Source organism: Misgurnus anguillicaudatus, chromosome 19 (assembly GCF_027580225.2).
Source record: "Misgurnus anguillicaudatus chromosome 19, ASM2758022v2, whole genome shotgun sequence".
Lineage (NCBI taxonomy): Eukaryota > Metazoa > Chordata > Actinopteri > Cypriniformes > Cobitidae > Misgurnus > Misgurnus anguillicaudatus.
The window spans coordinates 5,012,497-5,073,444 of record NC_073355.2 but is presented as its reverse complement, the minus strand read 5'-3'; the positions used below and the strand labels follow the sequence as shown (position 1 = coordinate 5,073,444).

Sequence of the window (60,948 nt, the reverse complement as noted above, 5' to 3'; positions counted from 1 at the left end):
ACTGAGCACGCCGCGTGCTACAGGTACTTCCGCTTTCTCAACGAATTTACCGGTATTTTGATACTGATGTGTGAATGATGTCTAACGGAACGCCACTGCGTGTGTGAACAGCACATTTTTGTATTTACTGGTAAATTCATTCTGGTAAATTCATGGTAATTTACCAGAATTACTGTGTGAAAGAGGCTAATAACTTACGTTCACTTGTACTTTACCAGAATTAACCCAGAAAAAAAAAAACATTCCAACAGATATGAAGTGATAAAATTTATTATTCATTTCCAGGAGATATAAAAGTTATGGAGAAACAATAATAAAACTACAAGAACATATTTTTATAGTTTGGTGAGTGGTGTTATCAACAGAACAGGCTGGTGTTTTGCAGCTGCATCAGATGGAGAAACATCAGCAACCTGATTCCCTAAATCTCCTCAGATCAGAGATGGTCCATCAATTCAATATACAATACTGAAATAAGGAGTCATGATTGACAACCCAAGCAGCCAATCACCTTACAGATGCTTTTAAGCAGGGGGTGGAGCCTGAAGATTCTGGATAAGACTTGGTAGAAATTTCCATGACATCATCATCATCTTCACTGTCCTCACTAGACTCCTGACCTCTGTTCTTACCATTGACACTGGCACTTTTAGATGCACTGATACTTTCATCTTCATCGATTAGCTCCACACTACTGTCTGAACCCTCTTCATCTTCCTCCTCAGATTCTTCTGCTTGTTGTTCAGCTGCCCGACCGACACCCGTATTTCTCGGTTGCTTGTCTATAATGAAGAAGTCCTGAGCACCGGTGTCCATCTCATCATTGTGCAAGCTCAAGCTAGAGAAAAACATCAGATTAACTATAACAAATGTGATATAAAACTTTAACCTTAAGGCAATACGGATTAAGGATTACTGTTTTTGGCAAACAAAGAATCTGTCAATATGGTACTGAATTAACTTCCTCAAAGACTTCACGAGTGACTCATTTTACACTTGGATTTTCAAGAAAGGAAATAATAAATACAATACATTCTTATACACAGCAATGTACTTTATGTACTCTATAACTCCAGTAAGACTTCTAACTTAGGATATTATGTCAAGTTTAGTTGAATCAGGTTTATGGCTTTAGCCACCAGTGTCAATAACATAATGATCACAATGTTTCAGCACCTTCCTCTTACCTTTCTATACCTCCTGTTATGCGCATTTTCTGCCACATGTAATCCAAAAACATTGAAGCCTGCAGGAGACGGCCAATCCTCTGCATATGTCTCTCTGCGGGCAAAGCAAGAAACAATGTTAACCCTCTGGGGTCTAAGGGGTTTTTAGGGCCCTCGGGAAGTTTTGACATGCACTGACATTTGTCCTTTTTTTAGTTGCTTAAAAACATATTAATGGTAAAAGTCTCATAACACTGCGTTCAGCACAAACTGGGCTACAATATTATATGATCAACATGTATGTACATGTTTGTATTTTTAAGAGAATTTTTATTTTTGTATTTTTAATGCGTGGTTTTTGAAAAAGCAATTTTTTAAAGTCCACAAAACTCAGTCTAAACATGAAGAGTTTTGTGCAAAACGAGATAACCACCATTTTTTTAATTGTTCAGAAATCTCGTTTTTTGGTTGTGCATTCCAATTAATTTCAATGCAACTGCAGTTGGTTTGTTTTGATTTAAACCTTCATAACTTAAAAATACAGCTAAGTAGCACCATAAAACTAAATAATAACATGATAACATAATAATAAACATGTTTTGACAAAAATGTAAAAAAATGGATTTATCTCGTTTTGCAACGAAACTCTTCACATGTTTTCCCAAGACTTTTCAAAATATGATCTAGTAGTCTGGAGTTTTTTCTTCAAAATTATGTGAAAATCATTCTGCCTACTCATTCACATAAAACAATATTTTGATAAAAATTTCGAAGACACTTTTGCTTGGGAAAGGTCATATGCGTGGAGGCGTGAAAGCTCCTGAATAATCAGTGATTGACAGCTGAGGAAATAAAAGAGTTGAATAATGAGCCACATAATGAGCCTTGTAGGAATGTTTAACAGGAATGCAACTTTATCTGTAGTAAAACCATGATAAGGTTTACTTGGGAACTTATAACAAAAATTTTCAATAGAATGTAAACACACACACACACACACAAAATTATTTATATATATATTTTTTCTATTGAAATATTTTCTATTAATTTCACAAGTATACCTTTAAAAACCATATTAATCATGGTAAAGGTACTGTTTGGCCATCGTAAAAATGAACACAGGGTTAGTGTTTGGTTGGCCAGCGAGAGGTTTACTTTTGTGCAGTAAAAAGCTCAAAAGAGAACTGCCTATCGTTGTCTGGACTCTTATTTGTGTTTTTGTAATCATTATAGTAGAAACACAACAAGGGACAAGCGTGATAAACTCTGTGTAGTTAAAGCTGCTCCATCTGAAAACATCTGATGGCGATTTAATACTAATCAAAGAACCGGCATTACTGACAAGATGCGCGTGACAAACACATGCGATTTATCGTGCAGCCCTACCAAAAAGCGTGTCAAATTTCCTGACTTGTGTGTTTGTGTATGTGCGTGCCCGTCGTGTGTACTGTTTAACGGAAGAGAAAGAAAAAACTCGCATCTGGAGATACTGACACACATACGCAAGTAAATAAGGATTTAGATGTTATGTTTGGTGCACTCGGATGAAACAACAAGGAACGGAGAGACTGGATTGTAGATTGTGTATCCATTGACTGTAGGAGGCACGAGTTATGCATATGGATGTCTCTGCTCGTTCACTTTAATGGTGAGGGGGTGGCAATCTCATCTCATTACAGATAAACAGGTAATAGGAGAAAGACGGTACCTCTCCTCCTTCTCATACAGTTTACACCGAATGACAATATCTGTTTTCGATCTCACTTACATCATTTAAAATCAGACATTCCAAGCATTATGTAAACATTTATCTTTAGTTTGTATGACAAGTATTCGTGAAGTTACAGTTTATTTTTCTGATGCATTTCTGAAAGGACTTCACAATAAAGTACACTATATAATGGATGCCAGGCCAGTAGGTGGCGATGTAACTTTGTAAAGAAACCCTACACGGCTGCAGACATATGCATTCTTCTATACAGAGATAAATACAAACAATCAAGACGTCAAAGGCATTGAGCAGATTTGTTTTGACCCTGGTGACGTAAAAGCACCATTGTTATGTAAACGAACAACCGCTTTCTAGTTTTTGCTTAAAAATGTTGTCGGAAAACGGTTCCTTAGCAAAAAGTCATAAAAAAGGTGTGTTAGCTGTCCTGAAAACTCACCTGTATATGGGATAAGGCCCTCGAGATGGGTGCGTGCCCCTTGATACTGCATAAGTTCCTCTGGACTCACGTGTGTGAGGAGAACCTGCAGGACAGTTTGGGCGTCCAGACAACTCCGTGAATTAGTGTTCCACACCGCACAGTACCGCAACACTGACTCTGAATATAGCACATAAAAAAGACAAAGTCAACACAGACCAGGGATTAAAAATTGAACCCGATGTCAACTACACCAATCCATAATGCGTATGTAGGAGGACTTAAAGCAAACCTTTCTGATCCGGCCTCAGTTTCAGGAGGGTCTTTTCTAGCTGTTGTGTGCCATTGTCCTGCTGGCGAATTTCTATAAAAGACAAGCATTTAAAAATTATAGAAGTTAGCGCACATGCTGTAGATATGTAGATCCTTGGTGCTGACTAGTCTGGGTTTCCCCATGCTGCCTTGTGCGCAAATTTATTCACGCTGCAAGTCTAGCATGGGAACTATGGACCTTTTTGCCCCTGAAATAGGGAACCAATCACAGAATGGGGAGGGGGCAGCAAGACGATGACAATATCTATGCAACACACCAAAGCAGTTTTGTTTATCCAAAACGGCAGCAGACGCGAAGTTACTTTTTAATGCAGCCTGAAACCCCACGATAAGCAGTAGCAGAGCGACGCAATCTCATTCATTTCAATGGAAACTGGGCGACTTCCGGCGACACGAGTGAACGTGACCGTTGGCGACAGAATGTAGGCGCGATTAGCGACGGAGTCGCGCGTCAAAAGTTGAGAAACGTTTAACTTTATGCAAATTAGCAGCGAGTTTCTCGAGCGACTACCAATGGGAGTGAAGTAAGTGGAGCACTGATTTGTTGTTTACAACATGGGGCAACGTCACACTACTACGCAACCAGAAGTGGGAACGCCCACAAGCGACATCAACCACCAGCGGCAGGCGATGAGCAGCGATAACATCGCTGGCTGTCTGAATGCGGCTTTAAGGGGCTTGCACATTGGACGCGCAGCTCAGGGCCGCGTTGCGTCTAGAACAACTCGGAGGTACCGTAAACCGGAAGTGCACATTAAAAAGAGCAAAATTCATTAGATAACGTCTACTTCAAAATGCAAAATATACGTTAGCAGCCAATGTTAATCATTAATGATTTGGGACAAATATGATGTTACTTAATGGACGGCGCGGACAGGCGCCATCTGTCGGTATCGGTGTGGGTACACTCATAGAAAACAATGTATTCGATTTTTTAGAACGGTGCGGAACTAGGCTGCGGGTCCGTTGTGCGACTCCCTTTAGACAGTGTTCTAAGTATTTTTGAAAGCAGGTTTATTTAAAAAAAGAGCAACTTTTGGCGTTAAAAATTGTAATATCCAAGAAGGATGTATGTATATGGCAAGACATGATAACCACAGAGTTTTATAGGACCAACCTGCTAGGCATCGTCATCGACAAAGTCCATTTAACTTATAAATGGTAAGTGGTATTTATGAATATCATATTGTCATTATGCCTGTACTCTAGTTGTCACAGTGCCACAAAGTTGTGTTGCTTTTCAATATCAATATACAGCTACCGGTTTAGTTGCATAGCTTTCAGCTGTCTGCACAAGAACCGATAAAAGTTGTTTATGTTTGAATTGATGTCGCTCTACATACGTCATCTGGTATAATTGAAACGATTGGCTATGAGCTACGTACAGACGGACATTTGATAGACATTCGTAGCGCCCAATAAACGGCTCTGGGCATTCGTAAACCATGCCTCAAATACGAGAAAATTAGCATATGGTTCCCAGACCATGTCTCATCGTCTATAAGACTGGTCTGGTGTTAGCCAGGCTAGGTGCTGAGGTGAAAGTTTTTCCAATCCCATTTCCTATTATCCCAATATTTACATGTACTCTAATGTCGCTGTCAACAGTGCAACAAAGCCTTTTGGAATTCATTCATCATGAAGATGGATTTGGTGTTCCTGACATTAATAATTCAGCCAAGGAACTACACAGGAAGTGTCATATTGAGGTTCTGCAGGTCTCCTCATAAAGAAGCATTGTTCACATAGAGGAAACTGCTTTGGTAATAAATGGCACGCTGTCATAAGCCGCCATCTGAAATTAACCCAAGTCCTTTGTTTCATAACATTCATACCACGCATAACTCATCAGCTATTTCCAATTAGTTTCTTGTCATAACAAACTGGAAAGTAATACTATAATCAGAAGGTGTGTCTCATATTTTCCAGAGGATGTTTTCATTTCCGAGTACAAAATACAATGCTGTTCAACCTGATTGGTATATTTAACAGTGTAACATTTAAAAAAGAAAGTACCTTTGATGACTCTTAGGACAGTGTGGGGCTGATCCAGAGAAATTGCAATACCCAAAGCCTTCACATACTTCTTCTCATGAAGTAGATTTGCCAATGTCTGTTGCCTGTCAAGAGATCACATAAAATCTTTAAACACTGAGCTTTACATAAAAGTTTTTTAGGTGTTTTCTTTACAGCTTTGCACTTTTAAAAATAATACACTTAAGTTTCTATGACAATCTGGACCAGGGTGGGCATTCCTGGTTTTGTAGGGCCACAGTCCTGCAAGGTTCAAGCTCCAACCCTAATCAAACACCCCTAAAAAATCGAATGCTGCTTGTGTTTGATTAGGGTCCAAGCAAGGGGCAACCTTCTGATCTCTCTCATGAAGCAAACACGAAAGTAACTTTGACTAAAAAAGGGAATCAAACCCCATAGACGCACGCGGCACGCCCATGTTAAATGCTCAACTTTACAGCATAACATAATGTGTTTACAGCCTGGTACAAAAAGTGAAATTTTGCCCTTCACGACAACTGTGAGGGTGAATTTTTTTAACTCATCCGTTAAATTACATTAAGCCTTAAAGTCTTTCTAATTAAGGGCGTGGCCATTTGGGTGATCTGTCACTGCTGTCACTATCGTCGAGTTAGGCGGGCGTGGTTTCAGCAACCAGCCACCTCAGTTTCACCCATGTCCCGCCTCTTTAACCATTTTCGGTTATCCGTGAGTGATGTTCGGGGACGCGCAGGCAAGATGGTGAAGGCAGGCTCCGCTCACTATCGGGTTCAAGAATACAAACCTATGGGTGACGTCATGGACAATACGTCAATATTTTTTACAGTATCCGCCAGGAACGCACCTGATCTGGGGTCTCATTTATAAAATGCTGTGTAGAAAACGTCCTAAATTTCATCTTATGATCATTTCTCTAAAGCGTGCACGTCTAATTCATAAAACGAATGTACGAATAGAAAACGTGCCTCACTTTCAGATGTGAGATCTATAGACCCTTTTCCTGCGCGCGCATTTTGGCAACAGAAGTGGTGTCGTTCCCCAATGGTTCTACCGTGTTAGCAACTCAGTAAGTTTATTAAAACGGTTTCCCAGCATCAAATACACTGCAAAAAATGACTTTCTTACTTAGTATTTTTGTCTTGTTTTCAGTAGAAATATCTAAAAATTCTTAAATTAAGATGTATTTTCTTAATGAGCAAATTGACCCAAGAAAACAATACCAGTCTCTAGACAAAAAAATATACAATTCAAGTGAATTCGTGCCCAAAACAAGCAAAATTATCTGCCAATGGGGTGAGAAAATTTTACTTGAATTAAGTGTTTAAGAAAATAGAAATCTTATTTCACAATTTTTTTTCTCACCCCAGTGGCAGTTAATTTTGCTTGTTTTAGGGACAATTTCACTTAAATTGTATATTATTTGTCTGAAAACTAGACTTATTTACTTAGGTCATTTTGCTCATCAAGAAAAAGCATCTTAATTTAAGAATTTTTAGATATTTCTACTGAAAACAAGACAAAAATACTAAGTAAGAAAGTCATTTTTTGCAGTGTATATATAATATACTAATATACCTATACTGTATATGTATCCGGCCACTTTATATTTGGCTATCTGCTAACGTCTTCTATCCACTTTAGTACACGGATCTGGTAGCTGTGTTGAAAAAGTTGAAAAGTCAACTTTTTAAAATAACTTTCTCTTTCTGTGTTGCTTCACTACTGATTCTTGCAATACTTCTGTTGCCAAGATGCGCACGCATACGCTGTCAAGTCATCATTGTGTACAAACAGTAAAAGGGTCTATAAATCGCAAATTGTGAAATGAAATTGTGCGCAGCTGAACAGTTGCAGATCTCCGCCTTTAAACGATGCCTAATTAATGACACTGACATATAAAAGAGCGCCTGTCAAAGTTTAAATCCTTTTCAAGCAGAATGGCTTATATTTCCAAAAACAAATATATGAAGAGTTTGGTTCCAAAACGCAATAAATCCATTTTGACAAATTTCGGTAAAAACGTGTTTTCTATACCAAGAAAGTGACAAGATGAAAACCACTGTTTTCTGTTACAAACTTTCACATAGCATCTTTAGGTTGTAAAAACATAAAAAATTCAAATCCATAACTTGATTTTCAAAGATTTATTATAAAAACTAATTCTTTTTTCCACAAAATGCAATAAATCCATAACAGTTTTTTATTTCAAAATGCTATAAATCTATTAAATCAATGTATAAATGTGCATTCATCTTTACCATTTTATATTTATTTAGTTGACTAGTGGTATACAATGATTAAAAAATAAACATTAATGGCATTAACCAAAACACTTACTTTGTTATATTAAGAACACAATGTTTTAGCATGAGAAGCTTGATGCTGTCGGGAGAACAAGCAACCGAGTGCCTCTCGCGGAAATTATTAGCTGTTGATGGCTTACGTTTCTTTCCCGTCACAGAAAACCATCGCAGGTTTGGCAATGCTATTAAAGTATTATTTTGTTTTGTTTGTTGATCAACAACAAAGTACAAAGTAGATGAGGAAAACTAGGATTCCGTGTACTCAACGCGCCGCCATGTTTGTTTACATTGCGTGACTGGTGGGCTGTAATATCAGAAATGGATTTATTGCGTTCTGTAAAAAAGGAGGAGTGGCGTTTGTCGCATTTTGGGAAAAAAGGGAGAAAAGATGACAGAATATCACGGCGGGTATTGGATTTTGTGTAAAATTAATTATTTACTTTTAACTACTGACCTGATATAATACTGATTTTGGCAGTAACTCATTTTTTTCAAAAATGGCGTTTATCGCGTTTTGGAACCAAACTCTTCATATATTATATTTCCAAGCAAAAGTGCGTACGTCTTTTAAGTTTAATTTCAACAAACCGTGATTATGGTGATCAGTGTTTGCATTCATCAGCTCATTTGCATTTTAAAGGACACCCCCAAAAACGTCAAATTTTTGCTCGCACCTACAAAAAGGGCAATTTTAACATGCTATAATAAATTATTTATATGGTATTTTGAGCTAAGACTTTAAATATGTACTCTGGGAACACCAAAGATTTATTTTACATCTTAAAAAATCTTCTGAGAAATGTCTGCTTTGAGTAATCTAGGTAACATAATAATAAATTAAAATCCAACACCACTCCTTAACAATATAAGGTACAACTCAGGACACCAGACCAAACAATGAGTTTAAAGCAGGGCTGGGCATAGATTAATCTAGATTAATCTCATACAAAATAAAAGTAATTTTTTGCATAATATATGAGTTTGTGCGGTGTGTAAATAAATATTATGTATATTTAAACACACACACACATTTATATATAATATATAAAAATATAAATAAATAAATATATATACACATGTAAATGTTTCTTAAATACATACATGAATGTGTCTGTATTTATATATACATAATAGTTACACACAGCACAAACTCAAATGTTATGCAAAAATTACTTTTATTTTGTATGAGATTAATCTAGATTAATCTATGCCTAGCTCTAGTTTAAAGAGTAACTAAACCCTAAACTAACTTTTTTTAGTTAATGATCTGTAAGAATGGAGCTTTATTAGTGCTGTTCATTGATTTGAGTAACTTTTTTTTGAGTAACACGCTGTTTTTTTTTGCATTTTTCAAATATTGACAGTGGGTGGAGTCAGGGTCTGACCAGGGGATAAGTTACTCATTAATACATGGAGTTTAAACCACATAATTTACCTTAATCCCATCATTGATCTGACTTAATTTCTTCAGTGAACACATTTCCAATTATATTAAATAATATCCCGGCTCTTCCTAGGTTTGTGTAATAGCATTGAAATTATCAGAAAAAGAAATCTATATGACTGTGGTGGGTTTGTCTTTTAAAAAGCAAATCGATATGTTGAGATAAATGATTTGTATTTTAAGCAAAATTAGCAATTGATACATTGCGTTTGAATGGAAACACCTTTAGATCAAAATGTCAGCACACAGGCTCAACGTCGTTACGCAAGACAATTATTGGTTATTGCATGTCTTATAACAACGCATATGATGTATAGTCACAAGACCTCTTACATACCAACGTGTATCCTGTGTGCCTACATATTTTATCTAGATGTTGTTACATGTAAACATTACATATTTATTTCTAAATACACTCAAAATACAAATAATTTCCCTCACTATTTATTCGCATAACAAAGTTAGGAAGAGCCATGACATTATTAATATAAATCTTAATGTGTTGTTCAGCTAAAGAAAATTAGTTAAACACATGAGTAAAATATTGGTGTATGTTTGGTGAACTGTTCCTTTAATTATCATTACACAACAGTGATGATGTTTTCCAGATAAAGGCGTGAACTGCTTTAGGTTTCAAAATTACTGTAAGGCATGCCTCAACCAAACACATGTGAGCAGACATCTGCATATTTTGACCTTTACTTCTACTGACAGTGTTTTATATGTCTTTGTAAAGTTGTTATATATATATATTTAACTGGTAAAACACAGACAATGAAGACTTACTTGAGGACTTGGTCTTCTTGTTTGGCCTGCTCTTCTGCAAGCTCCACATCAGTCACATCCTAACCATAAGAGAAAGAGTAAATCATAATCACAAACACTAAATGACAGAAAGATAATAACACTAATGGTTACCCAACACAACCTTCACTGAGAGAAGAAATCATTTTTGCTTGAGAAAAATGAAATGACCAGGCGACCTCTTTTTTCTGACACGAATGAATAACAAAATATCTGCAGCACCAGAAATTTCCTTTGGTACAATCCTGTATCAAGCCAAGTACTTACATTTCACCGCTCTTCAGCTCCCACATACAAAACAATTATGCAATTACAACCCTGTTTTACTTTCGGTTTTATTGTCTATAATTTTAACATCGATACTGATTTTCAGTTGAAAATGGCATTATCGTTTTTCGACTAAAAGAAAAAAGTTCCACTCCGCTTCTGCCATCATTGCTAAGCTGTTATCATTGCGCACACAGCGAAGTTTGATGTGACAAAATCAAAACTTAAGACATTCTTCTTTAACAAAGCATTCACATAAAATGTCCAGTAAATGTACTTATCCCGCAATAGTTAGTTTGTCCAAAACTAAGCATTCACATAACTCACCTGGGTAACATACTTATGCTGCAATAGTTAGCCTGTCTGGAACCGAGCTGATTTTAACCACTATACTGTATGGCCCCTACGCTAATAGGATTCTGTATCTCTCTCCCTGTCTCATCCTCGACCCCGAGGACAATGAGACAAACACACACCCACACCTTCGGTGTTTTTCTCCTCCTAGGAGTTTTCCCCCTGTACTAGCCAGGAGGGTTTTTCTCCTAGGGGTTTTTTCATCCCCTGGATAGTCCGCCACATTGGCTTAACTTAATACTTTACTTTACTTTATACGTTACATTATTACAGTGCTTCTCAATTATTTTCTGTCACGCCCCCCCCTAGTAAGATGTAAAAATTCCACGCCCCCCCCCCCCAACTCTCCGCCGCGACTGAAAATAGTATAATTTGTTATTAAATTACACATCTGCAAAACATTGAATCCTTATTAACATTGAGAAAACACAAAAAGAAAACACAAAAAAGAAATATCCATCAACTTACAACAAAGAATAACCTTATTAACATTGTTTTTTAGTCTGTAACAGAAAAGACTTAAAATGCATCATTTGCCAGAAATAAAAAAATCTATCCTTATTTAAAGTATAATCTTTTTTGACCATTTGATACTGAAAAATTAAATGTAATCAAGAAATAATAATAAAAACACAAGCGGCTTATCAGCGTGATTGGGGTGTAATGTCTTTAAAAATCACTTCCTGAAAAAGTATTTTCCCTGGGGTCTCGCGCGCGCCCCCTGGTGTCGCTTCGAGCCCCCCCCGGGGGTCCCGTCCCACTATTTGAGAAGCACTGCATTATTACTACGCTCGCTTTTCTATGCTTTTCCCTACATTTATTAATTTAAAGCTGCTTTGAAACAATTAACAATTGTGAAAAGCGCTATATAAATAACATACACAATGACACACAAGTTCTGCGTAAAGCACCAATCTGCCCAATAATGGGCATTGTTTCGCGCATATTTTTAAGTCAAGCCTAAGTCCTGCAACAGGTTATACAATATACAGTTGTTATTGTTGATAATAAAGTCAAGTGCAGTTTTCAGTAGCTCATGCTGGACTGACATGGTGCAGGTGTTGACGTCACTGATGCTCATTTCAAGCCCATTAATAAAAGCAGAATAACAAGTCGGTGCATTATTTTACTACAGTTTTGCCTATAAAAAGTTTTTATAGAACATGACATAATTTAGCTTACAAAGCTGTTAAATTAGATTTTTGCATAAAACTAAATAAACAATATTTATTATTGTTTTATTTTTGTCCAATTTTGGTGTATTACTTATAGAGTGCAGTTATTTTATTGGTTTGCAGTTTTAGCAACTTAAATTCTTAGTAAAACTAATGAAATTAAAAAGTCTAATAATAATACAATTTATAAAAAAAGTACCTTTGGCGAAAAAGGCCACATATAAGAAGACTTTTATTCCGCTATTAATATTTTAAATAGAAAATAGGGGAGATGTTTATTTTTAAATTGTGTATTTTGTTTGTTGTATTGTATTGTTGTTAGTTGTACATTGTTTGTTGAGCCTATTGTCTGAAGTCAATTTTCTACCCCTGTGGGGATAGACAATAAAGTGTTTTAATTGAATTGAATTTTTTAAAAGGTCATTTTTAGTTTTAGGCAAGGTGCATCCAGAATTTTCGGTTTCGGGCCAGAATCTTAATTTCGATGCGTCACTTCTTATTGATCCACAAATAAATGGGTGTAGCTAAAACGACCAAACCCATTAATTAAAAGGTGGTGTCCACATACTTTTGCTTTTGTACATTATGAAATAATTGTGTAATTTAAATGCTAAACATAACAGTGGAATTCAATTCATACTGGCACCATTAGACTAGGATGTTCATTTCAGGTAATTTTCCAGCTAGTTAAATGAATATTGACCATTAACTGATAAGATTTAATATTAAATTGTCATTGAGTAAAAATACAGTTGACTCTTGTCTGTGACCCGGTAAAAATAAAAATATTTTATTTCATTTGAACGTGCAAACAGCAGCAACAGATCAACAACAGAACCAGGATTCATACATCATAATCAAATTTTCATGAAACATTACATCAAAGAGCACGCAATCTCTTTTTCATCTACCACAGAGGCCATTTCTTACGCAGAACACACAGGACATGAAGCGCATTTTATATTATTTTTTTAACTTGGACTGCTGTGGAAAGTTCATTACAAAGCAATACGCATCATATTAATGAAGCACAAGGGTTGCAACAAATATTTTTTGTGATAATTGATTTATGATCGATTATTAGATTAATCGACTATTCATTGATTATTTTGACGACGTTTTAATGATTATTTAGCTAAGTTATACATATTCAAACTAATAAAAAAACACGCCAGCATTTAAATAGTTGTCTTAATGAACTTTAAGCAGGTCATTTTTAAGTTTTCGGATTACTGTCCAACTCAAATTACACACAAATGCTGTCTAAGCATTGTTTAAATATTCTATCCTTATACAAATTATAAACAAAAACTAAGCAACATTACAGACTAATTTTATTTTTAACACAAACAAGTATTAAGAGCTTCTTTTCTAAAACAGACTATAAGACCGAAAAGTGTTACTATAGTAATTTATTATCACTATCCTTACTCGTAAGCTTGATCAGGCTTTATTCTATGATAAACGGTAATAATATTGGTAACACTTTATAATAAGGGTCAATGAACCATAATGAAATGACCTAAATGAATTCTTACTTGATGTATGAATGTATGAATCATAAACTAATAAAGTGTCATCAATAACTACAACATTACTCAACACATGAATTCATTGTTTATTAATACATTTACTAACAACTATAAAACATGTTGTGTTGTACTTAATGATGACTCTTTATTAGTTTATGATTCATACATGCCTTAACTCATCAATAGTTTAGGGTGAAGTACAAAAAAGTTATGATTCATGGACCCTTATTATAAAGCGTAACCATTTTATTATTATTGTTAATATTACTACTATTATTATTAGTAGTATTGCATTCTCGTTTACCTAATAGAGATTACCCACTAAGTTATTTAACATAGCTCCAGCTGGGGAACACTTAAAAATCCCATATTATCAAAACTGAAATTTTGTGGCTTTTTTCACAATAACTAAGGTCTAAGGGCTATGCAAGTCCCATATAAGTTTCAAAACAGTCATTTAAAGGTCACGTTCTTCCTGTGATCCCATTTTTTAAACCCTAGTTAGTGTGTAATGTTGCTTTAATAGCATAAATAAAACCTGTAAAATGATAAAGCTCAAAGTTCACTGCCAGGCGATATATTTTCTTCAATATAATTCCTCTTTAAAAGCCTACAACGAACGACCGGTTTGGACTACAGCCCTCTATTTCCTGCTTTAATTACGTCAGTAAAACAGTTCGTTGACTAAACTCCACCCACAGGAATACGTCAGTCACCAGCTTTGGCTCAAACGGCTCTGCTAAGCTAAGCTGCTATCGAATCACAGCACACTAAACAAACTACACAATCAAAACTTGTTATGTAATTCTGAAGAAGGAACTTCATAGAACAAGGAAGACATCAGCACGTTTTGAGGACAGTGAAAACAGCGCTATACAGATAAGTCAATTGTGTGAAAAATAGCACGTTTTTTTCACGTGAAATATGAACACATGTTATATTGCCCACTATAAACACAATCAAAGCTTCAAAATCACAGACAGAACCGGAGCTTTAAGAGTCAAATGCACACAGCCTGCTTAAAGTAGCTGTGGTCTGAAACAGTTCGTTTGTACTTCCATAAAGTCGTGATGTCAGGAAAACACAGTCGCTGCCTTCAGTCTCCACCCTGAGCACCGTCCACCGCCCCACCCCATTTTTGCCAAACAAACCCCTAAGGAATATCACACCATGTGAGAAAATGCTTTTGCACGATTGCCACGCGCATCCATTGATTAGTAGTAAAGCGGATTAGTAGACAACCGGCTGCCGCTTCTGAAAGCAGGTGATGGCGATTTACTACTAATCAATGAACCGGCTTTACTGACAAGGCATGTGATTTATCATGCTAGGGCTGCAATTATGAGTTACATTATTAACTTTTATGCAACCGGCCTCAGGTTTTAAAATGTTTTCAAAAAGTTTTTGAAATGGCACTGTTATCGTTTCCGTGTAATCTACAAAAACGCAAATCTGTGACGTCATGCACGTGTGTGTTATATGTTCAGATGATGTGTGTCATCGCTAGAGCCCGACCGATTTATCCTTTTGCCGATTTTTTCGGCCGATATGAGCATGTCGCAGATATATCCGTATCGGCGTATAAGCCACAGATATGCAGCCGATATGAACGTTCCTTATAAAAAACATTAAATGCTTTTGAAAGATGTAAGTACTTGTTTGTCCAGCAGAGCGCGCTCTCTTGGTTGCTAATGGTGACCCAGGTCACTCACTGTAGTGACACCAGCCAACCCCCCTTCACTTCAGTCAGTCTCTCAGTTCAGGTGGCAGCAGTCACGCGGTTTCTTCACAACATTTTACACCTGGTATTAAGACGCGCTTTGGTCGAATGGATTGTAAGTGAGTGAGAGAGACACATTCCCGTTTAGATTTGGTGTTTTTAATCCGTCTCTTTTCTCCACTTGCAAGTTGTTTAACACGCAAGCGGGAGAAATAACGCGAGGCGGAGAACGGACGCGTTTAAACTGATGCGCAGTAGCTGCTTGTGTTGTTACTGAACATGCTCATTTCAAAGCAATTGATTTAATAAGCTTGCACAACTTTACACCCTTTCTAAATAAAAGAGAGCAGACGCTTTAGTTTGATAAAAGTTTAAAGTCCCGGCAGAACACTGTGTGTTCGTGTTATAAAAACGTTGTGCAGTACATTAAACATAAGCCTACATCAGTATGTTGTCAGTCAAGCATTGTCGTCTTAACGGTAAGTTTCTAATTAATTTGTGAAGTACATACTGTAAAGCTAATAAACAATGACTTTATAAGTTTCCATTTTTTTAAATAAGCCCAATATAACATTATTCTCGTCAAAACTGACAAGTTATATGTATTTTGTTTATTTGTGTTTTAAAGTTATTTATAATAAGTCAAGTTTACCGTTTTGTGCACTTATATCAGAATCATTTTGAATAATAAAGTTTATTGTTAACTTGTAAAACACAACTGCCTATATTACATATCCTTGTCACGTAATTTTAAGTGTCATTGCAAAAAAGTATGTATATATAGTATATTCTGTTAATGTATATAGTGTATTATATGTACAGTAGCCTACTGTAGTATAATATACTGTAGTATATGTGTACTGTACTATAATATGCACATAAAGAATATCGGCCTATATATCGTTATCGGTCTTTTTTTACTCCCCAATATCTGTATCGGCCCCGAAAAATGCATAACGGTCGGGCTCTAGTCATCGCCAACTACTGGCCTGGCGTGCATAATACAGCATTTGTTGTTGGTTTTGTGGATCTGTGTGAATGGGGATCGTTTAAACAACATTGTTGTCTGTACAAAAAAACGCAGGATGTGAACATCTGTGTAGACTGACCTTCCACAGCGTGACGGTGGAATCAGCGGATCCGGTCACCATTAGGTCATCCCTGCTGCTGCCATGTACAGCCCAAACCTTATCCTGGTGAGCGTCAAAAGTCTTCACACATTCGTTTGTTTTGATAGTCCACAACTTTACCAGTCCATCAGAACCACTAAGAAATGAAAGAAGAAATGGGTATGTAGCATTAGCTTTAAACACAGTCAAGGTCAAAAAACAAGAACCAAATCTGAAATGTTTAGTTTGAGTACCAATGACTGCATGGATCATAATCACAAAATCATCAGCATCACAGATTCATTACACATGATTTCTCTGATCATAAAATTATGTGAACAATCTTTAATGGGTATACAATTCTCAGTAAACGTACCCCGAGACTAGCTGAGTTCCTCGACTGACGAATATGATCTTCAGGACAGAAGCATCATGCCCCTCAAACGTCTGCAATGAAGAAAAATCAGCCATATAAATTTGTTCTGTTTGTACAAAATCTCAGTTCAAATTATATATGTGACAACCACAAGAGTCTTTATACAAATGAGGTGGGCTGGTAGTCGAAGTCAAACTTCACTGTACAAATTTTTATAAGAAATATCAGGGTTTCTCACAGCACTTTGCAGTTCGTGCGGCCCGCCTAAGCTGGGAAACCCTAATGCCTTAACTAGGTCGTCCAAAAAAAAAAAAAAAATTTGCTTCACACAAGGCCGTCAAGTGGATCTCGGGGAATAGCGCGGAGGCGCTTCACACCGCGAGCTGGGCACGTGGGCCACACGGCCAAATGAGAGAAAGACGTGGTCTGTCACTGTCTGGTACAGTGTATACGCTGTTTGATAGGGATGTGAAGATGCATCGCGCTGAGGACCGGAGCGCGTCCTCATAGAAAATACGCATATCTCTGTGAAGGCAAAGAGAGAAATCCAAATCTGCACGTCACACATGAGCAACGGGTTACAAAATGCTTGCACTGTGTAAAATGGTCTCTATTGCAGCTGCATCAGGAACGCTATAATGACCAGTGTTGTAGTCGAGTCACCAACTGTCGAGTCCGAGTCGAGTCTCGAGTCCCAGTGTTCGAGTCCGAGTCCAAGTCCGAGTCATCAAAGAAGAGTCCGAGTCGAGTCCAAGTCGAGTCACCATTACCAGAGTTCGAGTCCGAGTCGAGTCTCAAGTCCCCAGTGTTCGAGTCCTAGTCGAGTCTCAAGTCCTGTATTCGAGTCTGAGAGTGCCTACATGTCTCCACTTTGGGACCTTCAAAAAACTGATAAAATGTATTAAAGAGGTTCTACATTAAACAAAAATGACACCACTGTCACGATTGCAAAGGGAGTTTATTTACTGATTTGACATATACACTTTGCAACACACTTTGTAACTTTACGAAGCAATCAAAAGCATGTGTGTACTTCCATTGTTTTAACTTGTGATTGAGAACTAGCGTAGAAAATTTACAAATTGAATGTGTAATCAGGCTGCATTTTGTTTTTTGAGGAAATAAGAACAAACAACTGAGTTGGCATTGAAGTCTATTAAGAAAACATCCTGAAATGATTTTCTTAAAAAAAAAAAAAAATTTATTTTCCATAGTAGGAGTCATTTTTTGGACCCAACATCAAATAGGAAAATTCAACTGCAGTAGCCACCGTTCAACCTGAAGAGGGCAGCACTCAGACGTTTTTAAACCATATATTGTAGTATTGAAACACTTTATATCCAAATGTCAAAAAACGTACATCAAAATCAATGAACAGCACTATTAAACCATCATTCTTACAGATCAGTAACTAAAAAACTTGGATTAGGGTTTAGTTACTCTTTTTAAGTTATCAACAGACAAAAAATGCTGTAATCTGAACCAGACATACATTAACCCTAGCTTCTTCTGTTTGTTATATATGCATTAGTCAGTAATATTTTTTGAAAAAAGCTAACGTTAGGCAATGGAAAGCATTTTACTTACTTTTCTGGGTGCATCCGTGACAGGTGTCTGTTAAAGTTTGAGGTTGTCCCAGTCTTTTCCTACACACACAACATTTAGCGCTGCTCTTTCCAGCATTAGAAGCAAAATTCGCGTAGGCGAACTTCACGATCCGGGGCACGTCTTTCTGCATTTTACAAATGTGAACATTTAGCCCGCGAATCATGCATCATGCATTGCACGAGCGTAAAAGTTAGTGACGTCAGGGAGTGTGTTGTCAAGCAAAGAGAGCGAGAGGTAGCAGTGTCTGTGAAGGGAGATCGCGACCGGTCTTGGGCACGAAACAGGAAAAGTGTAACACATTATATAATTTTTTATAACATATTTAGTCAAAAACAAAGTGATGAATGCTCAAGTCCGATTGTATATATCCTCGAGTCCGAGTCCAAGTACGAGTCATCAGTCCGCGAGTCCAAGTCGAGTCACAAGTCCAGAGAATGGATTCTCGAGTCGGACTCGAGTCCAAAGAATAGTGACTCGAGTCGGACTCGAGTCCGAGTCCAGGACTCGAGTACTCCATCACTGATAATGACAAAAGTAAACAGAAAGATCGACTCATGAGATTTAGCAAGTGCCGATCGATTGGAGCATCCCTATTTGTCATGGTACTTGGCAATAATATTTGTTTGCCATTGTGACTTTTGACGTATTTTATTTAAAGGGCCAAATCACTATTGATTATTAAATTTAGCAAAAGGGCAATTTCCTAAAGGCGTAAAAGTACAGCAAAAGACAGCTGTCTGAATTCTCAAGCCAAAAATAATTTGGTTTAATTTTACTGCTATTGTATGATTTAAACATCAGTATAGTGTTTAACTCTTGGGCATGCGTGTCAGTTTTAATTGCGGTTTTTAAAGAAAAGCCCACAAACTATAGTACAAATACATCAAATGTGTCAATGAAATACACAAAATCCTCAGTGGTGCACTGCATGAGCAAAAACATAAGTAAACTGTAAGGGATAGTTCACCCAAAAAGCATAAGCTGGTGAGCTGGTTTTAGCTGGTCTCCCAGCTTGGTTTTAGCTGGTTTTGCTGGTAGTCTAGGGCCCTATAATTTCCGCGATCACGGAATCACGGACGGAATCGCGGAATTGGCTAATTAACACGGAATCTAGTATAAACGCGGAATTTTACATATTTTGAATAAAATTATGTTTTTGTGTGGGAGACGAACGTATGTCTGGGGGAAAATGCAGACCGGGGGAAGTAAATCTGGGCGACACGCCCCCTCCTGTCGTTTCAGACCTCCTCCAAAACACTGAAACCATGGCGAAGCGGCTCTCCACGACTCTGCTTTCGTCAGCGAAAAAATTAAGAAATTCGACGCTAAGCACTTAGTTCCGAGCAGGTCTCACGTGACTTTTATGTGACCGGAGAACTGTTATTTTGGAAGTTTAGTCAACACTCTGTTCACGGTGAGCGCAAAGATACATGCACTCTCTCATCCACGTCTGTCTCACTGTACCTCTCTCACGTCCGAAGTGCGAACACAAATCCTCATGTATTTCTTCAGTTTTATGCATTTTAAGCGAGCTGAGGTAAACTAACTATCCCTCACATTTAAAATATAATCATCTGCATCATGGCGCCGCTCTCTGTCTCTCTTTCGCTCGCACGTGCAAAGAGCTGCATGCTCATGCTGTCCAAAGTCAGATCACTATCCTGTGTATGTTTGTAAAGTTATATGCATTTCAAGCGATTGTGTATAAAATATGGATCGCGTTCCGCTGGATTGATGTGTTTAAGGCACTTCTGAAGGCACCACTGCTTCGACACCTTGTTGTAGCCTCCTGCAACAACACTAAAAAAAACAATGCATTGAATTGAGTTGTGCGTGCGCGCGCGCGTGTATGTGCGTGTGTAAATGCATCTTTTATAGTCATTAAGTAATCCTGTTATCCAGTTTTTCCCCCAAATCATTTACATTTTAATCATTAACATTAAAGGCACACTCTTTTAATGACTAAAATAAAAGTAAAGGGTAAAACATATAATTGCCAAAAATTAAAACGGATAAAACAGAATTTGCAAAAATTAAAACAGAGAAAACGGAATTTGGGAAAAAATAAAACGGAATTTGGGAAAAAATAAAACGGATTTTATAGGGCCCTAGTAGTCTAGCTGTGTTTTGGTCACTTTTTAAGCTGGTCTACCTGGACTTAGCTGGTCAGACCAGCTGACCCAACAGCTAGACCTGCTTTGCCAGGCTGGGAATTTTAAGGCTGGAAACTTTTCATGAGAATTAACGGAAATATATCAGGGTTCTTGCAGGTTTCAGCAAGTTAAATTTAAGACCTTTTTAAGACCTTTTAAGACCATTATTAGTCAAATTTAAGACCAACACGACACATAACTACAAGCATTCAAATGATCTCAGAAAATCTCAAATCGTTCTATATTTATTGATTCAGTTATAGAAAAATATAAAATAAACACAGTATTAAAACAGATAATCAAAATACATGAAAATACATTATACTTAACCCTATTAGACCGCGAGTGTTAGCGCCAACAATTCTACCCATAGCCCTTTAGGAAGAGACTTCTGACAATGGAAGTCCAAAAAGCTCGGCCGTCATGTGATTCATAGAGATTTCAGTTAGTTCATGGAAGCTCATAGTGAGCCATTGAAATACATTGAGTTAAAGGGAAAAGAGATGTGATTTTTCTTAATAAATAGTTAAGAAATGCATTGATTTACAATATTTATATAATCACACTAATATGTGTAAGTAGTATTTTTATAAAATTCTATCAACAATGTTTTTTGACAAATAAAATCCACTAATATGAGATCAGTTAGAGATCAGAGTCAAAAACACTCCATCCATACGTTTTATGCATAAATATGCACTATATACCGCCATCACGTTTAATAGCCTCTCTAATTACACAATAACAGATGAATTTGTATTAAGAAAATGAAATTTACCATTAAAAGGCTGTTTGTGGTTTGTTATGTGTTGCTAACGTTATCCACGAAGACCGTTTCTCAATCCGAAGGTTGCAGCCTCTGAAGGGTCGCATTTCTATCCTGCATACGTCAAAGACTGTCTTATTTTCAGAATATAATTTACTTTAAAATATTGATTCTTCTTCTTCTTAGTTAATCGTAATTGTTGAAATATGCTTATGACTTGCGAATGTAATGCTCAGTTAACGTAAATAAACTAGGCTTTATGACGTATGCAGTAGGCTGCCTATGCGACCTCTGGAGGCTGCAGCCTTTTGGATTGAGAAACGGCCTAAAGGGCTCTGATTCGACCGCTATTCATTTAACCGTAACTCCTGTAGCATTTGCGCTATCAAAAAAGTTTGTATTGTTTCTAAAAGAAGACAATTGCGCTTTTTGGAAATATATGGTTTATTACGGTACTTTCTTGCTTTCCGTCTGCCAATCGTCAGATCACAACACCTGAAATATAGCTTATGGCAAGATCTGCGTGGATTACGACAAAGTGCGGAAGGTTCTTTTTACAGACCCACCATCATCCACTTTCTGCCTACGCCACTGATTAAGTTAGTTCTTCAGCGTTTTAAATTACTATTTTGTTTTCTGCGGACAAAGCTTTTCGGGAATAAACGGAGGTAAGAAATTTAAGACTTGGGTAAATTAAATTTAAGACCTAGGATAAAAATCTGGGTGGTTTTAAGACTTTTTAAGGCCTTAAATTTAACATTCTGAATTTTAGACATTTTAAGACTTTTTAAGACCCCGCGGGAACCCTGTATATGGAAATTAATGAGAATATATGGGAATTAACTGCCTACAACAGCGAATTTAAATGTATTTAAAAAAATCTTGCATATTAGAATGATTTCTGAAGGATTTTTGATCAAATAAATCCAGGCTTGATGAGCGCCAAGCATCAGTTTTCTTGAAAATTTGTATTACCTTGCATGCATGTCTGTTTATGACCAAACAAAATGTTTATTTATGTTTGCATATGATATAGCTTATATACATTTCCAAATAGTTCCCATAAATTCCATTTAAGTTTCCGATTAGGAATATTTCAAAAATATTTCTCAGCTTAAGTTCCCATGGAAATTTCCTGGAAGCGTTCCATCCCTTTGACACCCTATGAGTAAATTATAAGAGAATGTACATTTTTGGGTGAACTATCCCTTTAAGGATGAAATAAAGAGGATGGAAAATCATAAAACTAAAGTAAAGAATGCTTTGTTGGTAACTGTAACATTGTTAATTTTGCTTGCACCAAAATAGTAAACCTTCACTAAACAATGTGATTAATGTAAGATGTTTATTTTACCTTGAGGCAACTGAAGTCATGAATACCCCAGAGTTTAATGGAGCCGTCCGCTGAGGCCGTGGCCACAACCTGATCCACAGGAGAGAACTGAACACACCAGATACCCCGACTGTGACCCCTAAAAACACCTAACAGACTCATATCAGCCAAAGACCACAACTTAGCCGTGCGGTCTTGAGAGCCGGACACCAGCAGTTTGTCATTGGGAGAGATGGCCACGCTGTTCACATCCTTTAGGAAAAAGACAGGACAATAAAGACAGATAATGAATCACAAAATAAGCAGTGTTGGAAAATAACCAACTTAAAAATAGTAACGCTACTAACTTTACAACATTTTTTATTAGTGTATCAGAAGCGGAGCAGTTTCTCATGCAAACATGGTTATACTGCTGAGATAATAAATAAATGCTTATAAATTAAATCAATACATAAAATATTTTAAATGGCATCACTTAAAATGTTCACTCTGTCTCATATTTATATTTACACATTTTGCAGATGCTTTTATCTATTCAAGCTTTCCATTTGTGATCCTGTGTACCCAGGTTTATGCCTTATAATCTGATTACAATCATTTACACAGCCTAACATAAAGATATCAAGGTTGTATATTTAAAGAATTTTCTTTACATTATGTCAAATCATTTTATGTAGAAAACACTAAATCACAGTAAATTGAAAACTATTTTAGCTGTCCACAACATAGGGAGGTTGGTTTGTGAAATTTACCTTATTACTTTATTTATATTTTAAAAAGTGGACGTACTTTGTGAAAAAAAGAGCTGTTAATTTAATAATTTAATGTTGGACACAGTGAGAAAAACGACATAACAGCACAATAAATCGCAACAGCACAATCGCACTGTGAAGGCAAAGAGCATAGACATTAAAGAAATAACTAGACCGCGCGTTGGCTGCTTCATCGTGTGTCTATGGCACCGCCATATTAGTGGTGGCAACTTCTCTGTTAATCTCATAGCAACATGAGGTAAAAATGGCTTTGTTGTATGCAGCTTGGGGATGTACAAACCGTCACACATCTCAAAACAAGTCTCGAGGAATTGCCTTTCACAAGTAACACTGAACAGTTGTTTCTGGTTGTGTTAGAACATTATATCATTATTTTGATTGAATACTCAAATTAGAATAGCTCTAATTCCAGATACACACATTTGTAACATAAACATGATGATCAGGACATGTGGCTTTGCATGGTTAAACGATATACAGTGAGGGAAATAAGCATTTGAACACCCTGCTATTTTGCTAAATCATGGAGGGGTCTGAAATTGTCATTGTATGTGCATGTCCACCTTGAGAGACATAATCTAAAAAAAATCCAGAAATCACAATGTATGATGTGTTTTTACTATTTCTTTGTACGATACAGCTGCAAATAAGTATTTGAACACCTGTCTATCAGCTAGAATTCTGACCCTCAAAAACCTGTTAGTCTGCCTTTAAAATGTCCACCTCCACTCCATGTATTATCCTAAATTAGATGTACCTGTTTGAGGTCTTTAGTTGCATAAAGACACCTGACAACCCCATACAATCAGTAAGAATCAAACTACTAACATGGCCAAGACCAAAGAGCTGTCCAAAGACACTAGAGACATAATTGTACACCTCCACAACGCTGGAAAGGGTGCTTGGACTGGGGCTCCATCCAAGATCTCACCTCGTGGGGTCTCAATGATCCTAATAAAGGTGAGAAATCAGCTCAAAACTACACGGGAGGAGCTGGTCAATGACCTGAAAAGAGCTGGAACCACCATTTCCAAGGTAACTGTTGGTAATACACTAAGACGTCATGGTTTGAAATCATGTATGGCACGGAAGGTTCCCCTGCTTAAACCAGCACATGTCCAGGCCCGTCTTAAGTTTGCCAATGACCATTTGGATGATCCAGAGGTGTCATGGGAGAAAGTCATGTGGTCAGATGAGACCAAAATATAACTTTTTGGTCATAATTCCACTAAACGTGTTTGGAGGAAGAAGAATGATGAGTACCATCGCAAGAACACCATCCCTACTGTGAAGCATGGGGGTGGTAGCATCATGCTTTGTAGGTGTTTTTCTGCACATCTCAAATACTTATTTTCCTCAATGTATGTCTTTTATAACTTAGGGTGTATTCATTTTTGTTGCCAGTTATTTTGACAATAGTGGCTGTATGTTAAGTTATTTTCAGAGGACAGTACATCTATACTGCTATACAAGCAGCACACTGAAAACTCTAAAAATATATCCAAATTTAATTTCCATAGTATTGTCTCTTGAAAAAGATATACTAAAATATTTGCTGAAATGTGAGTGGTGTACTTACTTTGTGAGATACTGTACATCACCACTGAAAGTTGCATAAATATAAGCTTTCCATTGATGTATGGTTTGTTGGGATATGACAATATTTGGCCGAGATACTATTTGAAATAAACTATTTGAAAATCTGCAATCTGAGGCTGAACCTTTAAAGTTGTCCAAGTGAAGTCCTTAGCAACATATATAACTAATGATAAATATTTTTTTATGGTAGGAAATTGCCATAATGTCTTCATGGAACATGATCTTTGTCATTTTTGTCATAAAAAAAAGATAATTTTGACCCATAATACAAATATACCCATGAGACTTAAGAGTGGTTTGGTGGTCCAGAGTAACATTTAGTTAAATATTGTTGTTGTTTTTAGTGTACCGACATCACTTCAAATGCTCTTCAATGCTGTCACCGTAACTTTAAATCGGTTTTGCCAAAATAACAGAGATTCTTATTGCTTTTTTTGTCAGATCAATACTGCTCCATTTGCAAAATAAATTATTTTATTAATCATTAAATAATTTAAAAGATATCATCATTTAATATAGTTAGCTACCTTTTATTACTTATCGGTCTAAACACGTTTAAAGAACAGATTCACCATAGTTTACATAATGAATAACCTGTAGTTGCAGGTTTGCCAACAATGCCATAAACATTGTGAACTAGTTAAACAGTCATGTGTCTCTTTGAAAGAACCTTGCATTTTTTCCTTCTTTCACAATCAGGTTTTTGACACAATGGACACACTTTCGAAATGTCAAAGACAAAAAACCCCACAGAGGAATGAAGAGCTGAAATATGAGAGCATACTGAAAGGCACGGCTTGTGATGCAAAAACATTTGTCATCAACATAAAAATGCTTTCACGGAGTACAGTACTCAAGAGGTCACCTGACTGATGTTTCCTGTCTGAATGTGAACGTGCGGCTCACCTTGTCATGAGCTTTTTCTGTGTGTCGTGCTGTCATCACTGCTGGCTCACACCCAACATCAGACAGAGACTCGGGTACATCCCAAACTTTAATAGTGCAGTCCTGACTGCCCGACACCAGGAAAACTTTCTTTAACCTGTGGACAAGTAAACAAGTGCACCGGGAATTAGGAAGTTGAAAAACTATTTCAAGTTCATCAGCTTTCCCCATCCAATATTTTTTGCTTGTCCTAATACAAGTCTGTAAACACAGCGTCATCTCAAGAAATATCTGTGTACACATGAAACCACTGAAACGGACTTTAATCAATGTAGTAAGCATGCCAGCCCATTTTGTGGTGCTGTAATTTTGCCACAAAATTAAAAAGCATGTCCGCAAACCTTCACCGAATCCCAATTCGAATACTATCAGTACTAAATAGTAGTCAAAATTAGATTTAGTATGTCCCATCTCTTTTAAAGTACCTAAATGTCCATACTTTCCCATAACAAAAAACAGTACATACTTTTAGTGCAAAAGGCATAGTAGGCAAATTGGGACGCAGGCCTTGTTGTTGTCCATAAACATTTGCTGCTCACTGTAGTAGGAAAGGAGCAGAACATTTTGCTAAACTAACAGGCTCACTAACTTTTTGCAGCACGACCACAAGCATGTAGTCCGCTATAGTTGGTTTTTATTTTTTGAAAATGATACTGAAATAATTTTAGCATTTTTCTCCCAATAATATGTAATAAAGATCCAAGAACTAATTTTTTAAAAATATTTTTTAAGTAAATCATGAAACCTTATATAAATAACTGTGTCCTGCATTTTCATGTCATTACCGCAACATTGTAGGTTTATCAGTCCTTTGGCTGAGACTGATTTAACCACACCCCTAGATTTTTGATCAAGATATATTCCTCTCTCTTATCTACAGGGTAAGAAGACAAATCCCACCATTTTGAGGTAAATTAAGGTCAAAATGATGAAAATCTGAGTGGAACTTTAAGGAACGTCAAAACTAAACATTGTTTCTTCTGCAATTAAGAATTTTTTTGGGTGTCCCATAAAATGTAGTTTTTGTGGGTGGTCAACTGTTCAGATGTGTGCACGCTAACCATGTGCTGATTAGCATCATTAAGCTACACTCAAAAATATCTAAAATTGTCACTACCGAAACAGTCACGACAGGAACATGGTAAAGCTATGCTGGTATGTTTCGGAAATGACAAATTTAGTGGGAATGTTTGCACAAATTCTGTCGAATGGCCAATATACAGAAATATATGTCCATGTAGTGAAAATTACTCTGTAAATAACTGCACTGTGAACTAACACGAACAAACAATGAAAAGCTTCATTTCTATTCACTAACATTAACAAAGATGAATAAATACTGTAACAAATGTATTGCTCATGGTTTGTTCATGTTAGTTAATACATTAACTAATGTTAACTAATGAACCTTATTGTAAATTGTTACCTAGTACATACTTTTAGTGCAAAAGGCATAGTAGGCAAATTGGGATGCAGGCCTTGTTGTTGTCCATAAACAATTGCTTCTCACTGTAGTAGTAAAGGAGCAGAAGATTTTGCTTTAGTTAAGCTAACAGGCTCACTACCTTTTGCAGCACGAACATAGTTGGTTTTTAGGGTTTTATTTTTTGAAAATAATACTGAAATAATTTAAGCATTTTTCCTCCAAAAATATCTAATATTTAGTTATTTTTTTTTAAATATTTTTAAGTAAATCATGAAACCTTTTATAAATAAGTGTGTGCTGCATTTTCATGTCATTACCGCAACAGTGTAGGTTTTTCAGTCCTTTGGCTGAGGCTGATTTAACCACCTAGATTTATGATCAAGATATATTCCCGTGTCCCTCTCTCTTATAGCTACAGGGTAAGAAGAAAGATCCCACCATTTTGAGGTAAATTATGGTTAAAATTATACAAATCTGAGTGTAACTTTAAGGAACGTCACTACTAAACATCGTTTCTTCTGCAAAAAAAATTTAGTTTTTGGGGGTGGTCAACTGTTTGCTAGCTAACCATGTGCTGATTAGCATCATTAAGCTACACTCAAAAATATCTAAAATTGTCACTACCGAAACAGTCATGACAGAAACATGGTAAAGCCATGGTGGTAAGTTTCGGTAATGATAAATTTAGTGGGAATGTTTGCACAAATTCTGTCGAATGGCCAATATACAGAAATATATGTCAATTTTTATATTTTGGAAAGAATATAAAAATCAAAGTAGTGAAAATTACTCTGCAAATACCTGCAACTTTACAGCTCAAGCAGAGATGGCAACAGAAAAGCTATGAACTGCAACTTTAAGACAAGCTTTTTAGAGAAATGTATATTACAGGAAAAATATTTTCGTATTTCAGCAATGTGCTGAGATAAAGTGCTATATTGTTGATTATGATTAGCATTACATACTTAAGTGATTATAAAATAATCAATACTTAATTCCTACCTAGTTATGTAGGCTGAGTTTCAAAAATAAATTTTGTAAAAAGTTTTATAAATTACTTCTTTACATGTCAATTTCTTTATAAAAATGCTCAAAATACACTATTGAAGGTTAAACTAGTGTGTAAAAATATAATTTGATTACATTATACTATAAATATAAGTGTAAACATTAGTTTTGCTCAATCCTGCTTTCCGTGTAGGACTTCCGCATTTGTGTGTTGTCATCACTTCAGAGAAAAGCTTCAATTAATCGTACATAGCCCTGAAAACAGACACTCTTTGTTCATAAATGACTGATCCGGGAAAGATTTGTGGAATCAGGAAAAAATATTTTCCAGGAAGGAGCTGAAGGGACAGAAGGGCCTTGTGTAATATAATACTACAGTATCAGAGATGATTCATGATAGAGCTGTGAGCAAACTGCACTTTTCTGCAATAAAACACTTCAGTTATCAACAAGAAACAAGGTTGTATTCAGTTCTGTCATCATGGACGCTGATATCTGACCTGGAGCAGGCAACAGAGCCAACAGCATTGGAGTGTCCACTGCCCTGAGCCACACAATACACACGGCCGCTTTCAGGCTCCATCCTCCAAAGCCGGATGTTTTTATCCTGTGGACAAAGTTACACCAACATTTTTTTGACATGAGTGAAACTGTGCTTTCAGGCCATATTTTGAATGTCACGTAGCTTTACTCATAAGCCAAAGATCCAGGGACGGAATCACAAAACATTCTTAAAAAATCAAATTCTTCTTAACTTGCATTTTTTTCTTAAAGGGAGAGCCAAAAATAAAAATTCTGTTGTTTCATACCTGTTTGTAAGCACACAGTTGGCATGACCCATTGAATTCCATCATATCTGTCAATGGTTATAATCAGCTGTGTGCTTACCATCATTTTTCAATGATGAAACATCAGAAACAAATTAAATTCATACAGATTTAGACCAACATGAGGATGTGAAAATTATGACTGAACGGGAGTCAAGCCTTATGCGAGTCAAAATCTGGGCACACTTCACCCTCCACGTCCTTCTTTAACATGCGGGTGCGGGGGAGACGGAGACGTGCACCGAGAGTAAAGCACGCACAGGCCCAGAGCGCTCGACCCGCATGACGGACCGAATGGGAGATTAGGGAATGATGTTTACTCACTGCACCACCCTCATACACTAGCTGACCTCTGTTACAACAGCAGATAACATCATCTAGTCTTTACACATGACTTGTTCGTAGTATTTATCATGTTAATGATCACAAGATCAGACCTGCCAACCTTGGAAACATTTTTTGAGTAGCAACTTACTGCAGCGGCGCGGCGCGAGGTCAGGCACATTTGCTGATCAGTAGTGATTGAGTTCACATGATCACTTATCACAACTTATTACTAAGCACATAGTTCCCACTCACCAACATATCTAGTTTTTCAACATACAAGTAGGCTATGCAGAACTCTTTTAATGAAAAGGAAAATGCATATGTGCATGATCATTTGTGTATATTATCTGCATAGCGTTTAAACCTGCTGAAAAAACTGCATAAAACAGCATAATTCCCATGCTGGTATGGTGCTGGTTTAGCTGGTGGTCACCAAAACACAACATATGCTGGTATACTGTTGTTGTTTTTTTAGCAGTGATGCCAACTGTTTATGTAGTGTCCTAAAGTAGTGGGAACAATATAACTCACTAGAAAATGTCTTGCTGTGCTGTTGAGTGTCAAAATAGGAATACCAAAAAAGATTACCTTAATTTTTATAGTATACCGTCATCGAAGACACCATTTGAAGATAAACGTAGGTGTTTATGGTTACAATAAGCCCTTAATCGGACAGACTGGAGTGATGAGATCATTTGGAAATCTTTTAATAATTAGAATAAAAAAATATCCGGTGTTCTGTCGAAGTCTGATCCCTCTATGTGTCTCTTATAGCGTTTTCATCACGTTACGTTTATAATTTATTTAGAAGAATTAAAGATTTGAATGAGTTCATAATATCAATAATATCACCATTTATTAAACATTTCATAATAATTCATTTTCTATTACTTCTTTTTACATTATATCTTAGCCTATGTCTTCTTCCTGTTTGTTATAAAATTATGATGTTTACATACTTAATAAATACATAAATAGTGCACACACATGATGTAAAGTGTTAATAATATATAAACAGGCCTATACAAATTAATTTAATTTTTAATGTAAACATTATAGTTTTAGATCAAACACGTAGGCTATAAATATAAGGAAGAGATTGAAAACAGGAAAATAATGAAATATTTAATAAATAAGATTATATAGAATACATGATAGTATTGCTCTTATAAGTACTTCAGCGATTCATACTGTAAAAATAATTGATTTACCAATAAAGAACAATACATATACATTACATACATGCACACATATCAGTAGCCAAGCAATTTAAATCTTTAATTTATCTAAAAAAATAAACATAACTTGCTGAAAATGTTAGAAATATAGGGGAAACAGACTTCAACAGAACACCGGATAAAAATCACAGTTTAACGTTAAAACGCTTTACACCGCTATTGCAGAGCCGTCACTTTCTGCCACCAGTTGGGCTTCGCCCACTAAAAACATCATCTCTGTTTGCAAACACGCAAAAGGTATGCTTTCTGCTTCTTTTTCCTTGCTCTGCACAAAAAAATCTGATGTACATCCTCAGGAGCCAGTAAAAATCGAGTAAGAATAAAATTGATGTTATTTAGAAACTTACTTTTGTTTTGTCATGTTTTCTTGCGTGCCGTCACATGCTCTTCTGAGTGAGCGGCGGCTGAGTGCTACAAAAAGTAAACACAGACGCTCCACTCGCGGACATAAATTCCTGCGTGCTCGCGCCAGTTTGTCTTTTACATTAATGTGGGACTGCAACGCGTTTACAATGGTGAATTACTTTTCATATAGCTCAGTTTTTTGCCGCGATTAGCAATGTAAATTAATATACTGGCAAATAAAGTAAAAACTTAAACTGGGCGTAAAACTTAAACTTGAGGCACAACATAGGACACTGGGTTTAACAGATTTAGGGTGCGTCTCATTTCTCTGTCTTACCCCTTCACCTCGGTTTTGCGCGTTCATGTGAGGCGAAGTGGTGTCTCAATTCTCCGTTTGATCGAGGGCTAGGGCCACGGCGTAGGGATACGGCGTAGGGATACATAGCCCTTGAAACGAAGTGTGATAAGGAGCACACTTGAAAGAGAGGGGTAATCGTTAACGTAGGAATATCTCAGGAAAGCCGGCATCAAGACGTTTTATTGATGAATGTCGAACTGTCAAGGAGTCGCACAAATGAAAGTAACGTTATTTTCTGCAGTTTAATTGAGATTATGACACTTATGTTTTATGATACTTTTAATAAAATGTTCAAACGGTTTTAATTGTAATGTTTTTGTTTTGAATCGCTAGTTAAGGCGCTAGCTAGCAGCTTAGTTATGAGCTATTTGTTGAGCTCCGCTCAGGTAATCGATACCACAACCTGAGATGACGACATCTTCTTTGTTTGTCAGCACTTGTCTGTGTACGTAGCAGCCAGTTAGCGGCAAGGGAAGGTGACGCAAACGGTAATCGAGTGGCGTCTCATTTTTTAAACGAACGATCTGCCTTACCCCTTTACTCGGCTTCGAGGGGCAAGGGGAAGACGAAGACAAAGGGGAAGGGGTAAGACAGAGAAATGAGATTGGCCCTTACACTGGGGCACGTGCAACAGTAAAAAGGGGTCTAGACGCCCCTGGTTGGCAGGCTTATTAAATGGATGCAATTCACAATTCCCATACCATTTACCTTTACAAACGGTGTTTAAAACCCTCCTCCCTTGTAAAACAAGTCACAGTATGAAGATGGACCGAGATGAAAAACAATTATTCGTTTTGACGGCTCCCTGCTCTCCGCTTTGAAGAGTTTAAAAGGAGTGCTGTGATTGGTCTACTTATTCTTTTCCCAACATGTTTCTGCCCAATGCGGTTACCCCCATAGACGAGTTGCCTAGTGCGCAAATGCACAGACAGTTGAACTCAAAGCCATCAATGGCTTTCGCGTATTTTGAAGTGACAAATCGTAGCAGCGTAGTTTGGTGTACAAATGCGTATCTGTTACGCAAAATGCGTAAAGGTTGGCAGGTCTGTAAGATGCTAAAAAGACTAATGGACGGATAAGTGTATTGTTACCTCACAAGCAGTGAATGCATCTTTCTCTTGGTGACAAGCATTTTATTCTTTAGCCAAAAATTTGGGATATTCTTAAGTAAAGATTTGAGATCTTCTTCAGAAATATTTGAGAATTACATTCTTACGAACTTCTAATAATTTATCTTAAGAATGATCTTATTTTTATCTTAAGAATGTTTTTGTGAATCTGTCCCCAGCTTTCTAAGAAAAAGTACAAAATTCACCTTTGCACAGCTTGCAAACATGAAACCCTTGCGGATAACGTCTATTGACAAGATGGTATCTGTAAACAGACCATAACACATGACAGTTAGAAGAAAGAAGTTGACAACTGATTGATGACAACCTCAACGATGAAGACGGATGACTTTGTTAAGTGTGACATTTTCTTTTGAATTAAAGTTTCTAAAAACAAAGAGTTCACAACTTAAGAACAAGTAATGCTTTGTTAATGTTGCAAACCTGGTATGTATTGCCTATTAACAATAAAGGTCAACATGACTGGAAAAAAAAACGTATTTTCCAGTTTCTGCTTAGAAACCTGAAGTTGCACTCATCATGGAAAAATGCATGTATGAAAAGATACTGTGGAAAGTATGTATTTGTAGCCATGCATACCCAGTTTATATGCCTACAAGCTACATAGCACATACATAGACCGTATACAATACTATATCCCCTGACCTTGCATTTCAGAAAATATACTGAATAGTGACAAACTGGCTAGAAGCAACATAATAAGCAACTTCGATATCTTCTTTTATTTGACTGAACGGACAAATATTTTTGGAACTATTTACTTACAAATTAACTGAGTGAATGCACAAACTATCTGCCTTTAAGATGCATAATGCAATTAAAGGTGAAGCAGCACATGCTCATGTTTTGTAGCATGCTGCTGCCCTCTAGTGGGTGTAACTGACCTGTGTGTCCGTACAATATCTGGCAGCTATTGGTGGCCAATTCAAAGACTTTCAGCTGAGAACTGTTAGTGGCCACAACAATGTGGGTGTCGTCCTTTCCCAGAAACTTCACATCCAAGATATCATCATTGTAGCCAACGAACTTCATAAGAGAAAAAAAAAGAATACTACAGTTAATGTTTATAGATTTAGATATATGTTCATGTTAAACATAAGTTATTCTAGAAAAACTGACCTGCTGCTGTACTGTGAGAGATGGTAGCTGATAGATAAGGATATTGTGCTCTGCCGTGACTGTGGCGAGTCTGTCGGACTGGGGCATGGGTAGGCAGAGGACCAGGCTGCGTGGGTCCAAATCGCCCTCTTCTGTGTTAAGAGCAGGAGCATCTGCAATGGTCTGAGTGAAGACACAGCGTGCTGTGCTGGACTCCCACACCCTAATAACACCTGATGAGAACCATCAGAGTAATCAAACACCTGAACATCATCTTCCAAAACCAATACTCAATGGTGTTCCACAAGGGTCAGTAATCGGACCACTATCAAAGTACGTGAAAATCACAAATAGGATCATTTTAAACTATGTTCTGGTTTAAACTAGTGTTTACCTTTACTGCCAGCTGTGACAAAGTGTACGTCTTTGCTCTTCACACCCATCTCAGAGTAATTGCTCTTCTCAGAGAGAATAACAACACCTTCTACCGCCTAAACACAGACAAATGAGATCAAAGAATCCAAAAATATAGCATTTCCATTCCACTTGTAGAGGCTGTTCAGACTTTGTATTAAGATGCATTCTGGTCGATTCGATCACGAGTAGACAACACTAAGTACAAGTGTAAATGGGGATAAAACGTTTTGAGTGGTCCACTTTCCATCACATTTAGAGGCAAAATGTGTTTGAACAGCCACAAAAGACTGCCCACTCTTCGTTTTTACACTGGACATGAATTCTAGCCTGAACACAATGTACAGCGCAATCTTTAGGCTTTCATTGATAAAAACTAAAGCGGCTACTCTCTGCCTCTTTTCATTTTCATTCTACATTTTGTGAGCATTTGAAATTTGTGCAAGCTTATTTTATCAATTGCTCCGAAGAAGCTCAAACATATGTAGAATTTAAAAAAACTGCAGAAACGGTTGAAAGTGGACAAAAGAGACAGATTAAAATACCAGGTGTAAAAGTGAATGTAGTGCTGCATAACAATTAATCGCAATGAATTGTTTGCAGAATAAAAATCTTTGTTTAAATCATATGTGTGTGTGTGTGTGTACTGTGTATAATATTATAAAAACACAAACATGCATATATATATATTTAAGAAATATTTACGTATGTGTATATACATTTTAATATTTATATATAATTTATATTATTTATAAATATGAATACTTAAAAGGTCCAAGATATTTGCAATAAAATATCCAAAAACCACTAGTCCAGTTAATTTTTTATATTTTGTCCAGCTGATTACTAACAATACCTCTAATGTTTTCAACTACTTGTAAATTATTAGGGCTGTACCGATAAATCGCAAGACCTGTCTAAAATCGATTCTGAATCGCAAGGCTGCGATTCTGTGTTTCACGCACAGCTTGTGTGTGTACTATGGCGTTTTGGTCAGTAAGAAGTCCTTATCAATCTAAAATCATTATGAGTCGGAGTTGTTTATAACGTGCATTTAAAAAAGCAACACTCGTTAAATAAAATCATTAAAAATATTCTTTATTATCACGAAAATACCTGAAACAATCTGAAGAACGGCAATATAAATATTCTTCTAGACATTTCCTGGAATAGTGTTTGTAATGCTACTTTTTCTGTAACACAATTGGAGTTTCTGCACGAGAGCGCCCTCTGGCTTCTGGATGTGGTGGCATTTCACCGTAATTCATTCAAATTCATTCATTGAGAAAACGCGCATTTGCACGCTTAATCGCTACAGCCCTATAAATTATGAGAAAATTGTCATTCTAAACAGTGACACCGGGCAGTGCAGTCGCCAGTCAATGACGTTAATATCCACGTTACCCTTTGTTACCTCCTTTACTGACGTAAAATCCACATGACAGCAGTGTGTGGTCAAATGCGGAAGAATGCGTCTGTCGGGCTATACTCGCTTGTTTATGGTAAGTTTGTTGATCTGAACGCTTAATTCTGTGCTGTGTTAACACACCATCAAATTGGACTAATACTGTAACATCTATGACTAACAATTACGTTTTGAACATTACATGAAACCTTACATAATGAAATAAAATAATAATAAATGCAACATTTATAAAACATGATTACCTCATCCGTCAACATGATTTCTCGTTCCCGTCTGACTGATGGCCATCCGCGGTTGTGTTAAAGACAACAAATCCCATAATTCCACGCTGTTTCTGATCTATGTCAGTGTTATTGTTTTGATCGTGCGCCCTCTAGAGGCGAATTCTACAAATTGTATCTTTAATATATACAACTTTTTTGTTAAAATTATACAAAAATGTGTGTATTTTTATATACATAATTATTATAAACAGTACACACATATATGATGTAAACAAAAACTTTTATTCTGCAAACAATTAGTTGCAATTAATCATTATGCAGCCCTATGTGAATGCGTCTCTCTCGTCCACTTTTGATCTGATCGACCAAAACGCATCTTAATACCAGGTATAAACAGCCCCATAGAAAAAATCGCTTCCTTTACAAGTATTTAACAAACATGACAGTTTATGATTTATAAAGAAAATATTTATCACGACAAATGTTTATGGTTAACAACTGTCAATCTGACCTCATAAACAGGCACAGTCCTCTTTACTTTCTTCTCCTTCAAGTCCCACACTGTGCAAATTTTGTCTCGTCCAGAACTAAAAATGGAAGCATGAAATCTTAATTAAAATTTGATGTCTACAGAAAAAAAACCTGTCTAAATCTGAATTATGGAAAATAACTATACAAACACATAATATGTCTAGTACTTTCCAGACATGAGTAATGCTTTTCTTATTTACCTGACCATAGTCTGGCCATCAGGAGAGAAGGCCAGAGATGTGACAGCACTGAAGTGGCTCTCGAGAACACACAAACACTTGCTGGTTCGCAGATCCCAGATACGAATCTTACAATCCACTGAAGAGGAGAAGAGCTGCAGCCTGCTGATGTCTGGATGAAACTCAACCAGACTTTACAAAACAAAAGAGGTATTACAATATTAAAACTGCTATCAGATTGTTTATATGCTTTCATACTTAGTTTGTTGAAAAAAAATGTAGGAAACTTTTTATGACCATAAAAATATACAGTATCAGGGCCGGTTCAAGACATGGGCAGGGGTGGGCTAAGCGCACCCAAATGTCTGTCTTGCCCACCCAATCAGAATTTGGTCAAAGACATCGTTCATATTTTATTTTACTACAATTTATACATTAACCAATGTTTTTTAATGAATTCTGTTCTAAATTGATTTTATTCTAAGTGCAATTACATTAATCTCATAATTTTGCATGCATACTGTATATATACTAGGGTTGTGACAACTAATCAGGCAAATGCGCGTTTTCTCAATGAATGAATCTGAATGAAATAAGGTAAAATGCCGCCTCATTCAAAAGCCATTTGTGCCACAGAAGAAGTAGCATTACAAACACTATTCCAGGAAATATCTACAGGCATATTTATATCGCTGTTCTTCAGATTGTTTCAGGTATTTTCATGATAACAAAAAATAATTTGAATGATTGTGTTTGACGAGTGTTGCTTTTTTAAATGCACATTATAAACGAGTCAAACTCGAAGTGATTTTAGATTGATAAGGACTTCCTACTGAACACGGAGCCGTAGTACACGCACAAGCTGTGCATGAAACACTGAATCGGAGCCTTACGATTCAGAATCGATTTTAGACAGGTCTTTATAATGGGAACGCGCATCGATGCACATCCCTAATATATACATATATTATTGTCCACCCAGGATAGCTGCCAGCCCAACCAAGCTAACAAGAACCGGCCCTGTACACTGTATGTTGGTAAATATAAATATGGGCAAACATTAAGTATTCTCTAGATACTTTACATTAGTTCTTTCATTTATGAAATGTTTTATGAAAAGAGTTTTCTGTACATGCGTTTTAAGCGCGAGTGATTTCAATGTTAAAGGCGGAGTCCATGATGTTTGAAAGCCAATGTTGATATTTGAAATCACCTAAACAAACACGCCCCTACCCCAATAGAGTCTGGACCTTCTGTTGATAGACCCGCCCCACACATACGCAACCCGGCAAGGATGTCGGTTAGTAGACACGCTCCTTACTGCTGATTGGCTATAAGTGTGTTTTGGTAGTCTCCTTTTCCAAAGCGTTTTTCAAACATTGTGGACTCCGCCTTTAAGTCAATGTGAAGACGCGTTGACGCGCGTCTGGAGGTCTCGCGGCTCGGAAAAGGCGTTTGGCACGGATGAGGCGTTTGGCGCGGAAGACGGATTCCGCCTCATTTGCGCGTGTAGTTCTTGTGTATTTTTCGTTTGATGCAAATTTGCGTCTGACGCCCGAGTTAAAAATGTGAACTTTGGCGGAATTTCGTGCCGCGTTAACCAATCAGGAGCCTGCTTGCTGCTGTGGTGGCATCCCTGCCCAAAGTCACTCATTCAACATGAAGGAACGCTTGATATTGTCCGTAAACAGTCCACCGGAGCTATAGGACACAAGTTCTTATTTCTATAGAGACAGGAATAAAAAGGACCTCGCTTGGAAGAGTGTCAGTGAGGACATTGAGCAATAGGGTTGCCGCAGTGACAGAATTTTCTCACCGGTTAATCAGCGCGCCACAAACTCGGTGATCCCGGTATCACCGAGTGGGAGGGGCTTATAAATGCGCATGCAGTCGTGCACATTTTACTTTCACTTTTGAATTACGCAACTGTTTAAACGCAGGGCTTACGCTGCGTTTAATAGCGTATGAATTTGCGTGCAATGCGAGTGCAACAGCTGGTTTAATTATAAGTGCTTGAGTCAATGTGCGCAGGTAATTCTCACAGAACCCGCCAGTCCCAAGCGGGGCAACCAGCTTCTTCTCCATTAAGCGCTGCTTGAATGATGGGTTTATTATTTTTCTTGATGAAAAACACAACAACAAAACGATCTCGCTTATATTATGCATTCAAACTGTTCAAGTGGCAAACTATCGGGCGCAGTAGACGCGATATTGACGCCTGAAACGCAGTGGGTGTAAACGCAGCATTACATCCAAACATTTCTCAGTTCAGTACATACTGCACAACTCCAGAAGATCCTTTCAGATTGTGGGTACAGTACTGCTTCACAACATCCCAGAGCTTTATAGTGCCATCACAACCACCTGCAAATACATAAAGCACCAATGAATCTGTGATATATTATACAACAATAAAAACAATTACGAAGTTTGAAACTATAGATGAACTCCGTGACAGACCTGTAGCCAGCAGGGTGGAGGTGCAGTCAAAGGTCATGCTGGCCACAGGCACATTATGAATGGCCCTCCATGATCGAGTGCAAGTCTCCTGCTTCCAATCCCATTGTTTTAGTAGCAAAGCCCTGCTGGCAGTGACAAGCATCTGTAGAGAAAAGCAATGCAACTGTATCAGACATCAACATCAGCTTAACGGACATAAAGATCAGTGTTCGTGATCTCTTACCTCATTATCAGGACTGACAGAGAATGATGTGATGTCCTCCTGATCATCCTGCTCAGATAAAAACAGTGTGAAATGCAGACCTGGTAAGTGTAGTTATATTAAAACTGTTGTACAAGATATCCTACTGACCTGCTCGATGCTATGGATTACTTTCCCTGTATGGATTTGCAAAATGTTGACTCGTGATCCACACGTGCAGAAGATGTACTGTTCATCGTGACTGATCTGGATGCAGATAAAAAAACATGTAAAACATCTCGGCAAAACAACTGCATCGTAATTAATTGATCCCCCAATCGTTTAAAAGTTCATTTACCTGCACTTTTCCTCCCTTGTAAAACGGCTCGATTTTGCTGGAGACAGCATAACTGAAGAAACAAATGAGATGTGTAAACTTGATGTCAAATAACGAGGTGTAGGCATGCGATGTGTCCACATTTTGAAAGCATATTTCCCATTTGAAGCGTATAAATGTAACAAAACAACACTTACTTTGATTTAAACTGCAGCGTGTTTCCAGCCATTACAATCCACAATGTTTTTCAACTTCTCGTAAATGAAATAGTTATTATTAAATACATGTGTATCACTTATTTACCCCTGTGTTATACACGCATGGTACATGTGTTCATGATATGTCGCCTGAATATGACGTCAAAAGTAAAATTCAAGCACATGGTGACCTCTAGTGGACGTTTCACAAACCACACACAAAACATTATGTTTTATTTAGAAAAAGCATATAAAAATGTTATATATATACACTCGTGGTCAACTGTACACTGTTTATTAATACGTTTACATTCTATTACTTTATATTTAGCGCAGAATCGCTTGCATTGCAAAAAATGACTTTCTTAGTATTTCTGTCTTGTTTTTAGTACAAATATCTAAAGATTCTTACATCAAGATGCACTTTCTTGATAAGCAAATTGACATAAGAAAATAAGTCTAGATTTTAGACCAAAAATACAAAAATATACAAATTAAGTGAATTTGTGCTTAAAACAATTTTTTTTCTTTTTCTTGAATTAGGTGTTTAAGAAATAAAGTCAATTTATTTCAAGATTTTTTTCTTAGCCCATTGGCAGATTTATTTGCTTGTTTTAAGCACAAATGCACTTAAATTATATTTTTGGTTTTATATTAGACTCTTCTTAGGTCATTTTGCTCATCAAGAAAATACATCTTTACTTAATAAATTGTATTTGTACTGAAAACAAGACAAAAATACGCTACTAAGTGAGAAAGTCATTTTTTGCAGTACTGGTTACTTTAGGTTTAAAGTTAAAGCGCTAGATGTCGCTAACGCTCTCTTCTCACCTGTGCAACTATACGTAGAAGGAGTAATGCGTTACGTCACTTCTGTCTTTCGTTCATACCAGGGGGGCAGGGTTTCATATTTTCTTGAAGCCGCCCTAGGCACCGCCATTAGCTAGCGGACCCCCACCTGCTCTTAGCATTCCATTGAATCCCATTCATTTTGGCGTCACTTTGACAGTGAATAACTTTACATCTGAGGCGTTTAAAGACTCAATTTGTGCATCAATTATTTCTAAAGAAACACGAAAATGTATAAAAGGCTCCATTACCTTGTATCTTACGTTATGGCCCAGTAAAAGCAGTTTTAGTAAAACTATGCTAACGATTGCGTCATAACCACGCGACTCTCTGCCGCACAGTTGAGAAATTACCGTATGGACAGGAGGAGAAGCGCATGTAGAATATGGCATACTGGCGTTAAACTTTAAAATAAATAAATACTATGCAAAATGACAAAGTAATTAATCAGAATACTAAATATACTTAATACAAAATGTACTCCTGTTCACGCTCGTCATTTCTGCAAGATTCGGTGGGTGATTCAGATTTCTCTTGGCACAGCTATTAGAAGACTTACAATTGTCAGACAGGTTGCTCACGTGACCAAGCTCAGTTTGAGTCTGCGCAGTACGCTCGACCCCCCGGAAGTGTGAGCTTCTAATTGGCTTCACTTGTCTCCGTTGAATCCAACGGGGTCGCTGTGTCCATTTCTTTTACTGTCTATGGTTCATACCCGTAAGCAGATCCCAGGTCAGTTTGTGTATGATTATTACGTCCCAATCTCCGCTCAGTACGCCGCGTTAAAACGTCACAGCTGATCCAGGGTCAGTAAACTGTGTGCTATACATAAGGTACACATTCACATTGCGATAACCCGACACTTACTTCCGTCTTGAGGAAGCGTGATGTTATATGTCAGGACTATGGGTTTGACAGCGGGTTTAAGTGTACAGAGTTTAAGGTGTCAGATGTTTAGATCACTGTGTGTCAGTAAATGTTATAACTCACATTACTTTAACACAAGAGCAGCTTACACATGCGTGGTGCCGGCACGCACCAACAGACCGGTACGTCACTGTTTTATATGAATTATTTGTTGTAAACATAAAGTTGTAACCATTGCACAATTTTATTAATTTAATACAAGAAATATCAATGGCATAGTCATTCAATCTACTCCTTTTATAAAAACTTCAATGCATAGTTAATCTTATCCGGTCTACAGTTTCATAATTTGTGGTCCTCTTCTTCAGTTTAGGACGTGTTGGACAGCACCATGTGTATCCCATATGATGAACATAAGGACACTGTCCACTTTACCTCCACCACCCTCATCTGGACAGAACAAATCCAGCAACAGGAAATCTGGCGTAAGATCCTTTTATATGGCTGCAAAACTGTATCTAAAATGTTGCAATGATGTGGCCTAGCCCTAACTAATGCTACTGTAGTTTGTCAGACTTGTTCTTAAAGGGATAGTTCACACAAAAATGAAGGTTCTGTCATCGTTTGCACCCTCTCATGTTCTTACAGACCAAGTTTCTTTGTTCTGATGGACACGGGGGGAGATATTTTGAGGAATGTTTGTGGCCAGGCTGTTCATGAGCCCCATTCACTTTCACATATATTCTTTATCCTACTATGGAAGTGAAAGGGGCTCACAAACAAATTGGTTGTGAACATTCCTCGGGGTGTCTTTCTTGGTGTTCGTCAGAACAAGGAAATGTATACAGGTGTGTGACAACATGAGAGGGAGTAAATTATGACAGAATTTTCATTTTTGGGTGGCTTTAAGACACAGGGCCCTATTTTAACAATCTAAGCGCATGGTCTAAACTAAGCACATAGCGAAAGGTCTAAATGGGCGTGTCCGAATCTTTGCTAATTTAACGTCGGGAAAAATGGTTTGTGCGCCGAGCGCATGGTCGAAAAGGGTTGGTCCTATTTTTTAAATGATTAATGGGAGTATTTTAGGTGTAACGTGCAATAAACCAATGAGAGTCTCACTCTCATCCCCTTTAAAATCGTTTTCTTTTAGTCATGGAAGTAAAAAAGCAGGCTTTTAATTGCTTTAAATGTATGGCTATCCAATATCATCAAAAATAATTTACAAGTATGTAAGAAAAGGTTTGTACTGTAAAAATACTTTATTTGTAACAAACAGGAGATAAAGAATTTACAAACGGCTCTCTGCAAGGTTCAGCACTTGGACAGCGTCACGAGATTTTTTAAGCATTACTTAAAAATTTTTCTCATCTCACCATATCCACAGGTGTTGCTACCCGTTCTCACCAAGATGCGTACAAATGACACGCAGCGTGACTATCGTGCAATAGACACGCCAAACTCCGATTTTGCGTGCATATGATACGCCAGTCCTTCCCATTCACTTATATGGCGAATCGTTTCGTGACGTTTTATTTATTGTTTTCTCATTTGTTTTCAGTTTTTTAAACCATTTTCGCTTGGGCTTAGGGCCAGATTTCACATTTGTTTAAGCAGGTTATTTAATATACAGGTTTCTCTATGTTTTTATCTATATTTAAGCCATGGTCGCTTGGAGTTGGGGTTAGAGTTGGGGTTTGGGTTAGGATGTCATTTTTATATAATAAAAAGTTGTAATAACCCTAAACCCAAGCGGAAATGGTAAAAAAAAAACAGAAAACAAATGAGAAAACAATAAATAAAACGTCACGAAACGATTCGCCATATAAGTGAATGGGAAGGACCGGCGCACCACATGCACGCAAAATCAGAATTTGGCGTATCTGTTGCACGATAATCACACTGCGTGTCATTTGTACGCTTTCGTACAGAGTCATCATATACAATAAATCCGTGAGGTAGCATTTAAAAAACATTTAAAAATTGATGCATTTGTTTAAAGCAAAGCATTTATTTACTTACCAGGTTACAGGTGAAGCAGCTCTTTGCGCTTTCTAACGTCTTATAATTAGTCCTCATTTATGTCCAAGAGACTCAATAATAATCTTTTACATTCAATCCTTTAATCGTCCATATTTAAAAACGTTTTTGTGCTGCTGCGCATTCATGTGTGTGTTAAGCAAACCTGCGTTGTCATCCTGTTTATAGGCGCATATTACTATTGCGCTCTTTAAATAACAAAAAAAACCATATTGCGCCATTGACTGTAGACTTTAGAGCAGGTTTTTGTTGGTCAATGGCGTAGTCTATTTTAGTTGCCTCAAAATAGCAATGCGCCAACAATGCGCCTGAACACACATCGTTTTCAGACCAGTACGCCCATGGGCGCAAAAGGGGGCGCAAATGCATTTGCTATTTATACAACGCGGCGCTAAACGTGAAAATTATTATTGCGCAGGGTGGAAACTAGCAAAAGACACTTGCGTCGCGCATTGCACTGGGTGTAAGAGCCCACAGTCTTAACTTATGTTTATGCTACTGGCCTCTGATCTTCAGGCATAAAATGGACAAAACGATAACTTTTCAAGGGCAAGATAATATATCTTTTTTCCCAATATATTCCTACCTAATATAAGAGGTGCAATTATTTGTGATTTCCTGATAAACACTGATGAATAAATGACTTTGAGTCATACTTGTGATGTTTTAACATTTCCTTAGCCTGTTACTTGGAAATCTCTTGCTATTACATTTGCATTGGGAGGAGGTCTACTTCTTGCCATGAAATACTTCAAGAGAGAAAAAGAGGAAAGTAAGAAGAATTTATTTCTAATAAAACAACATACTTATTATTTTGCTGAAAATCAAAACTTGTTTACATCATAGTTACTGTGTGGGTAAATGTTTGCTTGAATGTTGTAAATAATGTGTTTCTTGGTGTTTTAGTGATTGAGAGAGAAAGAATCAAATCAATGGGAAAACCAGCACTTGGTGGTCCATTCAATCTGGTAGACCACAACAATAAACCCACAAAGAGCGAAGATTTCCTCGGCCAGTGGGTGCTGATCTATTTCGGTTTTACACACTGTCCAGATATTTGTCCTGATGAGCTGGAGAAAATGATCGAAGTCGTAGATGAGATAGGTAACGTATCATTTAGAGTAAAGGGCTGTTCACATTATAACGATAACTACAGACGCTTTTATCGGACGCACGTGCGTTGTCACGGTTACACGTCTGGACTGAACTTAACTTCTGGTTTCTGTTTGTTTAATGGTCTGGCCAGGTGCTAAACTCTGGAACAAATACCTCGTCGAAAATAACAAATGTTTTGGTTTTTTTAAAGATGAGGGGAGATGATAATCATGGATCACTGCTATGTGGAGGGAGGTTTGGCAGCCGATCTGTAGTTAAGGTTGCATACATTATATAGTTTGCTCAGTGTAGTTTTTGATACACTTTAGCTATGATTTAAACTAAGGTAATCTACTTGTTGTCTATTTTGCTTGTTATTAGAAATAAGCTACTCTAAAAGGACTTTGTTGTTATTGATACTTTGCAGTGTTTACCGGAAGTTATGCTTGTTCCACGAAAGCCGTGTTTATGTTGTTACTGCTAAAACATCTATAACAACATTAACTATAACAATAACAATAATAAAGTCCACATGCACCACGGGACGATAATGATAACTTTATGCTAATTCTAAGCTTGCAACTGACAACTAATCGCAACTAATCAGAATAATTTAAAAAAGTGTATATTAAGTATTCATATTTATATATAATATACATTATATGCAAATATAAAAATATATATACACACACACTGTAAAAAATACTTTGCTGCCTTAAAATGTTTTGTTAAATCAACTCAGATTTACAAGTCATGTCAACAAAGATGAGTGTCACAACTTATATGTTATTGTTGAGAAAAGTCAACTTAATTTTATTAGTTATAACAACTCACCTGTAGTTATAACAACTCATCTCTAGTCAAGATAAATAATAGCAAGTTGAAATGACTTCCGATCTGATTCAACCAAAAATTTAAGGCAGCAAAGTATTTTTTACAGTGCATGTAAATTTCTTAAATATTTATATATAAAATATTTTATATATACATAATTATTATACACAATACATGCACATATATAATGTAAACAAAAACTTTAATTCTGCAAACTATTTGGCAATTAGTTGTTATGCAGCTCTAGCCAATTCGCACGCAAAGCGCAGTACTCGCGCAAATCATTTACCTTCAATGGTACTAACTAATGTATCTTATTTCCTTTAATAAAAACGTTTGTAATTGTTCACGTGTCATTTAAAGGGCCATTTCACCGATAGGAACATTAATCTTTATGGAAAGTGAGTCATATTTGTAGTCAAAATGTAACATAAATGTAGAATTTTGTGCCTATTTGACCGAGAAAAGACAAAATGTGACTTTAGAGCACATTTGTATGAAAAACTACAACTCCCACTATGCACCACAATGCACAGCTCTGCAAGCCACTCCCATTAATCGGAACACGGCTCAGATATGATATTGTGTACATAAATGCCACGTTAGTAAAACAAAGAAAATAGCCACCACCACTGTGTCTGACAGACACCAATCATGACTTACTTTTAAACGTGATGTTACATAGTGGTACACACAATAACACTCTGGCCTGGTGTGTAGCAAAGTCTTATTCAAACAGTAACGTGCGGTTTCAGATCTGCAGTACAAATGTCTTTTCAAGTACTGAAAAAGGGTATGCATTTTAAATGTTTATTTAGTTTTACCAATTTTCTTTTTGTCTCGTGTTTACTGTAATTACATCTGTGTTCTATTGGCCTCACTGCTCTCACAATATAGACATATAAAGCCCCGCTCAGATATGCTATTGTGTATATAAATGCCACGTTAGTATAACAAAGAAAATTGAAACACTCACTTTAGTCAGACGTCCGTTTATCACTGCATCCTCCACACAAACGCGTCCCCTGCATAATATCTCCACAGACGTGCTGCCTCAGCTCGTAAGCCGAAACACGTCTTTGAAATAAGCACGCGACCAGAAACATTCACAAAACAAACGTTCATATCCTTATCTGATCCAGAAATGTTAAACCGAAAGCAAACAGCGCGAGTCCGTCCAAGCTCATATAATCCGCAGCGCGTTTGCTCGGAAGGCGAAACGCGTCTGTGAAATAAACATGTCAAAACGCGCGCAAAGTTGCTTTCTTGCCTGAAAACCTTTACCAAACGAACGTCCATATCCTTATCTGATGCAGAAATGTTATAAAGAGGGCACACAGCGAGAGAACAGGCAAGCTTCTCTACGCAGCATAGGCCGATGGTTGCGGTGTCTTCCCCCGGCTCCTCTACCCAGCCGAAGCCCAGGCTCCGGCCTACTCCTCGGGCTTCTGTTCCTCCATCTGTCTCAGCTCTTTGCTTGTATTGTGGCTCATAAAGGTGCAATGAACAGCGGATTAGAGCATCATGCTTGCGAAATCACCATCTTCTATATCATATTGATTAACTTCCACTGTTATTGTAACATGAAGTCTGACTCGCTCCACAACTTCTGTTTAGCTTAGCTTAGCTTAATGATCGTTTTTTTTTCCGTCTGTGTTCGTATATTTTCGTAAGTCCCACCCACTGATCTGTAATTGGTCTGAAGCGTTAGTGGGTCCCACCCATAGCCCCCACCTTGGAAAAATGAGGAATGAGTGTCTGTAGTCTTTCACACTCAATAGAGATACAGGATTTCCTTCTTTCAATGACGCAAAATGACGATTTTTACATCATTGAAAGAAGGAAGTGCCTCACTGAAATCAGTATTTCTCCCCTCTCAGGGGAAAGTGAGGGAATGATGCACGACCATTCAAAACATGACTGGGCTTCTAACAGTACAAAGCTTAATGCAAATGGGTGAAGTTTCCCTTTAAGGAACACGCCCAGATTTTGGGAATTTAGCTTATTCACTGTATCCCCAGAGTTAGATAAGTCCATACATACCTTTCTCATCTCCGTGTGTGCTGTAACTCTGTCTGCCGCAGCCCCCGCTAGCTTAGCTTAGCACAAAGACTGGAAGTGAATGGCTTCAACTAGCATACTGCTCCCAATAAGTGACAAAATAACACGAACATTTTCTTATTTATGTGTTGTGATTTGTATAGTCACACCGTGTACAAATAACAAGGTCATATGAGAAACAGCTATCTTTTAACAGTATACATACTGGGAACTATATTCTCAGAAGGCGAAGCACTGCTACTTGGGCGGAGTGATAAGCTAGATTCCCAAAATCTGGGCGTGTTCCTTTAAATGTATAAATATGCTTTTCTTGTTGCAATTACAGCGACTATAACCAGCAGATGTTCTCAAAACACATTGTTTTGCATGTCTCTAAACAGTGAATATAGTTTGTGTAATCTAATAAATTTGGGTATGGTTAGTATAGAATAAAAAAGATATAAAGTCAATTTCACTTTAACTGCAAAAGCGCTGGACACCTGACCTGAGGTGATTTTATGTAATGGACCCAAGCTTCTCCACAGTGCCTGTCATTTCAATTAGCGTTTACTTTGGAGTCAAGTAAATTTGATTGGCTGTCATTGGTTTATTGTTCATCAGTTAGAAAACAAAAACGCTCAGCGAGTTATTCCAATGATATTGTTAATTTTATCTTTATCTTTATAGTTGTTGTGTGAACTTCTATTTAATATAAAAATATTTTTATGGTTATTGTTATAATGTGAATGTCCCTTAAGGATGCACAAATAAATCGGCCTTTGATCAGTATCTGCAAATAAAAACATTTATTCCCACTATCTGACATCGCCCGATTGTTTTAAAACAGCTAATAATTTGAAACAAGGAGTAAAAAGCACACTATCCCTAATTTCTAAAGCCTCAGATCTTATTTTATAGGAGGATGATATGATAACCCCTTCGGCTGTATATAAGCTGTATTAAATGTGTACATGAAATTATTATTGTTTTGTTACTGTTTCCTGTCACAGACAGAATTAAGACTCTTCCGAATTTAACACCAATCCTCATAACAATTGATCCTGATAGAGACACACCAGAGGCAATGTCAGCATATGTCAAAGGTGAGCAAGTAAAATCATGATGTATTATTTTTTCTTTAAACATACCACGTGATTTCTTCATAAAGATGTTTTCTAATCTATCATACCTCAAATGCAGAATTTTCTCCCAAGCTGATTGGATTAACAGGCACGACTGCTCAAATTGATCAAGTGTCCAGAGCCTACAGAGTGTACTACAGCCAGGGCCCTAAAGATGAAGACAACGACTACATAGTGAGCATTTAGGGGTGGTTTCCCGGACAGGGTATAGATTAATCCAGGACTTGGCCTTAGTTATATGAATTATATACTTTTAAGTAGTTTTTACAAACATACCTTCTTATAAAACATTACTAGTGTGCATCTTGAGACAAAACAGTGGCACTGATAGATTCACTCAAATGTGCAATTTTAATCTGAGACTAGGTTTAAGCCCTGTCCAGAAAACCACCCCTTTGTTTGACTTATAAAAAAGAAACATTAGATACACACTAGATAGAACCCATTCGGAGTTTGTTAATATAATGCAGAAATGACATGTCATAATTTTGGTTTTCTTTACAAATCTAGGTCGATCACACCATCATAATGTACCTGGTGGGACCTGATGGCCAATTTCTGGATTATTTTGGACAGAACAAGAGATCTTCGGAGATCTCTGCCTCCATTGCATCTCACATGAGGAAGTATAAACAGGGAAAGTGATGTGGCGCTGTTAGGTGTGAAGAGGTTAAAGGGCACTGCTTCACCACCCAGTTAAAATCTCCATACACAGTGCTTTCTGTTTGTTTTAAGTGCAGCTCTGATTCAAAAGTCAAAGATTTCACTATCCAATGAACAAATATTAATTTATATTCCTATTTGTTGTGTCATAAAATGTATCCATTGCATTACATTGTACTTTGCTGATTTATGAATTGATTGGTCAGTTGACAGTCACTAAATGTACTCCTTTTATACCTAGTGAATCTGATCCTACTTCAGATTTTTGTTTACTGTAAGTGATCCTCTTCTTCAGTTTAGGATCTGTTGCACAGCACCATGTGTCTTCTCCACCTCCTCATCCTCATCTGGACAGAACAAGTCTAGCAACAGAAGGACTGCTGTAAAGACAATAACACCAGAAAGTGCAACCTCACATTTCATAAAATCACAGATTTTACTACTGTTCAAAACAGTGTACTGATTGCATGACATTTATTATTAATTTCTGTAAACATCTGTCATATTCAAAGGATTCAACTTAAATAAAGTCCAGTGTTTTTTTAATCAGTTTGGTCATTGACTGTATTATACAGTGTGTTATTTTTTAAAGGACTTTTTTATGGTTTGATAAAAGTCAAATTTTTTTCTGCTGTAATAATTCATTAAAGGTGCCAAATAATGCATTCAAATAATATGTTAAATTGTTCTCTGATATCTAGCCTACATAGAAGGTCTGTGGCAAAATCCTGAAACGTTTTTACGTGTCCATTTAGGATTTCTCCTTTGAATGAAATGGTCTATTATTATTACCTTATTTTAAACGGTCATGAATAATAGGCTATATCTACGCTATCACAAAAAACCGGATTAAGTGCTTACATATAGGGCGAGAGGACCGCATTCGAATCGTTCTAGCAGTTCTATGACGTCATCCACCTGTCAATCTCAGTAGAAGGCAGCCCAGCTGTTTGTAATAACTTGATTCCGATTGGCCGGTGTCACATGCCCTCGTCATGCAATCAACACGCTTGTTTACCTGTCGGTCTGGCAGCTTGCATTAGATTCCTTTGTCCGGTGAGAGACGCGAAGGTATAAAGTTTTACTGATGCAACAGTATAATTACATTTAATCACTTTTAACATTACCATCGGCCCACGCGGCAAGCGGTGGACCGATGGTCAGTACATGCCTTGGCTCAGCTAACGTGCATTCTTTAAAAGGCGGGAGTTCGCCGGCGCCTTCGTCCGCGTCCGTACCACCACGAGCAGCCCTGCAGTCGTTCGATCTCGGAAGCTAAGCAGGGTCTGGCCTGGTTAGCACCTGGATGGGAGACCGTGCGCGGTGGCGGAAACATGCGTTTTTTAATCGGGTGGCCAAGGCTGTACTTTAGGTGGTCCAAAGTCCACGAAAGAAAATGAACTACGTGTAACCATGTATCAAAAAAGCACGAATGAACATATTCACCCCACATAAGATACTTATTCCTAACTGCACGCATTACTAGATGTAAACACGGGTTGAATTTTAAAGCTGTCTATTTCTAACATCTGATTTACTGTCTGTTAATGAGCCAAAATGTCCAATGCAGTAACTTTCGAAAAAGTGGTTCGGGAAATCTGAATTCCGTGATAAACCTTAAACTTTCTTCAAATAGCAGAGCTTAGCGCAAAGGATTTTTGGCAGAAAATAAACATTTAGGATTAATATTTCTCTACAAAGTTAAAGGAGTTACTCAGTCGGGAGCAGCGAATGGTTTTCTCTCTCTCTTCTTCTTCTTTTCTTGTTTAATTGACTTTAATGACAGAGACTTCCGCGGGTTGGGCGTATTAGAAGACCGAATGCAATAAAATGTTTATTCGTTTAAGACATGCAGTGACCAGTTGTATACAAAGACAGCTATTTTGACGTGTGAGCATTTTCAGTTAAGCCAAAAAAGACGCGAACACGAACTTGTTTAAGCTCTAGCTGTGCACGGGACAGGACGGTCTATAAAGTTCACTTCAAGAATAAAAACACGGCGTTGGGTTTTGTTGTTAAACCAGCGCAATCAGGAAAAGGCAGACCAATCTTAAGACGCATTTCAGTCCAGAGAAGAAAGTTACTATATTCGCACGTCCAGTTTAAGCTGAAATCATGCAGCATTAGCAATGCACGTTAATATTCACTTAACATTTGTTTCTTAGAATGTGAAACTAACAAAAGAAAACGTTCTGTGAATAAATATAATATAACCAGTCTTAATTTGTAAATAATATCAAATGATTTATTGATTCATTTATGTGAATCATTTATTTTATTTTAATTTTTTTTAATCCGCTGGCAACTGACAGTCCTGTTGGGCTAATACCACTGACCTATAGCTTTGAAACGAGCGAGGTTTTAGTAAGGCCTTATACATTGGGGTATATCATTTTCACAGCATAGTTGTTGTTTTCTATGAAATCTAAAACGTCAACAAGCTAGATGAATAAAAGCGGCACTTTTTTATTTCCAATTACAAGGGCTTTAGCACACGCTAGCTGCTTTGAAGTAGTCTGAGCGGTCGAGGAAAAATGATCTTGGTTTCCAAACATGTGGAGCTTTACACCACGAGTGCACGGCTTTTTATTTATTCTCCATTTCTCCGTTATTATGTTCAGAGACGTTGTCAGTAGGTTTCAGTAAATGTCTGTCTTTGAACAGCGCTCGCTCCGCAGTGTTTTCCTCTACTTTACATGCAGTGCAACGGCTGTAGCTATAGGGCGAGAGGACCGCATTCGAATCGTTCTAGCAGTTCTATGACGTCATCCACCTGTCAATCTCAGTAGAAGGCAGCCCAGCTGTTTGTAATAACTTGATTCCGATTGGCCGGTGTCACATGCCCTCGTCATGCAATCAACACGCTTGTTTACCTGTCGGTCTGGCAGCTTGCATTAGATTCCTTTGTCCGGTGAGAGACGCGAAGGTATAAAGTTTTACTGATGCAACAGTATAATTACATTTAATCACTTTTAACATTACCATCGGCCCACGCGGCAAGCGGTGGACCGATGGTCAGTACATGCCTTGGCTCAGCTAACGTGCATTCTTTAAAAGGCGGGAGTTCGCCGGCGCCTTCGTCCGCGTCCGTACCACCACGAGCAGCCCTGCAGTCGTTCGATCTCGGAAGCTAAGCAGGGTCTGGCCTGGTTAGCACCTGGATGGGAGACCGTGCGCGGTGGCGGAAACATGCGTTTTTTAATCGGGTGGCCAAGGCTGTACTTTAGGTGGTCCAAAGTCCACGAAAGAAAATGAACTACGTGTAACCATGTATCAAAAAAGCACGAATGAACATATTCACCCCACATAAGATACTTATTCCTAACTGCACGCATTACTAGATGTAAACACGGGTTGAATTTTAAAGCTGTCTATTTCTAACATCTGATTTACTGTCTGTTAATGAGCCAAAATGTCCAATGCAGTAACTTTCGAAAAAGTGGTTCGGGAAATCTGAATTCCGTGATAAACCTTAAACTTTCTTCAAATAGCAGAGCTTAGCGCAAAGGATTTTTGGCAGAAAATAAACATTTAGGATTAATATTTCTCTACAAAGTTAAAGGAGTTACTCAGTCGGGAGCAGCGAATGGTTTTCTCTCTCTCTTCTTCTTCTTTTCTTGTTTAGTTGACTTTAATGACAGAGACTTCCGCGGGTTGGGCGTATTAGAAGACCGAATGCAATAAAATGTTTATTCGTTTAAGACATGCAGTGACCAGTTGTATACAAAGACAGCTATTTTGACGTGTGAGCATTTTCAGTTAAGCCAAAAAAGACGCGAACACGAACTTGTTTAAGCTCTAGCTGTGCACGGGACAGGACGGTCTATAAAGTTCACTTCAAGAATAAAAACACGGCGTTGGGTTTTGTTGTTAAACCAGCGCAATCAGGAAAAGGCAGACCAATCTTAAGACGCATTTCAGTCCAGAGAAGAAAGTTACTATATTCGCACGTCCAGTTTAAGCTGAAATCATGCAGCATTAGCAATGCACGTTAATATTCACTTAACATTTGTTTCTTAGAATGTGAAACTAACAAAAGAAAACGTTCTGTGAATAAATATAATGTAACCAGTCTTAATTTGTAAATAATATCAAATGATTTATTGATTCATTTATGTGAATCATTGGTTTTATTTTAATTTTTTTTAATCCGCTGGCAACTGATCGTCGGCTAATACCATCGCTCTATAATAGTAGCTGCCTGCCATGTTCCATATAGCCTATAAAGATCACTTCAAGAACAAAAACACGGCGTTGGGTTTTGTTGTAAAAAAACCCTCAAAATCAGGATAAGACAGGCTAATCTCAGACTTTGTTCAGTCCACAGAAAGACAATAAGCCTACCGCCATTCACACTTCCAGCTTACGCTGAAATCATGTTGTATTAGCAATGTTCGTTAATATTCACTTAATATTAGTTTTTTACAACGTGAAAATAACAGAGAAAACTTTCTATGAATAAACATAATAAAATCAGCCTTAATTGTGAATAATTACAACTGATTTATTTATTTATTTATTTATGTGAATCGTTTACTTAAATACGTTGTACTGAATACGCCGGGAGCTGACAGTCCTGTTGGGCTAATACCACTGACCTATAGCTTTGAAACGAGCGAGGTTTTAGTAAGGCCTTATACATTGGGGTATATCATTTTCACAGCATAGTTGTTGTTTTCTATGAAATCTAAAACGTCAACAAGCTAGATGAATAAAAGCGGCACTTTTTTATTTCCAATTACAAGGGCTTTAGCACACGCTAGCTGCTTTGAAGTAGTCTGAGCGGTCGAGGAAAAATGATCTTGGTTTCCAAACATGTGGAGCTTTACACCACGAGTGCACGGCTTTTTATTTATTCTCCATTTCTCCGTTATTATGTTCAGAGACGTTGTCAGTAGGTTTCAGTAAATGTCTGTCTTTGAACAGCGCTCGCTCCGCAGTGTTTTCCTCTACTTTACATGCAGTGCAACGGCTGTAGCTATAGGGCGAGAGGACCGCATTCGAATCGTTCTAGCAGTTCTATGACGTCATCCACCTGTCAATCTCAGTGGAAGGCAGCCCAGCTGTTTGTAATAACTTGATTCCGATTGGCCGGTGTCACATGCCCTCGTCATGCAATCAACACGCTTGTTTACCTGTCGGTCTGGCAGCTTGCATTAGATTCCTTTGTCCGGTGAGAGACGCGAAGGTATCAAGTTTTACTGATGCAACAGTATAATTACATTTAATCACTTTTAACATTACCATCGGCCCACGCGGCAAGCGGTGGACCGATGGTCAGTACATGCCTTGGCTCAGCTAACGTGCATTCTTTAAAAGGCGGGAGTTCGCCGGCGCCTTCGTCCGCGTCCGTACCACCACGAGCAGCCCTGCAGTCGTTCGATCTCGGAAGCTAAGCAGGGTCTGGCCTGGTTAGCACCTGGATGGGAGACCGTGCGCGGTGGCGGAAACATGCGTTTTTTAATCGGGTGGCCAAGGCTGTACTTTAGGTGGTCCAAAGTCCACGAAAGAAAATGAACTACGTGTAACCATGTATCAAAAAAGCACGAATGAACATATTCACCCCACATAAGATACTTATTCCTAACTGCACGCATTACTAGATGTAAACACGGGTTGAATTTTAAAGCTGTCTATTTCTAACATCTGATTTACTGTCTGTTAATGAGCCAAAATGTCCAATGCAGTAACTTTCGAAAAAGTGGTTCGGGAAATCTGAATTCCGTGATAAACCTTAAACTTTCTTCAAATAGCAGAGCTTAGCGCAAAGGATTTTTGGCAGAAAATAAACATTTAGGATTAATATTTCTCTACAAAGTTAAAGGAGTTACTCAGTCGGGAGCAGCGAATGGTTTTCTCTCTCTCTTCTTCTTCTTTTCTTGTTTAGTTGACTTTAATGACAGAGACTTCCGCGGGTTGGGCGTATTAGAAGACCGAATGCAATAAAATGTTTATTCGTTTAAGACATGCAGTGACCAGTTGTATACAAAGACAGCTATTTTGACGTGTGAGCATTTTCAGTTAAGCCAAAAAAGACGCGAACACGAACTTGTTTAAGCTCTAGCTGTGCACGGGACAGGACGGTCTATAAAGTTCACTTCAAGAATAAAAACACGGCGTTGGGTTTTGTTGTTAAACCAGCGCAATCAGGAAAAGGCAGACCAATCTTAAGACGCATTTCAGTCCAGAGAAGAAAGTTACTATATTCGCACGTCCAGTTTAAGCTGAAATCATGCAGCATTAGCAATGCACGTTAATATTCACTTAACATTTGTTTCTTAGAATGTGAAACTATCAAAAGAAAACGTTCTGTGAATAAATATAATGTAACCAGTCTTAATTTGTAAATAATATCAAATGATTTATTGATTCATTTATGTGAATCATTGGTTTTATTTTAATTTTTTTTAATCCGCTGGCAACTGATCGTCGGCTAATACCATCGCTCTATAATAGTAGCTGCCTGCCATGTTCCATATAGCCTATAAAGATCACTTCAAGAACAAAAACACGGCGTTGGGTTTTGTTGTAAAAAAACCCTCAAAATCAGGATAAGACAGGCTAATCTCAGACTTTGTTCAGTCCACAGAAAGACAATAAGCCTACCGCCATTCACACTTCCAGCTTACGCTGAAATCATGTTGTATTAGCAATGTTCGTTAATATTCACTTAATATTAGTTTTTTACAACGTGAAAATAACAGAGAAAACTTTCTATGAATAAACATAATAAAATCAGCCTTAATTGTGAATAATTACAACTGATTTATTTATTTATTTATTTATGTGAATCGTTTACTTAAATACGTTGTACTGAATACGCCGGGAGCTGACAGTCCTGTTGGGCTAATACCACTGACCTATAGCTTTGAAACGAGCGAGGTTTTAGTAAGGCCTTATACATTGGGGTATATCATTTTCACAGCATAGTTGTTGTTTTCTATGAAATCTAAAACGTCAACAAGCTAGATGAATAAAAGCGGCACTTTTTTATTTCCAATTACAAGGGCTTTAGCACACGCTAGCTGCTTTGAAGTAGTCTGAGCGGTCGAGGAAAAATGATCTTGGTTTCCAAACATGTGGAGCTTTACACCACGAGTGCACGGCTTTTTATTTATTCTCCATTTCTCCGTTATTATGTTCAGAGACGTTGTCAGTAGGTTTCAGTAAATGTCTGTCTTTGAACAGCGCTCGCTCCGCAGTGTTTTCCTCTACTTTACATGCAGTGCAACGGCTGTAGCTATAGGGCGAGAGGACCGCATTCGAATCGTTCTAGCAGTTCTATGACGTCATCCACCTGTCAATCTCAGTGGAAGGCAGCCCAGCTGTTTGTAATAACTTGATTCCGATTGGCCGGTGTCACATGCCCTCGTCATGCAATCAACACGCTTGTTTACCTGTCGGTCTGGCAGCTTGCATTAGATTCCTTTGTCCGGTGAGAGACGCGAAGGTATCAAGTTTTACTGATGCAACAGTATAATTACATTTAATCACTTTTAACATTACCATCGGCCCACGCGGCAAGCGGTGGACCGATGGTCAGTACATGCCTTGGCTCAGCTAACGTGCATTCTTTAAAAGGCGGGAGTTCGCCGGCGCCTTCGTCCGCGTCCGTACCACCACGAGCAGCCCTGCAGTCGTTCGATCTCGGAAGCTAAGCAGGGTCTGGCCTGGTTAGCACCTGGATGGGAGACCGTGCGCGGTGGCGGAAACATGCGTTTTTTAATCGGGTGGCCAAGGCTGTACTTTAGGTGGTCCAAAGTCCACGAAAGAAAATGAACTACGTGTAACCATGTATCAAAAAAGCACGAATGAACATATTCACCCCACATAAGATACTTATTCCTAACTGCACGCATTACTAGATGTAAACACGGGTTGAATTTTAAAGCTGTCTATTTCTAACATCTGATTTACTGTCTGTTAATGAGCCAAAATGTCCAATGCAGTAACTTTCGAAAAAGTGGTTCGGGAAATCTGAATTCCGTGATAAACCTTAAACTTTCTTCAAATAGCAGAGCTTAGCGCAAAGGATTTTTGGCAGAAAATAAACATTTAGGATTAATATTTCTCTACAAAGTTAAAGGAGTTACTCAGTCGGGAGCAGCGAATGGTTTTCTCTCTCTCTTCTTCTTCTTTTCTTGTTTAGTTGACTTTAATGACAGAGACTTCCGCGGGTTGGGCGTATTAGAAGACCGAATGCAATAAAATGTTTATTCGTTTAAGACATGCAGTGACCAGTTGTATACAAAGACAGCTATTTTGACGTGTGAGCATTTTCAGTTAAGCCAAAAAAGACGCGAACACGAACTTGTTTAAGCTCTAGCTGTGCACGGGACAGGACGGTCTATAAAGTTCACTTCAAGAATAAAAACACGGCGTTGGGTTTTGTTGTTAAACCAGCGCAATCAGGAAAAGGCAGACCAATCTTAAGACGCATTTCAGTCCAGAGAAGAAAGTTACTATATTCGCACGTCCAGTTTAAGCTGAAATCATGCAGCATTAGCAATGCACGTTAATATTCACTTAACATTTGTTTCTTAGAATGTGAAACTAACAAAAGAAAACGTTCTGTGAATAAATATAATGTAACCAGTCTTAATTTGTAAATAATATCAAATGATTTATTGATTCATTTATGTGAATCATTGGTTTTATTTTAATTTTTTTTAATCCGCTGGCAACTGATCGTCGGCTAATACCATCGCTCTATAATAGTAGCTGCCTGCCATGTTCCATATAGCCTATAAAGATCACTTCAAGAACAAAAACACGGCGTTGGGTTTTGTTGTAAAAAAAACCTCAAAATCAGGATAAGACAGGCTAATCTCAGACTTTGTTCAGTCCACAGAAAGACAATAAGCCTACCGCCATTCACACTTCCAGCTTACGCTGAAATCATGTTGTATTAGCAATGTTCGTTAATATTCACTTAATATTAGTTTTTTACAACGTGAAAATAACAGAGAAAACTTTCTATGAATAAACATAATAAAATCAGCCTTAATTGTGAATAATTACAACTGATTTATTTATTTATTTATTTATGTGAATCGTTTACTTAAATACGTTGTACTGAATACGCCGGGAGCTGACAGTCCTGTTGGGCTAATACCACTGACCTATAGCTTTGAAACGAGCGAGGTTTTAGTAAGGCCTTATACATTGGGGTATATCATTTTCACAGCATAGTTGTTGTTTTCTATGAAATCTAAAACGTCAACAAGCTAGATGAATAAAAGCGGCACTTTTTTATTTCCAATTACAAGGGCTTTAGCACACGCTAGCTGCTTTGAAGTAGTCTGAGCGGTCGAGGAAAAATGATCTTGGTTTCCAAACATGTGGAGCTTTACACCACGAGTGCACGGCTTTTTATTTATTCTCCATTTCTCCGTTATTATGTTCAGAGACGTTGTCAGTAGGTTTCAGTAAATGTCTGTCTTTGAACAGCGCTCGCTCCGCAGTGTTTTCCTCTACTTTACATGCAGTGCAACGGCTGTAGCTATAGGGCGAGAGGACCGCATTCGAATCGTTCTAGCAGTTCTATGACGTCATCCACCTGTCAATCTCAGTGGAAGGCAGCCCAGCTGTTTGTAATAACTTGATTCCGATTGGCCGGTGCCACATGCCCTCGTCATGCAATCAACACGCTTGTTTACCTGTCGGTCTGGCAGCTTGCATTAGATTCCTTTGTCCGGTGAGAGACGCGAAGGTATAAAGTTTTACTGATGCAACAGTATAATTACATTTAATCACTTTTAACATTACCATCGGCCCACGCGGCAAGCGGTGGACCGATGGTCAGTACATGCCTTGGCTCAGCTAACGTGCATTCTTTAAAAGGCGGGAGTTCGCCGGCGCCTTCGTCCGCGTCCGTACCACCACGAGCAGCCCTGCAGTCGTTCGATCTCGGAAGCTAAGCAGGGTCTGGCCTGGTTAGCACCTGGATGGGAGACCGTGCGCGGTGGCGGAAACATGCGTTTTTTAATCGGGTGGCCAAGGCTGTACTTTAGGTGGTCCAAAGTCCACGAAAGAAAATGAACTACGTGTAACCATGTATCAAAAAAGCACGAATGAACATATTCACCCCACATAAGATACTTATTCCTAACTGCACGCATTACTAGATGTAAACACGGGTTGAATTTTAAAGCTGTCTATTTCTAACATCTGATTTACTGTCTGTTAATGAGCCAAAATGTCCAATGCAGTAACTTTCGAAAAAGTGGTTCGGGAAATCTGAATTCCGTGATAAACCTTAAACTTTCTTCAAATAGCAGAGCTTAGCGCAAAGGATTTTTGGCAGAAAATAAACATTTAGGATTAATATTTCTCTACAAAGTTAAAGGAGTTACTCAGTCGGGAGCAGCGAATGGTTTTCTCTCTCTCTTCTTCTTCTTTTCTTGTTTAGTTGACTTTAATGACAGAGACTTCCGCGGGTTGGGCGTATTAGAAGACCGAATGCAATAAAATGTTTATTCGTTTAAGACATGCAGTGACCAGTTGTATACAAAGACAGCTATTTTGACGTGTGAGCATTTTCAGTTAAGCCAAAAAAGACGCGAACACGAACTTGTTTAAGCTCTAGCTGTGCACGGGACAGGACGGTCTATAAAGTTCACTTCAAGAATAAAAACACGGCGTTGGGTTTTGTTGTTAAACCAGCGCAATCAGGAAAAGGCAGACCAATCTTAAGACGCATTTCAGTCCAGAGAAGAAAGTTACTATATTCGCACGTCCAGTTTAAGCTGAAATCATGCAGCATTAGCAATGCACGTTAATATTCACTTAACATTTGTTTCTTAGAATGTGAAACTAACAAAAGAAAACGTTCTGTGAATAAATATAATGTAACCAGTCTTAATTTGTAAATAATATCAAATGATTTATTGATTCATTTATGTGAATCATTGGTTTTATTTTAATTTTTTTTAATCCGCTGGCAACTGATCGTCGGCTAATACCATCGCTCTATAATAGTAGCTGCCTGCCATGTTCCATATAGCCTATAAAGATCACTTCAAGAACAAAAACACGGCGTTGGGTTTTGTTGTAAAAAAACCCTCAAAATCAGGATAAGACAGGCTAATCTCAGACTTTGTTCAGTCCACAGAAAGACAATAAGCCTACCGCCATTCACACTTCCAGCTTACGCTGAAATCATGTTGTATTAGCAATGTTCGTTAATATTCACTTAATATTAGTTTTTTACAACGTGAAAATAACAGAGAAAACTTTCTATGAATAAACATAATAAAATCAGCCTTAATTGTGAATAATTACAACTGATTTATTTATTTATTTATTTATGTGAATCGTTTACTTAAATACGTTGTACTGAATACGCCGGGAGCTGACAGTCCTGTTGGGCTAATACCACTGACCTATAGCTTTGAAACGAGCGAGGTTTTAGTAAGGCCTTATACATTGGGGTATATCATTTTCACAGCATAGTTGTTGTTTTCTATGAAATCTAAAACGTCAACAAGCTAGATGAATAAAAGCGGCACTTTTTTATTTCCAATTACAAGGGCTTTAGCACACGCTAGCTGCTTTGAAGTAGTCTGAGCGGTCGAGGAAAAATGATCTTGGTTTCCAAACATGTGGAGCTTTACACCACGAGTGCACGGCTTTTTATTTATTCTCCATTTCTCCGTTATTATGTTCAGAGACGTTGTCAGTAGGTTTCAGTAAATGTCTGTCTTTGAACAGCGCTCGCTCCGCAGTGTTTTCCTCTACTTTACATGCAGTGCAACGGCTGTAGCTATAGGGCGAGAGGACCGCATTCGAAT

General features: G+C 37.6%; 2 protein-coding genes across 3 annotated transcripts; one reads left to right on the top strand and one right to left on the bottom strand.

The window, feature by feature from the left end:
* Positions 1 to 254: 254 nt before the first annotated feature.
* On the bottom strand, positions 255 to 39,795 carry tbl3 (transducin beta like 3). Its single transcript, XM_055184287.2, has 23 exons — positions 39,627 to 39,795; positions 39,451 to 39,502; positions 39,264 to 39,359; positions 39,135 to 39,182; positions 38,912 to 39,053; positions 38,731 to 38,815; positions 36,473 to 36,643; positions 36,253 to 36,328; positions 34,072 to 34,168; positions 33,699 to 33,910; positions 33,464 to 33,605; positions 32,765 to 32,823; positions 28,855 to 28,961; positions 25,882 to 26,017; positions 22,625 to 22,855; positions 16,744 to 16,814; positions 16,368 to 16,524; positions 10,193 to 10,251; positions 5,663 to 5,766; positions 3,606 to 3,677; positions 3,335 to 3,493; positions 1,188 to 1,281; positions 255 to 838 (listed from the first exon to the last, which is right to left on the bottom strand). Exons 1-23 carry the CDS (start codon positions 39,656 to 39,658, stop codon positions 508 to 510), a joined length of 2,733 nt encoding a protein of 910 aa, XP_055040262.2. The 5' UTR covers positions 39,659 to 39,795; the 3' UTR covers positions 255 to 507.
* Positions 39,796 to 41,282: 1,487 nt separating this feature from the next.
* Positions 41,283 to 49,702, top strand: sco1 (synthesis of cytochrome C oxidase 1). Of its 2 annotated transcripts, none has more exons than XM_055184309.2 (8): positions 41,283 to 41,524; positions 41,711 to 41,827; positions 44,064 to 44,154; positions 44,289 to 44,486; positions 48,362 to 48,454; positions 48,552 to 48,667; positions 49,004 to 49,152; positions 49,452 to 49,702. In XM_055184309.2, the coding sequence occupies exons 1-7, from the start codon at positions 41,363 to 41,365 to the stop codon at positions 49,136 to 49,138; spliced, it is 912 nt and encodes a 303-aa protein (XP_055040284.2). In that variant the 5' UTR covers positions 41,283 to 41,362; the 3' UTR covers positions 49,139 to 49,152; positions 49,452 to 49,702. The 2 variants fall into 2 exon arrangements, with proteins under 2 accessions (XP_055040284.2, XP_055040274.2); XM_055184299.2 differs by having other exon boundaries at positions 49,004 to 49,162.
* The last annotated feature ends 11,246 nt before the right edge of the window (positions 49,703 to 60,948 follow it).

What these genes read in the sequence shown, in the direction of transcription:
- tbl3 (XM_055184287.2), bottom strand. Translation starts at nt 39,658, where the DNA reads ATGGCTGGAAACACGCTGCAGTTTAAATCAAA. An exon ending in GATATTGTACGGACACACAG is followed by an intron (nt 32,824 to 33,463) that starts GTCAGTTACACC and finishes GTCTGTTTACAG; the next exon opens with ATACCATCTTGTCAATAGAC. An exon ending in CAAGAAGACCAAGTCCTCAA is followed by an intron (nt 5,767 to 10,192) that starts GTAAGTCTTCAT and finishes ATCTCTTGACAG; the next exon opens with GCAACAGACATTGGCAAATC.
- sco1 (XM_055184309.2), top strand. Translation starts at nt 41,363, where the DNA reads ATGTTATATGTCAGGACTATGGGTTTGACAGCGGGTTTAAGTGTACAG. An exon ending in CGAAGTCGTAGATGAGATAG is followed by an intron (nt 44,487 to 48,361) that starts GTAACGTATCAT and finishes TTCCTGTCACAG; the next exon opens with ACAGAATTAAGACTCTTCCG. An exon ending in ATGAAGACAACGACTACATA is followed by an intron (nt 48,668 to 49,003) that starts GTGAGCATTTAG and finishes TTACAAATCTAG; the next exon opens with GTCGATCACACCATCATAAT.